Source organism: Lolium perenne, chromosome 4 (assembly GCF_019359855.2).
Source record: "Lolium perenne isolate Kyuss_39 chromosome 4, Kyuss_2.0, whole genome shotgun sequence".
Taxonomy (NCBI): domain Eukaryota; kingdom Viridiplantae; phylum Streptophyta; class Magnoliopsida; order Poales; family Poaceae; genus Lolium; species Lolium perenne.
The window spans coordinates 169,864,568-169,934,901 of NC_067247.2; the positions used below are offsets into that span (position 1 = coordinate 169,864,568).

General features: G+C 46.9%; 7 protein-coding genes across 7 annotated transcripts; 5 read left to right on the top strand and 2 right to left on the bottom strand.

The window, feature by feature from the left end:
- Window positions 1-6,589: 6,589 nt before the first annotated feature.
- LOC139839197 (uncharacterized) lies at window positions 6,590-7,285 on the bottom strand. The gene has a single exon (XM_071829246.1). It carries the CDS (start codon window positions 7,283-7,285, stop codon window positions 6,590-6,592), a length of 696 nt encoding a protein of 231 aa, XP_071685347.1.
- A 423-nt stretch (window positions 7,286-7,708) lies between these two features.
- On the top strand, window positions 7,709-8,842 carry LOC127347435 (F-box protein At3g07870-like). Its single transcript, XM_051373625.1, has one exon. It carries the CDS (start codon window positions 7,709-7,711, stop codon window positions 8,840-8,842), a length of 1,134 nt encoding a protein of 377 aa, XP_051229585.1.
- A 7,215-nt stretch (window positions 8,843-16,057) lies between these two features.
- Window positions 16,058-19,077, top strand: LOC127294735 (pre-mRNA-processing ATP-dependent RNA helicase prp5). The gene is made up of 6 exons (XM_051324615.2): window positions 16,058-16,840; window positions 16,969-17,057; window positions 17,166-17,265; window positions 17,485-17,736; window positions 18,118-18,284; window positions 18,505-19,077. Exons 1-6 carry the CDS (start codon window positions 16,184-16,186, stop codon window positions 18,767-18,769), a joined length of 1,530 nt encoding a protein of 509 aa, XP_051180575.1. The 5' UTR covers window positions 16,058-16,183; the 3' UTR covers window positions 18,770-19,077.
- Window positions 19,078-19,191: 114 nt separating this feature from the next.
- LOC127294736 (2-carboxy-D-arabinitol-1-phosphatase) lies at window positions 19,192-22,629 on the top strand. Its single transcript, XM_051324616.2, has 8 exons — window positions 19,192-19,686; window positions 19,791-20,007; window positions 20,098-20,216; window positions 20,981-21,079; window positions 21,351-21,404; window positions 21,487-21,585; window positions 21,650-21,757; window positions 22,100-22,629. The coding sequence occupies exons 1-8, from the start codon at window positions 19,270-19,272 to the stop codon at window positions 22,472-22,474; spliced, it is 1,488 nt and encodes a 495-aa protein (XP_051180576.1). The 5' UTR covers window positions 19,192-19,269; the 3' UTR covers window positions 22,475-22,629.
- Window positions 22,630-23,274: 645 nt separating this feature from the next.
- LOC127294737 (seipin-1) lies at window positions 23,275-25,020 on the top strand. Its single transcript, XM_051324617.2, has 2 exons — window positions 23,275-23,948; window positions 24,082-25,020. The coding sequence occupies exons 1-2, from the start codon at window positions 23,400-23,402 to the stop codon at window positions 24,793-24,795; spliced, it is 1,263 nt and encodes a 420-aa protein (XP_051180577.1). The 5' UTR covers window positions 23,275-23,399; the 3' UTR covers window positions 24,796-25,020.
- Window positions 25,021-33,307: 8,287 nt separating this feature from the next.
- On the top strand, window positions 33,308-34,709 carry LOC127294734 (uncharacterized). The gene has a single exon (XM_051324614.2). The coding sequence runs from the start codon at window positions 33,434-33,436 to the stop codon at window positions 34,406-34,408; it is 975 nt and encodes a 324-aa protein (XP_051180574.1). The 5' UTR covers window positions 33,308-33,433; the 3' UTR covers window positions 34,409-34,709.
- A 510-nt stretch (window positions 34,710-35,219) lies between these two features.
- On the bottom strand, window positions 35,220-37,539 carry LOC127347434 (uncharacterized). Its single transcript, XM_051373624.2, has 2 exons — window positions 37,132-37,539; window positions 35,220-35,870 (listed from the first exon to the last, which is right to left on the bottom strand). Exons 1-2 carry the CDS (start codon window positions 37,431-37,433, stop codon window positions 35,414-35,416), a joined length of 759 nt encoding a protein of 252 aa, XP_051229584.2. The 5' UTR covers window positions 37,434-37,539; the 3' UTR covers window positions 35,220-35,413.
- Window positions 37,540-70,334: the final 32,795 nt, after the last annotated feature.

The following is a 70,334-nucleotide window of genomic DNA, read 5'->3' on the forward strand; positions in this document are numbered from 1 at the left end:
ATGGAGAAGCCTTCCGGGGGCACTTCCCCGCTCCGGCAGGGTGCCGGAACAGAGACTCCTGTCCCCCAGATCTTGGCCTCGCGATGGCGGCGGCTCTGGAAGGTTTCTGTGGTTTTCGTCGAACGTCTCAGGGTTTTCGCGACGGAGGCTTTATATAGGCGAAGAGGCGGCGCAGGAGGGCTTCTGGGGGGCCCAGTGCCCCCCCTCTGGTCCTTCCCGGGTGTTCTGGATGCTTCCGGTGAAAATAGGAACTTGGGCGTTGATTTCATCCGATTCCGAGAATATTTCGTTACTAGGATTTCTGAAACCAAAAACAGCAGAAAACAGGAACTGGCACTTCGGCATCTTGTTAATAGGTTAGTTCCAGAAAATGCACGAATACGACATAAAGTGTGCATAAAACATGTAGATAACATCAATAATGTGGCATGGAACATAAGAAATTATCGATACGTCGGAGACGTATCAGCATCCCCAAGCTTAGTTCTGCTCGTCCCGAGCAGGTAAAACGATAACAAAGATAATTTCTGGAGTGACATGCCATCATAAACTTGATCATACTATTTGTAAAGCATATGTAGTGAATGCAGCGATCAAAACAATGGTAATGACATGAGTAAACAACTGAATCATAAAGCAAAGACTTTTCATGAATAGCACTTCAAGACAAGCATCAATAAGTCTTGCATAAGAGTTAACTCATAAAGCAATAATTCAAAGTAAAGGCATTGAAGCAACACAAAAGAAGATTAAGTTTCAGCGGTTGCTTTCAACTTGTAACATGTATATCTCATGGATATTGTCAACATAGAGTAACATAATAAGTGCAATAAGCAAATATGTAGGAATCAATGCACAGTTCACACAAGTGTTTGCTTCTTGAGGTGGAGAGAGATAGGTGAACTGACTCAACATTGAAAGTAAAAGAATAGTCCTCCATAGAGGAAAAGCATCGATTGCTATATTTGTGCTAGAGCTTTGATTTTGAAAACATGAAACAATTTTGTCAACGGTAGTAATAAAGCATATGCATCATGTAAATTATATCTTATAAGTTGCAAGCCTCATGCATAGCGTACTAATAGTGCCCGCACCTTGTCCTAATTAGCTTGGACTACCGGGTCATCACGATGCATTGTTTTTACCAAGTGTCACAAAGGGGTACCTCTATGCCGCCTGTACAAAGGTCTAAGGAGAAAGCTCGCATTGGATTTCTCGCTATTGATTATTCTTCAACTTAGACATCCATACCGGGACAACATAGACAACAGATAATGGACTCCTCTTTTATGCATAAGCATATAACAACAATTAATAATTTTCTCATTTGAGATTTTGAGGATTGTTGTCCAAAACTGAAACTTCCACCATGGATCATGGCTTTAGTTAGCGGCCCAATGTTCTTCTCTAACATATGCATGCTTAACCATATGGTGGTAGATCTCTCTTACTTCAGACAAGACGAACATGCATAGCAACTCACATGAAATTCAACAATGAATAGTTGATGGCGTCCCCAGTGAACATGGTTATCGCACAACAAGCAACTTAATAAGAGATAAAGTGCATAATTACATATTCAATACCACAATAGTTTTTAAGCTATTTGTCCCATGAGCTATATATTGCAAAGGTGAATGATGGAATTTTAAAGGTAGCACTCAAGCAATTTACTTTGGAATGGCGGAAAATACCATGTAGTATAGGTAGGTATGGTGGACACAAATGGCATAGTGGTTGGCTCAAGTATTTTGGATGCATGAGAAGTATTCCCTCTCGATACAAGGTTTAGGCTAGCAAGGCTTATTTGAAACAAACACAAGGATGAACCGGTGCAGCAAAACTCTCATAAAAGACATATCGAAAACATTATAAGACTCTACACCGTCTTCCTTGTTGTTCAAACTCAATACTAGAAATTATCTAGACCTTAGAGAAACCAAATATGCAAACCAAATTTTAGCATGCTCTATGTATTTCTTCATTAATGGGTGAAAAGCATATGATGCAAGAGCTTAAACATGAGCACAACAATTGCCAAGTATCACATTACCCAAGACATTTATAGCAATTACTACATGTATCATTTTCCAATTCCAACCATATAACAATTTAACGAAGGAGAAACTTCACCATGAATACTATGAGTAGAAACCAAGGACATACTTGTCCATATGCTACAGCGGAGCGTGTCTCTCTCCCATAAAGTGAATGCTAGTATCCATTTTATTCAAACAAAACAAAAACAAAAACAAACTGACGCTCCAAGAAAAAGCACATAAGATGTGATGGAATAAAAATATAGTTTCAGGGGAGGAACCTGATAATGTTGTCGATGAAGAAGGGGATGCCTTGGGCATCCCCAAGCTTAGACGCTTGAGTCTTCTTGATATATGCAGGGGTGAACCACCGGGGCATCCCCAAGCTTAGAGCTTTCACCCTCCTTGATCATGTTGCATCATACTCCTCTCTTGATCCTTGAAAACTTCCTCCACACCAAACTCGAAACAACTCATTAGAGGGTTAGTGCACAATAAAAATTAACATATTCAGAGGTGACACAATCATTCTTAACACTTCTGGACATTGCATAATGCTACTGGACATTAATGGATCAAAGAAATTCATCCAACATAGCAAAAGAGGCAATGCGAAATAAAAGGCAGAATCTGTCAAAACAGAATAGTTCGTATTGACGAATTTTAAAATGGCACCAGACTTGCTCAAATGAAAATGCTCAAATTGAATGAAAGTTGCGTACATATCTGAGGATCATGCACGTAAATTGGCTTAATTTTCTGAGCTACCTACAGGGAGGTGGACCCAGATTCGTGACAGCAAAGAAATCTGGAACTGCGCAGTAATCCAAATCTAGTACTTACTTTTCTATCAACGGCTTTACTTGGCACAACAAAACACAAAACTAAGATAAGGAGAGGTTGCTACAGTAGTAAACAACTTTCAAGACACAAATATAAAACAAAGTACTGTAGCAAAATAACACATGGGTTATCTCCCAAGAAGTTCTTTCTTTATAGCCATTAAGATGGGCTCAGCAGTTTTAATGATGCACTCGCAAGAAATTGTATTTGAAGCAAAAGAGAGCATCAAGAGGCAAATCCAAAACACATTTAAGTCTAACATGCTTCCTATGCATAGGAATCTTGTAAATAAACAAGTTCATGAAGAGCAAAGTAACAAGCATAGGAAGATAAAACAAGTGTAACTTCAAAAATTTCAGCACATAGAGAGGTGTTTTAGTAACATGAAAATTTCTACAACCATATTTTCCTCTCTCATAATAACTTTCAGTAGCATCATGAGCAAACTCAACAATATAACCATCACATAAAGCATTCTTATCATGAGTCTCATGCATAAAATTATTGCTACTCCCAACATAAGCATAGTCAATTTTATTAGTTGTTGTAGTGGGAGCAAATTCAACAAAGTAGCTATCATCAAATATAGGAGGCATATTGTAATCATAATCAAATTCACTCTCCATAGTAGGTGGAACCAAAAGACCACTATCATTATAATCATCATATATGGGAGGCAAAGTATCATCAAAGAAAATTTTCTCCTCAATGCTTGGGGGACTAAAAAGATCATGCTCGTCAAAACCAGCTTCCCCAAGCTTAGAATTTTCCATATCATTAGCAACAATGGTGTTCAATGTGTTCATGCTAATATGTTCCATGGGTTTTTTAATTTTCGGATTAAACCATTCATGTCTTGACTCAGGAAATAGAATAAAAAGCTCACATATGTTTTCCATTATGCCTTACTAGTGTAAACAAGAAACAAAAAGATGCAATTGCAGGATCTAAAGGAAATAGCTTTGAGTACTTACAACGCCGGAAAATAGCTTAGTAGCCGAGATACGGAGTGTGAGTACCTTTTACCTTTCCTCCCCGGCAACGGCGCCAGAAAAGTGCTTGATGCTGTCCAGGACTGGCGCGTGGTTGACGAGGGAGGAAATCCTTGTTGTGTAGCTTTCTGGTCCCCGGCAACGGCGCCAGAAAAGTGCTTGATGTCTACGTTCCCCCTCCTTTCCTGTAGACAGTGTTGGGCCTCCAAGAGCAGAGGTTTGTAGAACAGCAGCAAGTTTTCCCTTAAGTAGATCACCCAAGGTTTATCGAACTCAGGGAGGAAGAGGTCAAAGATATCCCTCTCATGCAACCCTGCAACCACAAAGCAAGAAGTCTCTTGTGTCCCCAACACACCTAATAGGTGCACTAGTTCGGCGAAGAGATAGTGAAATACAGGTGGTATGAATATATATGAGCAGTAGCAACGGTGCCAGAAAATAGCTTGCGGGCGTGTAGTTGATGGTGGTGGTATTGCAGCAGTAGTAACACAGTGAAACAGTAAACAAGCAGTAGTAACGCAGCAGTATTTAGGAACAAGGCCTAGGGATTACACTTTCACTAGTGGACACTCTCAACATTGATCACATAACAGAATAGATAAATGCATACTCTACACTTTTGTTGGATGATGAACGCATTGCGTAGGATTACACGAACCCTCAATGCCGGAGTTAACAAGCTCCACAATTTGTTCATATTTTAGTAACCTTATAGTGTAAGATAGATCAAAAGACTAAACCAAGTACTAACATAGCATGCACACTGTCACCTTCATGCATATGTAGGAGGAATAGATCACATCAATATTATCATAGCAATAGTTAACTTCGCAATCTACAAGAGATCATGATCATAGCATAAACCAAGTACTAACACGGTGCACACACTGTCACCTTTACACACGTGCAGGAGGAATAGAACTACTTTAATAACTTTGCTAGAGTAGCACATAGATAGTAGTGATACAAAACTCATATGAATCTCAATCATGTAAAGCAGCTCATGAGATTATTGTATTGAGGTACATGGGAGAGATGAACCACATAGCTACCGGTACAGCCCCGAGCCTCGATGGAGAACTACTCCCTCCTCATGGGAGCAGCAGCGGTGATGAAGATGGCGGTGGAGATGGCAGCGGTGTCGATGGAGAAGCCTTCCGGGGGCACTTCCCCGCTCCGGCAGGGTGCCGGAACAGAGACTCCTGTCCCCCAGATCTTGGCCTCGCGATGGCGGCGGCTCTGGAAGGTTTCTGTGGTTTTCGTCGAACGTCTCAGGGTTTTCGCGACGGAGGCTTTATATAGGCGAAGAGGCGGCGCAGGAGGGCTTCTGGGGGGCCCAGTGCCCCCCCTCTGGTCCTTCCCGGGTGTTCTGGATGCTTCCGGTGAAAATAGGAACTTGGGCGTTGATTTCATCCGATTCCGAGAATATTTCGTTACTAGGATTTCTGAAACCAAAAACAGCAGAAAACAGGAACTGGCACTTCGGCATCTTGTTAATAGGTTAGTTCCAGAAAATGCACGAATACGACATAAAGTGTGCATAAAACATGTAGATAACATCAATAATGTGGCATGGAACATAAGAAATTATCGATACGTCGGAGACGTATCACCGAGTTTTCCCAAATACCCCCTCAAAAAAAAATCTCACCAAGTTGAAGCCAATCCAAGAATGATAAGGGGTTGCCCGATCTTCTCAGTAAGCGAGGTGGATGGTGATGAACACGCGATGAACACAACGGAGATACATGATGATAAGTGGATGATAACTTGTATGACGCCGACGAGTCTCTCGATCGATCCCTGTCGCCAATGCAACAACTCTCAACCCTGCAAGATATTCGCAACTCCACACACTTGCGCACGTAGCCGACGACCACGAAGCGGTAAATTGCAATCTTCTAATCCCCAATGAAACAACATATCACACAAACTTTCAGTAGCATAAAACTCCAGATCAAAACGAATTGAAGAGTGTTGGTATCAATAGTTTTGTTTAGCAAACAACTATAAACTAGGATTTATCTTTAACATGGTCTAAACCTAATTTGGGGGCATCCTTGACACTTATATAGGGGTCCAGGACGACCAGAGGTCGAAAACTAGGGGTACAAACCGACCTAAAATATGAAGAGATATGGCCCAACACACGTGACACATGTCAGCAATTCAAAAGCAAAATATCCTCGGATTCCATACGTAAAAAATTTCCATAAGCTAAACGCTGGCAAATAGTTGGATTAGGGCTGCAAAGAGCGAACTAAGCGGGTCCGACTGGATTCCGAATATTACAAATTAGGTAGATGCGGATTAGTTTTCTGTAGTACAATTTATACTAATTACCTTGATTTGCGGAATTTGCTGGATGCAGTTTGGTCTCCATCTCCATAAATATTTGCAGTAGTTGGTTATAAATTTGTTTACTAATACTTGATGCTCTGAAATTCCACTAAGACTCGGCATCCAAGCAAGTTTCGGATGCAAAAGTACTTTACTAATTGGCAGAGTTCCAAATTTTGGAAAATTCTGCGTTGATGGGGTTTTTTCGCATTTTTGAGGTATAAAACCTTGTTGGGATGATCTTTACTTGTGAGGTCGTATGCATCTTTTCCATGTAGAGATCGGATCAATCCTCCATTTTGCAGAAAATAAAAAGCCGGCCACGCCGAGGAACTTCAGTTTCTTTTTTTTTTGAGATCAAATTGGCTGCATTTATTAATACTCGGCCTCAGCCGTCACCCTTGCCATTACATAGTCTGGAACCTGACCCAGCCAGGTCTTACAAAGCTTATTTCTGCAGCCATCCTGAGCTAAACTATGTGCAACCTCGTTACCTGAACGATGCACATGAGATACCGAAGCCATCGCGAAACCCTTCATCAGTTTCTTGATTTCTTCCACCAGAGGCCCGTGAGCCGATCTGTCTAGACCCTTGTCTCTTATCTTGGACACCGCGCCCATGCAATCCGTCTCCAACATCACCCGCTCGACTTGCATGTCCTTTGCCAGCATTAGCGCCCGCCGACACGCCAGCAGCTCGGAGGCTTCAGGGTCCTTGGCAGTAGGAAAAAAATAGCAAGCACATGCAAGTGCCGTGCCATTGTGATCACGCACGATCACTCCACCACCGCCAGCGTTCCCCTCCGCCGTCCATGCACCGTCGGCGTTCGCCTTGTGCCACGCCACCTCCGGAGCCCGCCATTGAGCTCTTTCCTTCACCCCAGGCGCCTTGACGGAGCCCGTGACCGCACGCCATTCCTCCAGTAGTGCCAGAATGCGCCTCGCCGTCCGCTGTGGGTCTTCGATGATCAGTTCATCCCGAGCATCATTGCGTGTGAGCCATAACTGGTAGAGGGCCATCAGCACAAGCTCCAGCTCGGCAGGCTTGAGCCGTGCTATCCATTCAAGCATCCACCGTCGAAACTCATCATGGGATCGGCAATCAATAGGGGGAGTGGCCAGAGCTAGACGAGACTGTTCTCGAAGCAGCTCCCACGTCCGCCTGGAGTGCGGACAGCTCCAGAAACGGTGATGCAAAGTCTCCTCCCTGTTGCACGCAATACACCTAACACCACCCTTTATATTCCTTCTTTGTAACTCTCCTCCCACCGCTAATCCGTTCTGCGCCAGTCTCCAGCAGTGAATCTTTGCTTTGCCGGGAACATCCGCAGCCCAGAGAGCTAACCAGCCCTTGTGTTCATCCACGGTAGAAGAGGTACCGGCCCTGCAGTAAACAACACATAACCTGGCAACGAACTAACCAAGTCAGACTCGGATCAGATCCTCTTAAAAGGGAGACGCGAAAGACGATCGTGGTGGTTCAAGGAAAAGAAGATGAAGAAGCTGCAGATCGGCGTGGTGGCTACGGAGCGGTACTTCTCCACGGACGTGCTGGTGGGCATCCTGCAGCGGCTGCCGCCGAGCAGCCGGCGCCGGGCACGCCTCGTCTGCCGGCACTGGCGCGAGCTCGTGGACGGTCGCACCACGGAGATGCGGAGCCGCGCCAAGCTCCTCATATGGGACACGCTCACAACCACCGCCTACGTCGTCGACGACATGTCGGCGAGCCCGAGGAGGAGGCCTCGCCGTCTCTACCGCTGCCATAAGAGCCTGGTCGGCACGTGCAACGGCCTCCTCTGCCTGTGCGGCGACGAGCGGGCGCCTGGCGGCGGCGCCGTCGTCACGGTCGTCAACCCGTCCACCTGCGAGACGCTAGCCGTACCTCCGCCGCCGCGCCGGTGCCATGACCGGAACCGGAAGAGATGGCACGAGCAATACAGCTTCGCCTACCACCCGATCACGGGACGGTACAAGGTGGTGCACCTGCCGTGCAGCCTGGACTCCGTATGCAGCTTCAACGCCGTTCACGTGTTCACGCTGGGGGAGACGGCGTGGCGGGAGGCGCCGGTCGGCCCGGGCGGTGCCAGGTGCAACCTAGCCGCCGGCGTCGTTAGCATCGACGGCACGACGCATTGGGTGAGGATCATGCCGAGCGGCCTCGCCGTGGAGGTCGTGTCTTTCGACCTCGGCGACGAGCGAGTTTCCGCCGCCGCCGCGCCGCTACCCACGCCGCTGGCTAGGGATGCGAGCTACCACCTGACGGAGGTGCACGGGAGGCTGGGGTTCGTGCAAGGCGGCCACCGGGCCGACGTGTGGGTTCTGGAGGAGGGGCGGCGGTGGAGCCTCCGGTACATTCTTGGGCAGCCTGTTCCGCGGCCCCAGTTCACATACCCTGGCCAGTGCGTCCTGACGGTGCGCGACGAGTCGGCGTTCTCCGCGCACTGGTGGAAAGGCTCACCCATGTCATCCGGCCGGAGGCTGCGGCACGACGACGTGATGCGGGTCGGCTATCGCGACGAGGGGACGCTGGTCGCCAACATGATGGCTCCTCACTGCTCCGATGAAGGTTACCAGACGTTCGCCTACGTTGAGACCAAAGAGCCGCTCCATTACTATGGTTCAAGTTAACTAATTTGGGATTTGGGATATGTGTCCTCCTCAAGGGCTTTTAGTTTTGGTTTCTAACTAGTTCAAATGCCCGTGCTTTGCCACAGGTACTCAAATTTTATTTCTCAATACATGTATATAATTCACAACTCACTATGAAAATTTAAAATAAATTAAGAATATCATAATTTACTACAACATGATAATACTGAACGCAATAAAAAGACAACATTTTATCGTTCTCATGTCAAAAAATCGTCTTCTTTTCGAGCTTGCTGAGCTCAAATTTGTGGCCTTAGGGCATGTACAATGGAGGCTCTTATCTTGAGGCGCTAGGAATTTCTTCCCGGCCGTTCTGCAGTTTTGTTGCCAATCCTGGCCGATGGGCGCTTAATTAGGAGAGTCGGCGCAAAACCGAGCGCCAAGCGCTTGCTGTAGTTTCGTTTTGCCGCATAAAAATAGGATCTTTTGTAATCAGAGTAATACCTACCACTATATAATACGGCTGTTTTTGAAATCAGATAAGCCATCGCCATGATGCACAAGCAATTATTGACGGTTAGATTTTCTCATATCAGTTCTCCAACACTTAATCCAACGGTTACAACATTGGATGGAGAGTCTAATTTGGCTCCATAATGAGTTGCCATGTTAGCCTCCTTCTTTACATGACATACATCAAAACAAGTGCATGTTCTACTTGACTCCTGAATTTGATACACCGCAAACTCTTCCACAAGAGAGCTAACTTCAGGCTGCCGGTCTCCATTATCACTTTCAGCATGTTCATGCTACATATCAGGTCAATAACATTTCAACAAGCATAAGCCTCACCAGATATGAGATTTAGGAGTACATCATACCATCTGCTCATTACATCAATCACATGACCTAATTCATCTCGTACAATTACTCCCATCACCCTGTTGTTTTTCTGGGTTAAAAGATGCATCAACATGGGGCAACGACTCCACTTGATGACTATAGGTAGTCATTCCTCCTTCGACCATGATCTAGCCGTCCACCAAACATGATGCCATGTTTCCCACCCATTTATAGGCATGTGTAATACTCATCATGCTTTTTTGTTTCTTGCCATCCAGACTGCCCACACTGCACAAAGTATATTGATGCCCACATTCCACAAAGTATATTGATGCCCCATTAACAATTCTTTCAATAAGCCCCAACTTTAACCCAGATACATCCTTGCTGCTTCACGGTAAAGACTCAAGTACGTGCAGCTACAATGGAGAGGTGAAGGCTGATAACAAGCATGAATTAGTCAAGACTAAATGTGTGTAGTATTGGAACTGCAGCTCAACATACAAGTTTCAGTATATTACAAGCATATAACTACTGAAACTTGTAGAAAGAAGCATGAAGTGTTGATCTTAGATCAAGAGCATTGATTCAGAAGCATACCAGAAGCATTGGTATAATGTACCCCATACCTCTTTCTAGTGTCATTGTTAAATTAAGCAAGGAATGTTGATCTTAGATCGAGAGCTTCTAGACCAGAAGTTGCGGAGATGGCACATAACACAGCTGCAAGCGTTGGCGCGTTGCATTGTGCATACCATATTTTTTGGTACAAAGAATAGTGGCTTGCTAGATTGGAACTATTAGTGCACAATAGTTCGGTTAGCTACTGTTTTACATCGCAAAAAGAAAGAAGAGGAACTATTTTATACGAAACGTGATGCTGCTTAGTTTTTCCTGTCAACCCTTCTCTCATCTTAGCTATGGGAACAATGCTTGAATTTCCAACAAATTGAGCACATATATTGACATGCATAGCTACAGGTTATGTGCAGCCTAAATTTGTTGCACTTCGCATAAAACTTGTGAAGTAGAGGCCTCATGGAGTCATGGAAGCAAAATTCATCAGTTCCAGTGACATGATCAGAACAACCAAACACTTGCATGAAGCTCTATACTGAAGAACCTGGGACAATCTCAAGTCTCAAAATAAATGAGTACGAGCACACAACTTAGTAACTAAGTTTGTGATGCTAACAATTTTGTCGAACACTACCCTAGCAACACTACACAACTTGCAAATCATGAAAGTCTTTCAATCAAACAGGTTGTGGAGAAATAGTGGGGTTGCCATTTACCAGCACGCAAGAGCACATGCGCCCTTTGTGCGCACAGCTGACAGAAGTTACAAGCTCTTTTGGTCAAACATCCAGGAGTTGATACCAGGATGCTATTGCATACAACTGAAAGCATTTGCTAGCGGGGCAGATGAACTGTACGGACGAACGAAACAAAGGGCCAGCAAACCAGGAACTATCAAGAACCAGTACGAACCAAAAAAATCAAAAAATCAATCACAATATGTAAGGGCTGGAGTTTGATCATCTTACCGGAGTCCAGCTAGGGGCAACGACCCACACACACATGGGCTAACTTTTTGGCTCCACAAAGTCATTTTCTCCGACTGAACACGAGGTTTCTCATTCTAGAATCTAACAGAGATGACAGTACAGAAATGTCAACAGAGAAAGAACTGACCATATCACTTTGCATGTTTGCTCTATCCCAGAATACATTATGTGGGTCATTCATAAAAACTGTATCCTGAATGGTGAAAAATCATTGTAATATGTTTACGATTCAATCCTGCTGCTACATCTTCAATGGCATGATATAGTGCATTATATTCATGTATGTCAAATAGGAAATATATAGTGGTACCGTGGACTACAGATTAAAGTTTAAGACAATATCCTGGACAGAAATATGAACTCACCATTTTGTTAAGAATAAAGGTAAAGTTGTCACTGAGAACAAACTATTTTGAATTAAGCCTTGGACTACATATTAAAGTTTACAACAATATGCTGGACGAAATATGAACGAATGAACAAACATCAACTGTCACAGAGAATAAACTGTTTTGATTTAAGCTGCCAAACAAATGTGTCCCAAGTCGAAAGTTCCAAACAAACTCACATGTACTGGACGTATGCTATTAATCAAAACACACACCTCGTAGCCCCCTCATACTCACGTATAGTATATACTCACCAATTTTGAACGTTAAGTAATAAATTGATATCCTTGTTTGCCCGAATGCTCTAAACTGGAGCCCCAAAGGAGAATTAAACCTGCAGTCTTGCATCAATAATGTTTGCTTGCTTAGAAAAGGAAAACAGAAAAAATTATAAGATATTAGAGTGATCCTGAGACAAATAAGTCGTTTCCACCTAATCTCCAGCTGGAACAAATAACATTCTAAGCTATAAAGGAGAACACACAGATCCAGTGATCAGTATGGTATCGACTGCAATGACCACTTTCTTTTGCTGTGTTGGTCAACACTAACATAATGCTCCTAACACTTCTTTTGTTATAATGAACACTTTACGAACCCAGCTTCAGTTCGTAGAGCATGGAATTTCCCAGCTTCCTATTACTAACTCGATCAATCAATTGTGTATTGCTACTTTTTTTTTCACAAAATCTATATATATCACGAAACGGAGCCCTAGCAAAAATCTATATATATCATGAAATAAATTTCCTACAAACTGAAGAATTTCAGTTTAAGTTTTTAGCGGGACGAAACAAATTTTTAATGTAGTAGATAACATAGGATCTAGAATCAGAAATTGGGGAAACTAATCATGCCATTCAGAAATATCATGCTACTGAACAAATATGATGACGCTGCAAAATTCTCATGAGCCTGTGGACATAGTAATCAGGTGCTATGAGCAATACAACAAACACGACATAATTTCATCCATACGGGAGAAGAAAACCGAGCTCACCTTGGTGATCCTTAGCTTGGTTACATGAATCCGTCCAAACGTACTCGAGAGCGCAAGCGATGCTCTTGAATTAACCTGTACAACCGAGGAAAGATCAGCCTCGAAAGGTAGAAGAGAGAACACATACTTAACTGCAGTTGAGACATGATAGATAATTTTAAAAAAAACCTAAAACAATCTCGTCATGCAGATAATTCCCCGGTGCTGACTGACACACACACACCACCCATCCGCCATCCCATCCTGACAAGCCTACTGGTATGCTCCTCCTGAGCAGGCGGTAATGGCCTTACCACAATCAGGGGAGGCAAGGGCGGAGAGCACCTTGGCATTGCTCTTGAGTCCAGCCTGCTGCAGGACGTGGCAGGGTCGTCATTGAGCATGCGGCCGCCGAAGATGAAGCCGATGCGTTTGGGATCTGTGTCCCCATCCCGCAGCATCGGCACCTCATTGCCCAGACGGGCAGCCTCCAAGAGGCGGAGCATGGTGGAGTTGTGGGCGGCGTGAAGGGCGTGTAGGCACGCAAGGGCCTCAGTGATGCACACAAGGGCGTTCTGGGCGGCAGAGTGGGCGGCGGAGGTGGAGATGGCGCTGGCGGCGCGAGAGGTTAGGCGAATGCAGAGGCGGAGGCGGGGTCAAAGTTTCGGGACAACCTAAGGATGGACGAAACGGAACCTTCTCCTCTGTTTTGGTAGTTGACATCTCAACCCTACAACCAATTCATTAGGTCTGCTGCTTGTGCAAACTGCAGTATGCACATGTTTCCGACCTTCGAATGCCTCTTGTGATGCGATTATTCTGGGAGCCCTGAGCACTGTACCACATAGCCCTGGTTTGAGACTTTTGTTGCAACCTCATTGTTATGTTGTAATCAATTCAACATACATGAAAATGCAATAACCCTACTCAAGGGGTGATTTCCTAATGATACCCCATTTGTAAAAGCAATTAGCTGAAACCATTATAACCTTAGGAAAATAATGCACCTGTTATACAAGAAAGAGATATAATAGTATGAATGCCATTGGTCCTAACACGAACAGCCACCTGAAGAGATATCTTCGAAAATAGAGCAATCACTCTGCTAATATTCAAGAATCACAAAACAACATGCAAGTTATGGCGTGTATTGTATTTCGAGATATAACATGGCCTGTGAGAACACCTTTCAAAAATAACAAATTCTTTTATCATATACGTTCTAGAATATGCAGAGGTTACTGATCAAGAACATAAAAAATTCAGTAAAAAGAGTCAACTACCAATGATTCAGTAAAAAGAGCAAGACCATGTGCATTCCTAGGAACAACTTAATAAAACATTTGTTCTTACCACGAGGTTGAGAAAAAAATGCAGCGTATATACGGATTTGGATCATGTAGAGTCTGAATAGTCTGACAAAACTTGCACTAACCATGTACGGAAAGAGGACGCGCGCAGATCATAGATTCAAGGAAAACAATTAGGAGACTGGAGAGAGGCTCTAACAGAAGATCGGGATCCACCTCCCCTAAGCCAGGTACGCAACGGGGATCTGGGGAGGGGCGCTGGTGGGCAGCTAATCCTCATATCCGGAGAAGGTCGCAGGTGGTGTTGCTCCCCTGATCCACGCAGGCACCTCTACCGCTGCCAGATCTGTGGCCAGCGTCGCCGCTTGACGATGGGGACGTGTGAGGCCCCTGCGTGGTGCATGCGGGAGATTTTGTTGCTGGCCACGGGGAAGAGAAGGATATGGGCGGAGGTCGCCGGTGCTGCTGGGCGAGATGTGGGGTTGAGATGACCATAAATCTTGGACGCAGACGCGGCGAGGATGCATCGCCGGTGCTGCACGGACAAATCTTGGACGCAAACGTGGCGAGGATGCGCGGTATGAGGCTGGCTACGACGGCGTGATGGTGTGATGCGGCGGCGACGGCGGGGAGGCGGTGGCGTTGGCGCGTGCGCGGCGAGGTTGCCCGGTAAGAGGGGACGTCCAATGGGGGGCGGCGGCGGAACCCTATCGGCTCATAGCCTCATGCTCGCTCGGCTCATAGCCTCTTGCTCGCTCCGCTCGCGATGGGCTGCGGTCGGCCCATGTTAACGCCTGGCCCAGGCGGGTGGGCAACGAAGTACGACGACGACCAAGAACGACCAAACGTATTGGCAGAATAAGGAACCAATTGAGTCTTTTTAAGTACACGAAGTGTCTCAACTAAGTTGAATGTGACGCGAATTTCCGGATGCATCGACGTCTTGCTATATTTTCCCGGGACAACACATACTATCCCAAATTGTTTTCATTAATAACATTTTTTGAGAATTTTTGTCTATTAACATTAATGAGCAGTTCCACCTAAAGCCAACATATTAGACGGCAGTGGTACCCTACCTTACCAAGGATTAAAATCTAGGTTTGACAATTTGATGTCTCGTAAAGACATAATATTCTTTCAGTAGAATATGACCTTCCCATCAATAGCGAGTCGCCTATCGTGATTTCATCAATCTCAAGATCCGCCGGATGAGTTTTTGAATACAGTCTCTCGGGGGTGTTCATATGGGTAGAATGTGTGTGCGATCATACACGTGGGTGTACGTACATGTTTGTGAACATCTGCGTCTGTATTGGTCGCAAAAAAAAAAAGAGCAGCTAGATCTTCGGTGCCCTCCTATCTAAGTTTGGACCACTGAGTCAAAACTCATAACCATCATATAGTGCATACCATTGCTAACCGAATGACATGAAATACCTTTTTTTTAAACCAAGAATGTTAGTTGATTCCTAACTTTGAGATGATATCTCTATGTATGCCTCAATGTAGGGTTAGAGGCACACCCAACACTAGAGCATGCACATTTATCCAAATGAATAAATAAATAAATAAATAAATAAATGATATGGTATGTAGAACACGTTTTCTCGCCATCTTAGCTCTTCCTCCTCAGTTCAACCATCTTGATTGGATACCTATGGAGGAGTTTCCATTATCAGTCACGTTGAGCTCTTCCTTCTAAACATCAGCAGAATTGGGTTTGGGACATTTCTTTCGTGTCACTCTTCATGCCCGTCAAAGTTTGAGATGCATTCCCCCACCCCCTCCCCACCCACCCACACCATTGCATCATCACCCTCGTCCATGACCTCGAAGAACCTTTGAACCACTAACGCCTTGCCGTCCACCTTGGAGCAACTGACCCGCCTCCTTTTTACGGCACACTCATTGACACCTTCCTTGTTGAGCATTCCTGCCCCGTTTGTCAGTTTCGGTAAAGGAAAAAAAAAAGAATTCTAGCTTCTTTTCAGGAAAAAAAAGAGTTCTACCTTTTTTTAGGGGAAAAAAAGAGTTCTAGCTGTGCTAGGCCTTCTAACTTGTTGGGCCGAAACCTCACATAATGGGCCTCAAGGCGACGTAGATGCAGCCCACGTCCAGTGTGCGGGCTTCTTGCTACATCATCTCCCGTTCTTGTTGGCCAATCTCATTCTCGCCGGCCCTGAATCGTCTGCGAGAGGAGAGGGGGGCTCTTGCTAGGTTTTAGCAGCGCAGGTGCGGCGGCGGGGTCCTGCCGTTGAGTGTTAGGTTGGCCGGAGCGAGCAGCCGGGATGGCCAAGGGCGACGACGCGCTCGCGCGTAAGCGCGGCAAGGTGCGCCGGAAGCGGATGCGCAGCAGCGAGAACGCCGTCTCCACGCGCGTCGCCGCCATCATCGCCTCCAAGCGCCGCCGCAAGACCGGCAAGCGGCGCGGCTGCGAGGGCATGTGCTTCTCCCTCCCTTGCCCCGAGGACCCCTTCAACGAGCGCCACGGCAAGAAGCGCAGGACCGACGACGACGCCGCCGCCGCCGACGCCGACGGCGACCATAAGAAGAAGGGCAAGGATTCCAAGAAGCGGGCCATGTCCGGGTCCAATGCCATACCCGTGCGGAAGACGAAGACGGAGGAGGACCGCGTCGAGCATGACCGGCCGTCCAAGTTCCTGGTGGTCTGCCTCAACGCGATCCGGGACGCGGCGGGGGCGTCCGACGGCGACAGCGGCAGCATCCACGACACCTCCTCCTGGGGCATGGAGCTCTGGAAGTCCTGCGCGGCGTCACCGCCGGTGGACGTGCTCGACACCAGCTCCGCATACGCCACACGGGAGCAGACGTCCTGGCTCGTCTCCACAGCCTGCGACATCGTCGCTAGGAAGGAGAAGCTCGGGGTGGTCGTCTCTTGCCCCTTCCTGCTCTACCTCGTCCCCTCCCAGGAAAAGGCCGTGCAAGTGAGTACCAACAACTTCTCTCCACCTAGTTGTTCTTGATGCTGTAATTTCTAGAAAGTAAAGTATGAACAAAAAAAAGGTCATATTCATCAATTAATTCATGTGGTATTGCTTCATTGCTTGGACAGGTGCGTTCGATATGCAAACCTCTAAAGTCTCTTGGGATCCATTCAGTGAGCTTGCATCCTGGCGCTTCCATAGAACATCAGATTTCTGGGTATGCTGTCTTCAATCACTAGTATCATCTCCCCAGCAAAAGTAGAATAAAATCATCAGTGCCATCTACCATGTAATGATAAGAATATCGTCTTGTCTTCTCTATCAGACTAAAGAGTTGTGAGCCGGAGTTTCTTATATCTACCCCTGAGAGGCTTCTTGAATTGGTTTCGCTAAAGGCAATTGACATATCGAATGTATCAATGCTGGTGAGTAAATGTTCTTTGGTGTCATCTTGATGATGGATTATATTAGTTCGCTTTTCTTTTTAATCCTAGTGTAATGTCAGTATTTCACTTTGAAAGTTATGTGCTTCGCAGTAGTAGTTTTAGCCAGCCCTATAGCCTTATGTGCTTTGCAGTACTGCGCAATTACAGTATGGCCAGTAATTTATGCATGCTAACATCAAGAGTAACTTCATTTAACAGGTCATTGATGGGCTAAGGGAGTTTGAGGCCCTTAATTTGAGCCCCATAATTAATTCTGTTCGACGTACCATATCATGTGATGCTCAGGTTACTATCTTCGGTGGTCAATGTGACCAGAGTTCGGCAACAGTGGCAAGAAATCTTCTGCATGGAAGAATTACAAAGCTTACTACGAATGATTCAGTTACTTCTCGAAGTGAATTTATAGCACAACATGTACAATGTTGTACTCCAGAGGAGAAGACATCAAAGGTAACTGGAGTGTGCTGAGAGAGATGCCTCATTCTTTCTTACTTCAGTGAAGAGTAATTTGTTATCTTTCTTTCTTTGGTTGCACTGCAAGTATGCTAGTTTTTAGGTTGGTCAAGCAGTAGATGTACTCTACACCCTCTGTGCCACAATATAGACGTTTTGGTAAAGCTGTTTTTAACTTGCCAAAACCGTCTTATATTATGGGATGGAGGGAGTAGAAATTTGACCTGAATAGGCTTTTTGATCCTGCGCCCTGGTAGTTTACTACTTACATGCATGCCGGGAATTCATTGTTCATATTTTTTTCAGCTGCAGTTGTTTAAAGTCCAAAATGTTTGCCTGATTATTCAGGACACTGATAAAGTTCTGTCTTTTTTCCAGGTTAAGGAAATTCTTGAGCATGTTTTAGTAGAGCATGCTAGTAAGACAGCAAAGGTTTTGCTAGTAGCTGCAAATGATCATGAAGCGCAGAAGCTCACTTCATCCCTCAAACTGGAAATTTGCACAGTGCCTGGTGACTCCAGCAGCACCTTTACCATTTGCAGCAGGTGCAGTGAATTCCAACACATCTTTTTATGACATTTCCTATCTCAGAAGACAAACTGAACATGTGAAACATAGCCAGTACTTTTCCCCAAACTTTTCACTTTGAAGCCACAATACCAGTTTGTTGGGTTTTCTCTTTTCAGATAGTTTTACCGGCACTATTTTTTTGATTGAGATAGATTGTGCTGTAGGTGACAACTTATCTTTTTTCTCTACTTGCAGCATGGGGCTTGTCAATGTCCTTGTGAAGGACTGGAAGAGCTTGGCAACAACAGGTGTTGAGGAATTTGAGATTGTGCTGGTTGCGGACTTGCCTCCTTCATTTGATGATTATGCTGAGATCCTCAGCAGGACAGCTCGTCATGTAGTTGCAGGGGAGGTGCATGTTATCTTCTCTAACTCGGATGCTGCTCTTGCGAAGCCCCTGTCTGATGTTCTTGCAAGCTGCGGACAGAATGTTCCTGAGTCGCTAACAAAATTGACCTGAATTACTCCTGGTAGCGACATTCGTGTCCGCGGTTAATCATGTTCGCTCGGACAGGTCGTCGAAGCATCTGCCATCCACAACTCTTCCTATCACAAAGCAATTTTGTCAGTCTCCAATGTTTTCCGTTCCTTTTTTCGTGTAATTCTCATGTGTTAGCATAGCAATCATGTCTTGCCTTGATGTAATGCATTTTACTTCCTATTGCGAATGCGGCAAATGCGCTTTCTGTAAGAACCGATGTGCATTCTGTAATAGAAAGGAACAGCTGTAATGAGTTTTCAAGACGATATATAAGTTTTGGCTGGAAACATTCTGGAGTAGAAGTTTTTGCCATTTCTGATGTACGCCTTATAAAATGTAAGGCGAAGTTTATTAAATCCGCATCCTACGGATTGTTTTTTCTTCAGAAACATCTTCGCGGGAAACTCAACCCAAACCACTCATCCTTCCGGCTGACGTCCAAAACTGAGGGACGGGAAAAATCCTGCCTTTCTGCACCTATGCTCCTCCTCGCTCCCGCCCCGCCGCCGTCGGCGACCAACACTCGCCGGACGCCCGGCGGCAGCGCTGCCTCACGCGTCCGCTGCTCGAGCGTGCGCGTGCTTGATGCGTCACCGAGCCGCGGGGCACTGCCCCCGCTGCTGGAGGCGAAGCGGGTGGTGCTGGTGAGGCACGGGCAGAGCACCTGGAACGCGGAGGGGCGCATCCAGGGGAGCTCCGACTTGTCGGTGCTCACGCCCAAGGGGGAGTCCCAGGCCGAGACCTCCCGCCTCATGCTCCTCTCCGACACCTTCGACGCCTGCTTCATCAGTCCGCTCGCCCGGTCCCGCCGCACCGCGGAGATCATCTGGGACAGCCGCGACAAGGACCTCATCCCGGATTACAACCTCCGCGAGATTGACCTCTACTCCTTCCAGGTAGGCTACTGCTTGCTCGGTGTTTGTGCAAATGCTTGGCAACCGGCAGCTGCTTGTGGAAATGCCGTACCTACGAGCTGATGAATGATGATTCTGGTTCACAGGGACTCTTGAAGCATGAAGGGAAGGAGAAGTACGGAGCTCTTTTCCAGCAGTGGCAGACCAATGCGCCAAACTGCAGCATCGACGGGCACTACCCAGTGCGGGAGCTGTGGGACCGTGCACAGAGCTGCTGGGAGAGGATCCTGGCACACGAGGGGAAGTCTGTGCTTGTGGTTGCACACAATGCAGTTAACCAAGCTCTCATCGCCACCTCATTGGGTAGGTGCTACGAGAATTTTATGTGGATTTTGTAATGCCAAGGGCGTGCTCACAAATGATGATGACTGCATCCTGGTGTTCGTGTTTTAGGACTCGGCATAGAGTACTTTCGGACTCTGCTCCAAAGCAACTGTGGTGCTAGTGTGCTGGATTTCACCCCACAGCCCAGTGGACGCCCTCCAAGTGTATGCCTTAACCGCTTAAATCAGGTGAGGGTACCTTTGTTTGGATCACCGATTTTTTTTTTCTGTAAGAGGATTTTTTTTTCTGACACACTGTGCGCTAAAGCCTCATTTTCGTGCCTAGTGAAGTCAGATGTGCACTATTAAAATGGACCTTTCTACTCCTTGCCTGTTTGCATTTGCGCGAGATACTGTTACTTTATGTCAACTTTGAGCTTAAAAAAGTAAGCTGGATAATCTGCTTGATTTGCTACAATCCTTTCCACCGATGCTTTAAGTGCTTTAGAGTTGATGTGCAGGGTATTTAGGCATTTTCAATAAAACACACGAAATGGTGTGGGATTTTGAACTTTGAACAACAATACACCGTCGTTATTATTTTTTATTGCTTATACTACTTCCTCAGCTGCTAGAGAATGCGAGTAATAGTTAATGAAATTAGTTCATTCAATGAACTTCATTGAACTGTGCTTATCAGTATTTAATGACATATTTAACCCCCCTGCAAAAAAGACATATTTCAACCACTGAGCATTACTTTGCAGTCATCCATGATCTGCTTTGTTTCACAACATTGGCTTGTTGTGAGGTTTCTTCCTTTTGGTTTTGAGGATTCTTGCTAGTTTTTATTTAACGTGGCAATTTCTAGCCCTTGAGAGCAACTGTGGTGGCTTAATTCAACATTGCTATAATAAGGGAACACATATGCATCTAGGAAAGGAAAAAATGAAGTAATCAAAAAATGAAACCATGTAAATTAATCCTTTTTCCCATGTTTGTATGTCATACAGACGCCGAACTCTCCTGTTTCCGCTGAAAGTTCTGCAGGTAGAAAATCAAGCAAGAAGATCATTCTGGTCTGTCAAGGGGCTACTCAGAACAGTTCTGAGGTACGGGTTTTCCTTGTGTGCACACTGCATGTGTGCATTAACAAAGTTGGACGTGTTCTTGGATAAAGTCATGAAGCCTAAACTACACTGCATGTGTGCATCCTTTATTATTTTATGAACTTGTTTTCCATTTTCTGGAATAAAGGATCTAGAGCCCGATGGCAATGAAAACTATGTGACTTGAGTTTCTTTATAGATTCAGAATAAATAGAACCGCACAATTCATCGTTTTAGTCTTTTGAGCTAAATATATTTACTTTCTGAATTCCAGGGTAGTTTAGGCGGAGTGGGTTATGCACCTCTGAACATGCTTGGGGTTATACAGGTAATTCACGTTTTGTTTGTCTGACGTAGCCAATTTATTTCCAAAACAATAGCTGAGCTTATTTTCTGACCAATACATTCAGGCTCAGAAGACTGCGGAACTGCTTTTAGATCTGAAAGTGAACAGTATTATCTGTAGCCCACAAGTTGCAGCTGTTGATACCGCAACTGCCATATGCGAGGTGAACAGTATCTTATTCTACCAATTTTCACCTGCGGGATTTGATCTCATGGAGTCATTTGCAGGTCCAAGAGTCTGCCGATTGCTTAGGTGCTGACTGTGTTCCTCGTGACATTGAGATGAAGAATTTGCTTGGACTTGAAATTGATGATGCCTTTCAGACAAAGCAAAAGGTTAGAAGTTAGATCATCTCCAGTTTCTTTGGTTTATCAAAGGCATTGGCATCATGCTATCTCTACTTTGAGGGGTCTTTTATATGTCCTTAGAAACCGCTTTTGTATCACGGTCTCATGGAGATGATCTCGCCGCGAAGGCACCAGATACCTCAACATCTAGAGTTCAGCTTTACAATTAGCAACCACTTTCCTATTCTTGTTAAAACTATCTCATCTGCACATTGTCAGGTTACCTTTCCTTAGGGAAATCAGACGGTTACCTGGAAGCTTTGTAAAAAAATGTACAAATTTCGCATTTTCAGGGCTAAAAAGTAACAATTTCTATCTCCCTCTATGCAGAGCCTTGGACAGATGGTTCAGTCAGGTTGGCTGGGCGGCATGGAACACCAAAAACTGAAGACATTATGGGCTCAATCAGAGGAAGCATGGCAAGCCTTGGTAAAAGAATTGCCAGCCGATGATGCTGCCGAGTCAGACAGAGTCGTCGTCGCGGTCGGTCATCCCGCCATTCACTTGGCACTCCTCTGCAGGTGCCTGAATCTAACAAGGGAATACATGCCGTCTTTCCATCTAGACGATGGCAGCATCAGCGTGATCGATTTCCCGGATGGGCCGAAAGGAGGAGCTGTCGTCAGATGCACGAATTACACGGCCCATTTGGGAAGATGGTCCATACCCGTCACAAGAACAACAGAAAACAGTGATGAATTATGATTTTTTTTTGTCTACAATGTATATATTGTTAACATTTTCAGTTTTTCTGTCAAAAAAATCTTCAGTTTGTTGGGGTGAGTATCTCCTCCTTCAGGAAAGTGAACCGAGTCTGTAGATATCATACACTGATTAATAGACACATTGGCATTAATGTATTATTATGCCCAGCAGTATGTAGTTTAAAAAAAAAGTTATACCCAGCATTTATGCTGGAGTGCCATGTTGTTCCAATATACTTCCTCCGTCCTAGTTTAATAGGCCCGCATGTTGTTCAAAAAATTAGTTTAATCTTTTTTTGGTCAATTAAATTTGAAATATATGTTAAAAAAGTTATATATTATTGAAAATATTTTTAGAATACAAATCTAATGGTATAGATTTTGTAGACATAAATTATATTTGTTGATTGAATTAATGGTTCAACTTTATCTACGCGTCTGTTAAATCGAGAACGGTAATCCTAGACGTACGGAAGAATTGTGTTACGGAAACATTACGGACTAACGTGGCCTGCCTTGATTGGTTTAAATTTAATCCTCTGCTGAAAACCCGGGCCAGACTCAGGATTCCCACCACTCCTTTATGAGTCCGTAAGACTTTTCCGTAATAGATTTTTGTACGTGTAGCATTACTCAATCGAGAAGTAGGAAATACCGTTTGTGCATGGATGAGTTTCCAGTTGTGATGTGTGCCCCCAACCCCAAGGCTCCAACGCCCAAGCTGGAGAAAAGAGGCATGGATGGTGACCAAAGCGGTTGCGATGATCGATCTGCATGCGCGACGTGTCTCCTTCCCTCCTGCCACGCGTACCTCGTCATCCTCGGCCAGCTGCGCATGGCTCCTGCTGCAAACCTTCGCCGCCTAGTTTGCTCCATTCCCCTTCGTGCGGTGCTGGTGACCTGGTGTACACAGCATCTCATCCCCAATGGATACAGGGCGCCACCACCCGTCCACGTACGACTACCACGACGACTACCGCTTCTTGCCGGCAGCCGGAGAGCTCACCGGCGGCACCGACATCCTTCTCCTCCTCGCCGTCCCGGCAGGCTGGCTCATCCGGCTGGTCGCCTTCCTCGGCGAGCGCGTCATCTCCGCGGTCCTCACCCTCGTGGGCATCCCCGTCGCGGCGGTCGTCGGCGAGCTGCGCGCCGTCCCAGCGACCGCGTCCTCCCTCGCTCGGCGCGCCGCCGTCGGCTTGCTCGCCGCCGCGTTCACCTTCGCGGCCCTTGCCTCCGTGTTCGTCCTGTCCCTGCTGCTCGGCTTCGCTCTTGTCCGGCACTGCGTCGACGACCCGGTCACCGTGCGCCAGCCGCTCTACTTCGACTACACAGAGCCACAGCCGAGCGCCGCCGTAGCACTCGGCGGCGGGTGGGGCGCCGCGGCGCCACTGCTTCCCGGGGGGCACTTCGTCACGGTGTCCCTGACATTGATCCTTCCTGACTCCGACCACAACCGTCAGATCGGCGTCTTCCAGGTATGTACATCACATCATCAGTCCACTCCGATTTTCTCTGAAATTTGCATGTTCATTTGCAGTTCCCGTGAAATTTTGTGAGCTTGATCATCTGAATTTTACTGAATCTTCCGTCTCACAAACTCACATTCAGATCAAAGCAGAGGCGATCGCTCCAAGTGGAACCACCATAGTGTCCACCACCCAGCCGTACATGCTGAGGTACAAGAGCACTCCGGTGCGGCTAGCGCAGTCGGCGCTAACCATCGTGCCGCTCGTCATGGGCGTGCGCAGCGAGAGCCAGTCCGCGACACTTAAGATGCTGCAGTACAGGGAAGGCCATGGCCGCCACAAGAAAACAGGTCGCATCAGAGTTTTTCTGCAGCCAAGAGCCTTGACAGTGCATCTGCCCCAGGTGTACAGAGCAGAGATCACCGTGCAGACCTCGCTTCCATGGTTGAAGGCCATGGCACGCAGCTTAAAATGGACAATGTGTGTATGGATATCTTTCTGCATCTATGTCATCCTCTCCGTTTTCGCCGTTTATTGGGTCCGGACACTCGTGCTATCTGCGTGGCAGTGGGACATGAGATTATCTGATCATCAAGTCAAGGGGAAGACAACTGCTAATCTGGGTAGAAGAGATAAAGGTCAGAGCTCACATGAGGAACCATCAAGAGGTGTTGTGAAGTGGAGGGATAGGAGAGGGAAGAGGAAAGCACAAGAAGCGTTGCATGACCCAATGGTTGAGCTCAAGCTCGATGAAGGCTCAGCCTCTACTGCTGCAGCGGTCGAGACTGATGAAGTCATTGACGGCGATCATGGGGAGTCTCATACTGCTCGATCGGCCGTGTTCATGTCCAGTTAGTTCAGTCAAAGTAGTTTGCTCTAAGGTTTATGTTGACTGTTTATCACGTTCCTCGCACGTAATGTAATGCAAATAACGCCAACTGATAGGCTGCCGGGAGTCACGCAATTTGTGTTCCTTATTCATGTTTCTTCCATGCTTCTAGTATTTCGTTAACTTATGTTTGCAGGAACGTTGTATTGTCTCCTTCATGGTTACAGATGTTGGACAGATGAGCATGTAGCAGCATGCTCATATTTCAGGTCAGTCTCTCAGCAATAATGTACTTGCACACTTCCTAGTCACGGAGCTTAAGGCACCAAAATGGGGAATATAATGGTGTAACTCAGGTAATGAAGATGCTTGAAAATTTAATTCTGCTGTCATTAAATTTACGGATTCATTCAGGTTGCTAGGGCATGTAATTTTGTGTGAGATTGAAAAATGGCCATCTTGTAAACAGGCTGTATGTCAGTAGGAATCATGTAGTTCCTTAGAGCAAACTTCCTGTAGAGATAAGTTGTATAATGATGACAAGGACAATTTGAAAACAGGGAGCTGCTTCCTTTTTGGGGCATATAGATAAACATCTTATACCTTTTAGATTTGTTAGTTTAGAGTTAAGAAACTTGAAATAAAATTGATGTACAGAACTTCTTATCCTCATCATTTATAGCGCTGGACCATGTAGCACATGCTGTCCTAAAACTCATTAACATATACCTACTGTGCCCTTTTCGTTAGGCTAGCTAATGTCCAAAGATCCAAATCTCATCCTTTATCCGCCAAGAGCACTCTATGTCCATCAGAGGAAATATTGAATAGGGAATACTTATGTGCACCGCATATGCTAGTTTCCTTTAGGTTATATGTGATTAAGTATCATGGCTTACCAGTGATAGCTTAAGTGTTGATTTTTCATGACAGGGAAACTGTGTGTTATTGATATGGAAAGAACCGGGTTGAAGTTACCTGTTCCTATGTATCGATAATGTCTTACTATGCCCAGTGCTCATGCATGCGACGATCTTGGCACCATGATTTCTTAGTGATCGGGGTTACTCACTGCACAAATATATTTGTTCTGTGGCATTGTGCATTTGAGGTCCAATTGTTTCCGAGAAAATGCAAACAATTCTACTTCTGGATGCATTGATAAAAAGAATTGTTGAATATTGGGCTCTCTTACCATTAGGCAACTGAATTGAGTTCCTTATAAATCTGTGAATTTCATAGGAGGATATGCACTGATCAAACCTAGCATGAGCAGCTCAACTTGTCTGTCGGCAAGTGTTGAGCTCCGGACAGTGACATGCCTGTACTCTAGCAGTGAGATCGATTGAGTCACTTAGAAAGATTCTTCAAAGTCTAGGTGTTCAATGCTAAACAAGAACCAAGTAGGATGATGGTGGAACAGAAGTTCTGATATTGATAGAAATCATATTGTTTTGAGCAGTACCTTCTGGGCCTTGTTCCAACATCCAACCACATCATGGAAGGAAGAAGCCAAGTTCAGTTCCAACTGGGCAACCTGCTCTCCTCCTTCCTGATGCATGTATGTATTACCTTCTTCAACTGCCTTGCTTCTGTTGGTTAGTGTAATATATCCTCTCCCCAATTGCATAATATTGTATTATCAGTAAGTTTTATATTGAGTTGAGACAGAAAGGCCTCTTTTGTCAACTTGTGTTTGCTGCATTTAGAATTTAGAAAACCTTCTTCGCAAGCTTGCTCTTGCTGAACGTTCCACTAAGAAAAATTGTACTTGGGCCGTACAATTATCTTCGTTCCAATTAGATTTAAATATGGTGATTTCTGTTGTGAAGACCCACAAAATCTGATATACCACAAGAAATAATTAGCTGATCTGCAGTACTAATATTTGACAGTGTTTCTAGGATCAAGTGCTACCAGTGAATTGCATTCTCACCTCATATAGTAGATTGCCTCAGGAGCAGAGGATGCGTAATTGATGGACCATGGTCCATGGGCTAGTCCAGAGTTCGTTCTCGTTGCATTTCAGTGCGACTAATCTTATGTCATGTGTTTATTGGAGACACACTGGTCAAGTACAAGGTAGAAAAAGTCTTCTGCTACACACTTGTATTGGTTCATCTTACCCTCTTTGATATTATATTTTCATTAGCTAATGCACAATCATTAAGGGGTTGAAACTTTCTTTTCTGCTATAAAAGAATGCAACTAACAAGAGGACACTTTAGTATTTTGGTATGGGATCACATATTCAAATATGCATGTTGTCATGGGACCATGGACAGTGATGCGTGCATGATCCATTGGCCCCTCACTCCCTCTCCCTCTCAAAATTTTGTTGTCTTAGACATGGACCTGATCGTCCTAGCATAACATTTGTTTCTCCCTGCATTCAGTTAGTTTTATCTGACCAATGTTTGTAACTCAAACTATGGTCACATGGTCGAACATGTAAAACTAACTGAATGCAAGAGAGCTGCACGTACATATGTGATCTTGAAATGACTGGTTAATTTCTATCAAACCATTTCGCATCTTGGGATTTAAGGATTCTTTTATTACTATTTGTCGAAGAAAAGTTCTTAGGAAATAATGAGATGCTTGGGTTTTGGTACTTATACATGTATATTTTTTTACAGAAAATATCACAATGTGCATCATGTGATAAGATGTAGAACTGCAAAACTAGCATGCAACTTCATTTTGATCAAATATACCTAATAAACAGTGCAACTACAACTATGTCTTTTTTTTTGTACATGACACATTTAATCATATGTTTGCATGATTTTTTTTCCCGCAGGTTCACATTATATAGCATGAAGCATATTTCAGGATTTGTGAGGATCTTCGGATTTGTGACATGACTGCGATCCTCTCTGTTTTTTCAATGATCTTTTGAAGGGGACATTGCTGACAGGGTTGCCAACAAATGTAGAGCATTTTGTTGCAAACCTTTATGGATTCCTCCGGAGGATTAACCCAAAAACTCACAAGAAACAAACAACCTACAAAGAGGGCAAAAATCTTGATCTGAAAAGTTCCTCCCTGCTCTAGAATTGGCTTCAAGAAGTAACGCTAGATGATTGGATGAGAATAACACTCAACGCCGTTGGTAGCATCATGGCCGTAAGATTGCCAGCTGCCTTGCCGATATTGCGATTTCATTAGAGTATCTGCAGTGTCCGACGCCCCGAGCTCGTCCTCACTACACAGGAGTTGTTGCAGGGCTCCGGACGGAAGACACGCCCCTCGATACGTCGGTGAAAGCAACGCGAGTACTACCTGCCAGCGACCAACGCCGGTGCAATTTCCTGCCACCTTGTTAGAGATATATTTGGTATATGTGTATTTGGTAGTATATGATTTGTAATCATCTCCTGCCTTATCTCTAGAATAGCCTTCTTGGCTCCCAAGACTTGTACCCCTATATATACTCGCCCGAGAGGCTCAATACAACATCCATCATATTCCGCAAACCTCTCTCTATCCTTCTACATGGTATCAGAGCGGCACACTCCTTGACCTAGCCGCCGCAAAGTTTCCGCGCCGCGCCGCCCCCGGGGAGGTCGATCTCCATGATCTATTCCGGGGGCCGCGCAATCCGTATGAGGGTTCGTTCGCCGATCCGTTGATCCGCTGCCCTCGAGTCCTTTTTTCCAATCTGTAGATTGGTTTTCTTTTTGCTCCGCCGGTCGCTCGACCGGCATTTTCTTTTTTGGTTTACCGATCATAAATCGGCTTGAGTCGCCCATCGCCGTCGTCCACTTGCGCCTCTACTCCGACAACGGCATCGACCTGCACCGGCCATCAACCGCACGGCACAGCCGGACGTGCCGCACACGGGGCGCCCCTACGTGCGACGCAACAGGCTGTTTCGCCTGCACGGTCTCCATCGCCGGTTCGTCTTCGCCGTCATCACCCAGGACATCACCGACAATGTCACCAACGACTCCGATCTGCGGCGCGTCGTCCACGCCATGGCACGTGTAGCGCCACCGTCGGTCTAATCAACCGACCCTGCACACGTCTACGCCAAGCACGTCCCCGAGCACGTGCCTACCACCGATCGAGCATCGGGTTGCCGCTGCGTCGCCCCTTCGGGCCGCATCGCCGCCGCCTTTGGTCCACACTACCGGCCTCTGACGCGCCTTCCGAGGCGTGTACGTCGCTGGTGGTCTCTCCCCGCTGCACCGACTCGCGCCTTGCAGCTACGCCAGCCCCTCGGGCCGTGGCGTCGCTGCACGCGGTCACCTTCGCCGTCCCCCGCGCATCGACGTCTGAGGCCACCACAGCGCCGCCCCTTCGGCGCGGGTCGCCTCCGTCTGCGCATGGTCTTCGTCACGCCGCCGGGTCTTCCTCGCCAACCTCGTGTACCGCCGCCGCGCCTCCACCCCAGGTCGCCGCTGGGCTCGCCAACCACTCCAGGTCGTGCTGGGCTCGCCGACCACCGCAACGCCTGTCTTCTACGTCTTCGTCCACTACATCTCCGCCGCCAGCGTCCTCGCATCTTCCCCGACTACGACACCTGCTACTCTACTCCGACAACCGTCGTTGAGTCTTCCTCTGCTAAGTCTACTCCGACATGGCGCGCCATTTGTACTGGTCCCGTCCTACGCATGCACGGTGATGGCAACACCGCCGCGTGCCTTCGTCCCCGATGCGTCCCCGGGCCTGGCAACCTCGGATCGGCGCATCGCCTTCCTCAAATTCCTCTTGCGTACTCGGTTCTGGGAAAACCGGAGTATGCCTTCGTCCCCGATGTGCGCCTAGTTCTGGCAAAACTAGGGCTGCACCTCGTCCTCGACGGCTCAGACTGCATCGACTTCGGCATCGACCATCTCCACGACTGCCTCGGCGCGTCTCCGTCACCCTCCTCGCACACCACCTCGCCTGCGGCTACATCGACACCGGCACCCGACCACGACATCAACCACGTCAATTCCTCGCGCGGCTCCCTCGACTAAGGTTGTAGCACCCACGCTCTCGGCTACCTCGACATCGGCACAAGGGCTACCACCTCGCACGAGCACCTCGGCTTCCTCTACAGTCCAAGCATCCGCGATGTGACATCGTCCACGATGCTCCCGCTACGACTGCGGGGGAGTGTCAGCCCATTGGTTCATACCTTCGGTTTCTCTCCAGTCTGACCGCTACGCTTCCATTGTTCACGTCACTACCGCTACGACTGCGGGGGAGTGTTAGAGATATATTTGGTATATGTGTATTTGGTAGTATATGATTTGTAATCATCTCCTGCCTTATCTCTAGGATAGCCTTCTTGGCTCCCAAGACTTGTACCCCTATATATACTCGCCCGAGAGGCTCAATACAACATCCATCATATTCCGCAAACCTCTCTCTATCCTTCTACACACCTCTATTTCGCGACGTGCCTCCTCTTCGGTCGCCTCTATGCCTCTATTTCGCGACACGACTCACCTTCCATCGCCGTCTATTTTGCTAGACATTTTTATTGAATAGTTCGGCTACGCCTGATTCCACAACGCCTCCTCTTGCCCGGCTACCCATTTCACCACCGGTTGGATCGCGGCCGCCATTCCAAACTTTACCGTGCTCGCAAGGTGTTCGATCTTTTGTTTGGTAGGTGTCGCCGCTGTTAATTTCTTGCCCGTCTCCTAGAGATGGCAACGGGTCTGCTCCCCACCGGGGAGTGCCATCTCATCCCCATCCCCATTTAATAATCGGTGAGAAAAAATTTCCATCCCCATCCTCACCGGGTTCGACGAGGGGATCGGTTTTCCCATTAAAAAGCTAAATTCAAATTATATTTTCAAAATTTTATGATCTTACATGTTTTACACATATACAAATAAGAAACTTTATAATACATACGTGGTAAAATACAAAAATCAGTATCATATATGCTAAAGTGTATTGATATACTACACTATACACAATATTACAACATATTTCATATAAAAATATGCCAATTTATATATCTATATAAAGGTATAACGGGGGATAGCGGGGAACAGGTATGGGGAGACATTTTAATCCCCATCCCCATTTTAGATAGCGGGGATCAAAATTCTCCAATACCCGTCCCAAATAGATGAATTCTTCACGGGTTTACGGGGAACGGGGTCCATTGCCATCCCTACTCCTTGCTGGCTCCTGCCACCTGACCATTTAGTTAACTTGGGCGCGTTTGGTAGCCTGCAGAGGCCTTTTTGCATGAGCTGAGAAGGGAAACGGGTTGTTTGGTTGCCTGCAGACCACGGCGTTGTTGCACAAAACGGTTTTAAAACGGTTTTATGTGGAGTCAGACCCGTTGTCGCGAGAAGATTGCACGCGTGGGGAAGGGAGACGAAAACGCCGTGTCCCTTCGGAAACACGCGCCATAACTAGCATCACCGCCCCTCTCCTTCGTCTCACTCGTGACCTCACTCTCACCCCCCCCCCCCCCCCCCCAAACTGTCACATCACCAAGGCGGTTTCCCTACCGCCGACCAATTCGCCGCACCGCCGCAAGGAAGAGCACCGGGACCAGAGGAGGAGACGACGGCGAGAAGCACCAGGACATCGGCCGACATCGGCCGCAACCTGTTCGCTCGCCTCGTCCTCGACCAGAACAATGGCGGTAACGTCATCTTCCTCTTACCTTCGTACTCGTTGTGCCAGAAGAGGCCATGCTTGAGCATTTGTGACGACATGCAAATTATATCCGCTAGGGTTTCCATTAGGATTGGGTTCGGATAGACGTTTGCTAGGTGTTCGTCGCGATTGCTTGCTGTTCTTGTCGAGTTCTTGGTGTTCACGGCCGCGATTTGCTTAGATCTATTAGTGTAATCTCTAGTCGCGGTAAATCCTTTGTAGATCGGACTGAGGATTGGTCAAACTGTCAGATTTTACTATGCATGCAAAGAGGGGGAGGGTTTTTTGCGCTGGGGTTTAGCATGATGTGATTGTTGTGCGAAAGATTAAGCTGAGCCGCGCTAGTTTATTCAGACGCAAGAGGAGATACATGACTTGAAGAACGAAGTTGCTCTGCACAAGAATCTGCAGAGAACACAAGCACAAGTGATGAGGGCTAAGAAACAGGAATGCGAAGCAGAAAGAAAGGCTTTAGAGGCTGAAAAGAGAAAGCTAAAGTATAACATATATGATCTGCTCTAAGTGAACTTTGCATGACTATGCCTGCCTTCTGATCCAATGTATGAGACCTTGCGTGCTTCTTCACTTCTGCATTGGTCTGTGATTCAACAACGGCACAATGGAAGACAAGGTGTTGCCCTCAAACTTAGTCGTGTGTGTCACATTACTTGCACACTAGACTTAGTTTGTGGGCAGTCCCTTGAGCTACCGTGTGAGCCAATGTATGAGGCCTCACTAATGTTTTCAATGTCCGTTTTCATCTATACTTGTGAGCAAGCACATCTCTAATGGCACTCGTTCTTGTGGCAGACTGAGAAGATCATGTTTCCGACGAGGGACCGTCGAAGATGCGTCGTGGAAGGCCGGCTAACGTCGGCCACTTCCAGGACGAAGTAGGGCCGGACCAGTTCCCGCGCATTGTCTTCAAGCCTACCTTCGGCCGGCTCCTGATCCCTCAAGATTTCGTCAAGTGGTTCGGAGAAATCCCTTCCAACATCATCATCCGCAGCAACACTGGCTGCAACTAGAGGATGAATACGATGAGAGAAGGCGATGACGCATTCATGTTCGCCATCGCCATCAGTTCAAGGTAGGTCAGTTCCTCACCTTCAAGAAGGTGTCCTCCTTCGAGTACAGTGTGGTCATCTTCGACCACACCTGCACTGAGGTGATGAGCAACCGTATTATGGCGATGCCACTAGGTGTGTTGTCTTTGAAGATCATGTCTGAAGTTTACCTGGCACTGTGTCGCTGCTACCATGTCGTGTCTAGTGTCTATTGGCGTCTGCTTGCTTTCCGTGTCATGTCCTGAACTTTGATCGTGTCTGAACAATGATTTGTCCTGAACTAGTATCGTCTATAATCACTACTAAGTTTGCTTGTGTTTGTATTGTGTTCTTGCTTGTGTGGTTGACGTAACCTCACCACTGAAGGGAAGAGGTAACCACAAGTGAATTTTGGGTTGCAACCAAGGCGCCGTTCTGCGCTGCTACTAGCCATGAAAACTGACCTACCAAACGTGCACCCAAACCTCTATGGTGCCGAAAAACTCTGCGCACAACGTGACTTTTCTGAACCATGGTCCGTCTCAAACGCGCAGATGGTGTATGGTGTCTCACGAAACAGTGGTGAAGAAATCCACCCAGGTTTCAAAACTCTAAAACTTCTTCTTTATCAATGAAAATGGCAAGTCTTTTGCCTTGTTTCAAAAAAAAAAAAAAAATCAACCCAGGTAACCAAACCGTGCCCTCACTCGGCAGATGGCAATATGGCATCTTCGCGGCTTCACCCCCCGTGATGACTGATGAGCCAGCATCGCTAGGCAACGACGTCGCCGCCTGATCGGACGGTCCACGTCTCCCCATTCGTGATCCGACGGCGCAGCGCTCTTCGCCAACACACTTAAATTAAGTAGGATCGAACGCGCCTCTCTCTCACCACCGCTGCGGCAGTTGGCTGCTCAGAGTTGACCCTCGCCGACGGGTCGCCATTATGAGCTGAGAGAATCACAGGCCACCATTGGCACCGCGCGCGGATCTCGTCACCAATGGTGAGCGCGTCCAGCCTGCTGCTGCTGCCGTCGTCCGTGCGGGACCTCGCCTCCTGCGTCGTCGCCGACGTCGCCGCCTGCACCACCCCGGCCTCCACCCTCACCTCATCCTCCGCCGGCTCCACATCCTCGCTCTCCGTCACAGTATCCTACCGCGCAACCGCCATCCTTCCCGGACGGCATCTGCGCCTCACCTGGACCCGCTCGCCGCTCGGCCCCACCCTCTCCTTCTACCCCTCCGCCTCCGCCCCCGCCGTACACCTCCGCCGGCGCAAAGGCACACGCTCCGTCTCCCTTGAAGACTTCGAGTCTGGCGTCGGCAACGGCGCTGGCGGGCCGGGTTCTTGTTCGCAGGTCGTCGTGTTCTGGGACCTCACCGCCGCGCGCTACGACGCCTCCTCCCCGGAGCCGCACTCCGGGTACTACTTCGTCGCCGTCGCGGGCGACGAGGTCGTGCTGGCCGTGGGCGACCTGGCCGCGGAGTTCGTCGAGGATAAATTCCCCGAGGCGGCGGCGGCCTTGTCGCTCCCGGTCGCGCGCAGGGAGCGCGTCGTGGCGCCGGACCAGGCGGCGATGCACACCGCGCGGCGCGTCCGGTTCGCCGAGGGCGGGCCGGAGCACGAGGTCAGCGTGGGGTGCTCCGGCGGCGGCGGCGACGGGGCGGAGGAGGAGCTGTGGGTCAGCGTCGACGGGAAGCGCGCCGTGCAGGCGCGCCAGCCGCGGCTCAACTTCAGGGGGAACCAGACCGTGTTCGTCGACGGCGACCCCGTCGACGTCATGTGGGACCTGCACGGCTGGTGGTTCCGGAAGCCGCCGGTCGGATGCGCCGTCGTCATGCTCCGGGCACGGAGCGCGCTCGAGAGCAGGCTGTGGCTGGAGGAGGAGGAGGCCGCCGCCGCGCCGGGGTTCTCGCTCGTTGTCCAGGCCTTCAAGTCCCGCTTTGATGACCTATCATCATCTGCCCACCGATGATGCAGCGAGCCACTACTCAACCACTCAAAAGAGAAGGTTTGTGGAATTTAGCAAACTAAGATCGATGAGATTCTTTTCGTTTCTTTCAAGGGATCAGTAAAGTTTACGAGCAACATCATGAACATAACAGGTGATATGCATTGCTGTGTGTGTGTGTGTTGGATCCTTCTCCTAAATTTCATCTCCCATTTGTAGTGATGTATGCAAATGCAAGTACATTTAACAAAGAAACAGCAAAATAGTTTACTGTGTAAATGTGTACAAGATCCTTCTGTCTTGAATGGCAATCTTTCTTTAGATCCTTCTTTGTTGAGTAGTGAGGTTGCGAAGATGTGGGGCAATAGTTTCTGCTTGTTGCACAGCTTCAGTTACCTGCATCACTCCTGACTGTTATCATGCAATGCAGCAGTATCATCGATACACTTACAAGTTACAAGTATCATGTCCTTCTCATGGGCATGTTATCATCGTGAGAACAGTCATGGTATTTGACACACATTAAATTTGTCTCGCCCTATCTATAGTTGCTATAATTCAGCTCATAGAAACTATCCCTGTCCTATAATTTCTGCAGTTCAACAGATGCAAGATCCATATGTATCCATGCTGTAAACTGTCTATGAATTGAATGAAATTTGGTGCCTCTCTAAATATTTTTAGAAAAGGACACTGAGGCCAAATGATGCTTCACCAGAAATACACTCTGATGTCAGCCCAGTTCCAAGCAGATGTGAACAGTTGTTATTCAGGAACAGACTCTGCTATGCCTGCTTCAGTATTTGAGTGTGATACATAATGAGATGTTCGAGTGTGATCAACAAATTTTGTGGTACTTTTAAGAAGAAACCTGAATGAACGAATTCTCATATTTACATCAGCTCCCTGAAAACTAACATATAACAGCCATCCTTGCACACCTCAAAGTGTTTACAGGTCTGCTCTGACGCGCAGAAAGGAACTCCAAGCGGATACCTTGCGCCCTGTAGAGTACTAGCCAGGGTTACATCAAGGAATGCCAACAACACGAGGACTCTCTATGTTCAGTTTCACCGTTTGATTGTTATTCTCACCAGGAAACCTAACCTCAGATGGTGTCAGACTGTTTCCCCGATCCTCGGATGGAGGATGGCACACTACCTGAATCTGATTCGCCTGGTCTGGTTCATTTGTAAGAACCTCTGACGATGTCCTTGGTGAATGCCCTCTGCCGCCAAAGAGGCAGCGGCAAGGATCGGATCCTGACACTTCAGGAGAGCATGAGGTAATTACTATCAACTCACTTGGTCGATGCGGCACGGCGTGCTTGATTCCAGGGTTGCCGCGAAGTGAAACTCTACAGACAGGACATGTCGAGTGCTGCTTTAGCCAGATGTCGACGCAGGCCACATGGAAATCGTGGCCACAGTAAGGAAGGACACGGAGAAAGTCGGCATCCTCATATTCTGCGAGACAGACAACACACCTGAAAAAGAGGATGCAAATGGTTCAGGATATAGGTTTTGCGTAATCAGGGGAGAATTGCTAAACAACAACATAAAACAGAAAGTGGGAATCCAGAATCAACCAGCTATTACTACCCTCTTCCCTCTCCAACGAGCATAGGCGATGATCTAACCTACTTGATGACAGTGTCCTCATTTTCCTCATCTTTTTCAGGAACAGTTAAATATTTACATGGTATCCCTTTACAAAGGGATAGTGAGACACCCCTCGCTCCATTGCATAGCACGAAGCAGCACATTCAGTACAGTTGGTTATTCAGATGAAAGGTGAGACCTCCTCAAGATCAAGCAACAGTATAATACGGTATTCACCTAAATGACATAGTTTAGAAGGTTTTGCTGTTCTTTCTTGCCCTTTTAATTTTTTTTTGGCATTTGGCCTCAGTATACTCTCGTGCCTTCTTGAAGGGGCGACGGGTCTTGGAAAATGAAAAACACCAACTGCAGGTTAAATAGCATGTGTATTCATCACTAATTGCTCCAGTTTGTTTCATCTGGCCCAGCCGCTCAGGCTACTGAAGCTTCGATGGACTGCAGCGCTGTTTGGCCCATGCTTTGTTTGCAGTCACGCTCCGCCACTGCCTTCTTGGCACTTCCTTCTTAGTACACAATGACTGGCACTTTGATGCTTGTTTGAGAAACTTTTTGCCAGAATGGAGTTGCGATGTACCTGCCCAACTCCCAGCTAAACCGGAACAACTGGTAGTACTAAGGCAAAGACCTGCACATCAAATTAGTGCGACACCCCAGTGTGATGCAATCGATCATGTGGTGTTAGCTGTTGCTGTCCAGTGAGACGGTAACAGTGCAAGATCAGTGACCTCATGGCGCAGTAGTCAAGAACTCAAGATCTAGTAAAACACAGACGTACATATTCTGGTACTAAAAAGGCACCGACATCCATAACGTGACGTTGCTTGTTCAAAGATTTGTTAGTAACACTCATCTACAGCGCGCTGTTTCTTGGATGGGTAGAATGGTAGATTATCTCGGGAGGACGCAAGAGAAAACATCACTAGTATTGGCACTAGAGGTTGCAACATTAACTGGATCCCCCGATCACCGATCTGAACCTACCAAACAATGCGCGCGATGGATCGAGCCCTGCTACAGTTCCCTCCAAACTGCGAGATTGGTTGTAGCGATGGCGATGCAATGTAACTGCGGAACAACGCCAAGCAAATCGAGATCGGTAGAAAAGAATGGGAGATCATCACTTACATAGCGGAGGCGTCCGCCGCCTCGCCAGCGGAGGAGAAGGCGCGGGTGGGGAAGGCGGCGACCGCAGCGGAGTCGAGCCCTCCCGATCCAGCGGCGTGGCCCTGGCGGCCGGGCAGGATGTGGGAGGAATAGCCGGCCCTGGCCGCGAGGGGAGGGAAGCGGGGGAGCGGCGGCGAGGGGCGGCGGGGGCGGCGGCGCACGCGGCGGATGAGGGTGCAGACGAGCCGGGAGCACACGTAGACGATGAAGAGGACGCTGGCGCAGAAGCCCAGCAGCGTGAGCACCGTGCTCGCCGACACCATTGAGGCGGCGCCCCCGCCGGCGCGGCTGGCTCTCTATCCCCTCCTCGGCCCTTCTCCCCTGTGCAGTCAGTTATACGGTTGCAGAATCCGGCCGGACTATTCGCTATAACCGTTAGTTGGGCTTCTCTTCCGTTTATACGTTTTCTTCGGAGATACAAGGCAAAAATAAAAACACACAGGCGTATGCATCAGTTTTTTAGTCCCATACTGCTTTGGTATGGTTGGATGAAGCGGTTGAAATAGACGCCAATCCGTGAGTTGATCGCCGGCGGGCGCATTGTAGGGGCTGAGTTCCATAACGTGTAGAATGTGCAGTGGACGAGCCCTTCGTCGGTGCTAACGCATCGACTCGGTATTCCCTGGACGCACTCCTGAACCCGGCGGGAGTCACGCGCTGCTGGCGTGCCAGGCAGCAACGGCACCCGTTGTCTAAGGGTGGAACTGGCTCGGTCCGTGCGTTCCATCCCCGGCCACCACAATAATCTTTTTTTTTTTCTCTCCTCCGATGCCCCCTTTCTATAATTATTATTACTGAATCTCTCTGATGTGGCACTCGACATTTATATCCTGCACAAGCTCAAGGCCCCTGGCATAAACAATTGGACTTTGGACAGGTATCTGTCGTTCAACACAACCATTTTGTCTCTATCATCAGAGATAATGGTAGCTAGTCGAGAAGCTCATTTCACTTGCATCCACAGGCTCTCCAGTCGCGTCCCCCAAACCGCGCCGGATCGAGCGTTTGGGGGACGTGTTTTGTTCGTGCCGCGTTTGGGGGACGTCGCTCCCCAGCCGCGTCCCCCAAACGCCGCCCCCAATCAGAAATTCAAATAGATGCATTCAAAAGAGATCGTTCCCGCCGATTCGTCGCGATCAGAGTAGCGGCGATCGATCAAAGAAATCCGGACGCGCGATCATATTACGGCATCGGTGGTGCATGCAAATTAGAAGAAGGGCGGGGTTGGTCGACGGCGTCGTGTCCTGAGTCGACGCAGGCCGTCGAGCACGACGACCTCGTCGCGATCCGCTGTTCTGTGCATGGTGCGTCGCTCCGTCGCCGACGCGGAGGCCGACGCATGTGTAGCAAGAGAAGACGCGTCGCTGCTCTTGCTGCGCTGCCGCTGCCGCCGATGCCGATGCCGCTGCCAGGGCCGCCGCGTCCGCCGCCGCCATTTTGGCTTCGATGGCGTCGAGGATCTGGCCTTTGAAGAAGTTGTGCGCCGCTCGCGTCCGGGGAGACATTCCCTCTGTCGACGTTCTCAGCAGGGACATGTCGTCCCTGCGTTTCTTGAGCTCCAGCTTCTCCTCTTGCCTCTTGAGCAGCTCGGCCCACCTTTGGTCGGCCTTCTTGTCGTGGGAGATAAAGGTCGAGGAGACGTCGGCGAGGCATTTCGTGATCGACGCCTGCGTCTTCTCAGACGACGCAGCGCCGGCCAAGGCGGCCTTGGCAGCCTTGTTGCCAGTAGGACGCCCTGTCGAAGTTGCCAGCGGCGCGTCCAGATCAATGGCGTCCTTCCCCTTGGACAGCGACAAGCGCGTCAGCCGCCATTTCTCATTCATTTTGAGCTTGCCATAGCAATGCATGAGCACGAAAGACTTGTGACCTTCCGAGTTCTTGGCGTACAAATCCATGGCCCGATCAAACTAACCAAAGGAAGCAGAGTCATTTCATCGAACACAATGTGGGCGCTACGGATTATGGAAGAAACAGTCGTACCAGTTGGGCGACGTCGGCGCCGCTGTCGCCTCTGGTCTCTAAGTCGTGATGGTACCCATGGAAGGAGTTCACCGACGCCTGGATGATGGCCCATCGCGTCGACATTGCCTTTTGGCTCCTCTTCATTGTCACTTTCTGGTAGTCGCTGTTGATGAGCTTGCGCTCATCGAACTCGGCCTTGATCCTCGCCCAATACTTCCCGCCTTTTTGGTTGGCGCCGATGATGGAGTCATGGCTCACCGTCGCCCACGACTCGCACAGACAAAGATCTTCCAGAGGCGTCCACTTCGGGCCTCATGTGCCCGACGCCTTCTTCTTCTTCTTCTTCTTCTTCTTCTTCGTCCTCACGCCGTCCGCGTCTACCTCCACGAGATCATCGTCACCGGCACCCTCGTCGTCCTCTTCGTTGCCGCCCTCTTCGTCCTCATCGTCGTCCTCCTCGTCGTCCTCCACCGCCTCCTCTTCCTCGTCGTCCTCCTCCTCAACCCCGTCGTCCTCCTCAGCACCGGCGCCGTCGTATTCGAGCGGACCCCTGCGGCCGGTGAAAGGGTCGCCGTCCGGACCGGGTCCTGGCTCGCGCTGCTCGTACGCCGGGGAGTAGAGGTTGTTGGGGTTGAAGCCGCCGTGCGGCAGCGCATCCTGGTAGTGCGGCGACAAGTTAGGCGTCACGCACCCGGGAGTGGCGGAGGGGCCGTCGTTGTAGAAGGCGGCTTGCGACGGAGAGATCACTCCGGGAACGTACACCGGCATGGACGTACTCCATGGGCTCGCGTTGGTGGCGGCGATACACCCGGCCATTACGTGCTGGTGGCGGCGCGCCTGAGCCTTCTTCTCCAGCTCCACCGCCCTCCGTCCTTTCCGCTCCGCCGTCGATAGCTTCCGGCGCAGGCAATCTTGCTGCCATTGATCTTCGGTCATTCCTTCAGGCTTCTTCTTCGCAGCCGGCGCCTTCCGCGGCTTCGCGAACGGCGCTTTCGCCCCTATCGTCGCATTGCCCGGCGGCTTCTTGGCCGCTTTCTTCGCCATCTTTTTGGGGGCTGTCGGCGGCGCCATGGAATGGGGAGAGGGTAGCGGCGGCGGGTGGACGGCGGGAGGGAGAAAGAAATCGGCGGGATAGGAGAAATGAATCGGCGGCGGGGTATGTTTTGGGAGGCCTGTGCGCGGCGGTATAGGCGCGATTTGGCGGGAGCGGCTGGATTTGGCGGGAGTGTGAGACGAATTTTCCCTGTGCCGCTGACGGGTCAGCCCCGCGTCGGTTGGCCTCGCTTTTCGTTGTGTCCGGCGTCCCCGGAGCGTCCCCTGTGGGACGGGGACGGGCTCGGGGCGCCGGACACCGTATAGGGGCGCGCCGGACAAAAAAGGGCTTTGGGGGACGCGGCTGGAACGCATTTTCTGTCCGGCGCGCCCCAAATCCCTTTGGGGGACGGTTTGGGGGACGCGACTGGAGATGCTCTTATGAGTCTATTTAGGGGTAGGTGTTCTTTATCAAAGTCAATGTGATCACAATATTGCAAGGAATTTTGTGTGGGCGGGGGACGAGGGGGAGCATGCCCCTAGGGAAAGGCGCCGGTGAACTGGTATGCAGGCCCAAAAATCTTGGAGGGCTCAGAATGCTGGATATTGAGCGATCCGGACACGCGCTACGTCTTAGATGGCCTTGGCTCCAATAGAAGTACCCCAAACGCGCTTTGGCTGGATCCAAACTTCCTTGTGATGATGTAGACATGGCTCTTTTTAGAGCCTCGACCAAGATCATCATTGGCAACGGGAGATTGCCTCCTTCTGGCACGACAACTGGTGTGACCGTGGTCCGCTATCTCAATTGGCGCCAAATCTCTTCAAAATTTTCACCAGAAAAAACCGCATAGTTGCAAAAGAGTTGCGACATAATAATTGGATCCGCTCGGTTATCAGGATTACCTCTCCCATCCAGTTGGTGCAATACATTGAGGTTTGGGATACCTTGCAGACAACCGCCCTTTTTCCTGACTAGGAAAATTGCCCGTGCGTTGCTACGGGTTGATCGTGCTCCGATCATCGTTTGTCTCCTTATACATGAGCAGGTTCTTCCTCTTGTCTTCTCTGGCGTGATTTTCGCTTTGAGGGCATAAGCTGGTTCGTCCATCTCGATGTCGGTATAGATGTCTACATGCACCCTTGACTTTAGGAAGTCGGCTTCTTTGTCTAAGATTAGCCCATAGTCTTATCGATCGGCCGCTATCACCAAACTTTACTCGAGATTTCTGTTGCTCTAATCATGTCTCTTACTTTGAGAAAGTGCTCACGGTCTCTTACTCGAGATTTCCCCAGTAATGCACTGGTGGGTCAGAAAACCCATCACCAAGGAGGAGAGATGGGACCTTTGGACGGCGAGTACTCTGCTCTTTCGATGCATTTTGCAGCACCAGAACAATGTTGTCTTCAACACGGAGAGACCAGATGGGCGTAAAATCAATCAGATGATTCGGTTGGAATTTGAAGCTTGGAAGACGGCAGGTCTCTTTCGCCGAGAGGTGTTCGGCTTCCCGCCACATATGCGGACGCAGCTATGGTTGATAGTAGGAGAGTAGGTTTAGGTCGGTGAGTTGTCACCTCATGGTTGCAGCATTCTAGCCGCTTGACGGTGTTGTAACTTGATAAGTGATATACTTTGTATGGTGTATTCTAAAAAAAAATCCGTAGCACTTTCCTCGTGGCCGGTGAACCTTTCGCAATGAAGGAACCATTTTACCTGATCAGGACGCATTTTTATGCCTCATGCGTCATCCTTGCCGACACAATTGGAGCATGTGCAAACGGATATTCAAGAAAAGAACGATTTGTCCCTCGGCTCTTTTAAACGTGCTCAAGTAAATTCAATCATGAACAAATTAATCTTGCCTTCATGTGCAAGAAAATATTGTCTAAAATAGTCACATCAGCATAGAATTTCTAAAAATCGCATAAAATGAGCCGAAAAAATGAATAATAGATTATTATTAGACTAATAATAAATTGTATTGGACAAATCTTATCTTCCTTTTCTAAATAAAAAAGTGATGTTCGTGTTTTGTTTATTAGGTTATCGTTAACTTAACTGCATCAAATGAACACGGCAAATGCCTTATCATTGGGCGGCGAATGCGCTCGCACGAATCCTATAATTTCTATCATAGTACGGATTTTCTAAAGTGTTTTTTACTCTTGAACACCGGTACTCCTATTATTTAAAGAAAATAGAAAATCATATATATTTGTTTTAAAAATTCTAAAAATAAATCTGGACATAGTAAATGACGTAACTCACAAGCTTGTAAAATTTTAATATGAAATTATTTGTATTTTAGGCTACAAAAAAAACAATCTGTTGAAATTTGAAGATTTAAAATATGCATATCCAGATCCACATGTTTGTCATTTTTGTGTAGCCCAGAATATTTTGTATTTAAAATTAAAATTTTGCACATTTATGGAATAATTCAATTGCTACATCATGATTTGTTTTCTAATTTTTTTAAATCACAGAAGTGTGATTTTTTATTTTTTAAAAAACAGCAGGAGCTGCCTAGGAGCCAAAAATCTCTGTCCGGATTTTTTCTCTCTTATAGTACAATCACGTCCATTGTTTTTTTTTTTTTTGAAAGGAATCACGTCCATTGTTGCAAGCACATGTCTCTCTTAAACAAGCTGCCCCGGCAATGCTTCCACTTTAGTCGTCTCTCCTCCTAGGCGCCGCCAGGAGCGCCCCTCCCTCTCCTTTTCTTGCTTCCTCCCCCGCTTCCTGTCGAATTCCTGGGCGAGCCGCCCACCAGGCTCTCTCCGTCCCACACCGCTGGCTGTGCCAATCCAACGCCGCCGTCCAATTAATTTCTCCATATCCATATCCATCATGTTAGTTTTCTTGCATCCCCTTGCCGTCCAGTTAGTTAATTTCTCCATGTCCATCCGTACTTGCACCAACTCGTGTCATGATTCGTGTTGCTTTTATTTTAGAGACACTTTGCTGATAATCCAGCCAATTTGTGTGTATTTAAACTGGTGGAATTCCTTATAATGTCCCGAGGTGGGACTAATAGCAAGAAGACGCTAGACGGAAAGGAATTGATTGGTTCTGCATCTCGTGGTAGTAAATTGGGCCGATTGAGATAAGGTGGGATTGGGACTGGGAATTGGGCCGTTCGTCCTCTCCTGGCAGCTTTGCGCGAGTCTTCCCGACCAGTGCGATGGAAGAGGACAGGACAGAATAACCGAACCGGTATCTAGGGTGGCAATTGTGCAGTATTATGCGATTTGGTGGGAGGGCAAAACGGTCCAAAAAAAAGTTGGACGAAAATTTTGGCAGAAACCTTAGCCCCTTTATTATTATATATAGATAGACCGTACTCCATCTCTTGGCTGATGTCCACAGATGGGACATATAGTGCTAAATCTACTTACAATGCTCAGTTCTTCGGCTGCCACAATAGGTTCGACGCCAAGAAGCATCAATTTCATCTCAATTTCATCTGGAGCAAAGCGGAGCGGCAAGAGCAATCACGGCCGTCTCTGGCCGTGTCCGGCCGAGCCGGCCGGATCTAAGCCTCATCGAGCAGTACGCGACTGTCCTCGTTCTGATCCCAAACTCGTGGCTGTAGCCGGGAGCGTGGTCGCCAGCCTGCGCGGAGAGATCTAGGCAACGGCCGGACAGTTCTCATGAAGAAGATGATGATTTTTCAATATTCCGTTTTTCGGTTTTAGTTTACGGGGTCTGTTCTGCGCCAGCCGTTTTGCGACCCGTAAAAACGTTTTCGGAAGGCTGAACTCGAGTTTTTCAGTTTGCACTTTTACAGGCTCTGTTAGAGATGCTCTAAGTCAGGCTTCCGTTCCGTTTATACGTTTTTTTTTATGTGAAATACAAGCCAAAAATAAACACACAGACCACACAATGTATAAATTCGCACGGCGTCCGGATATTTTCGGAAAATAAAAACGGATTTGATTTTAAACTTACTATAATGCCTGGACCTTGTAGGCGTTTCGTATCAGATTTTTCCAAGAATGTACACCTTGGGAGATGTACAACGGCAATAAGGCTACGCTGAGCGGCTCCCGGGTGGTTCTGGGCCGACCTGAAGCCTCTCTTGCCAGCGTTGCCGACGAGGGTAGACGGAGGGTTGTAGATACGAGGGTAGGTGGAGGGAAGGCGCCCGGTTGTAGATATTTGCTTTCTTCTTGTAGTTGTCGTCCCTTTGTGGCGTTTTGGAGCTGCACCTCGGATCTAGGCAACAAGATCTGGGGGTTAGGGTTCTTTTTCTTGCTGCTATGGCTCCTGTGGTTGAAGCATGGCGTCGAGGAGGGAGCCACTGTCTCCGCAAATAAAGTAGGGGCCGCGGATCTTCTACTGCTGCTGCTGCTGGCGTGCCAGGCAGCAACGGCACCCGTTGTCTAAGGGTGGAACTGGCTCGGTCCGTGCGTTCCATCCCCGGCCACCACAACAAATTTTTTCTTTTGCTTCTCCTCCGATGCCCCCTTTCTATAATTATTATTACTGAATCTCTCTGATGTGGCACTCGACATTTATATCCTGCACAAGCTCGAGGCCCCTGGCATAAACAATTGGACTTTGGACAGGTATCTGTCGATCAGCACAACCATTTTGTCACTATCATCAGAGATAATGGTAGCTAGTCGAGAAGCTCATTTCACTTGCATCCACAGGCTGGAAAATCTCTATCATTGCTTAACTTATGAGTCTATTTAGGGGTAGGTGTTCTTTGTCAAAGTCAATGTGATCACAATATTGCGAGGAATTTTGTGTGGGCGGGGGACGAGGGGGAGCATGCCCCCTAGGGAAAGGCGCCGGTGAACTGGTATGCATGCCCAAAAATCTTGGAGGGCTCAGAATGCTGGATATTGAGCGATCCGGACACGCGCTATGTCTTAGATGGCCTTGGCTCCAATGGAAGTACCCCAAACGCGCTTTGGCTGAATCCAAGCTTCCCTGTGATGATGTAGACATGGCTCTTTTTAGAGCCTCGACCAATATCGTCATTGGCAACGGGAGATTGCCTCCTTCTGGCACGACAACTGGTGTGACTGTGGTCCTCTATCTCAATGGGCGCCTGATCTATTCAAAATTTTCACCAGGAAAAACCGCATAGTTGCAAAAGAGTTGCGACATAATAATTGGATCCGCTCGGTTATCAGGATTACCTCTCCCATCTAGTTGGCGCAATACATTGAGGTTTGGGATACCTTGCAGACAACCGCCCTTGTCCTTGATAGAACGTACTCCATCTCTTGGCTGATGTCCACAGATGGGACATATAGTGCTAAATCTACTTACAATGCTCAGTTCTTCGGCTGCCACAACAGGTTCGACGCCAAGAAGCTCTGAGCTGCTCATGCGACTTGTTATCCTTTTCGGCTGCTAGTGCTTTGCATTTTTTATTTCTCTGCTGTCTTGAACTCGACATTTGATGTAGGGGCGAGGGGCTTCGTACAGAGCCCCACCCATTCGATGAAGACACGGGTCTAGATGGCTTCGTTCTTCCCAAGATCACTGACCCACTGGCAGCCACTACGGAGTCAACAAAGCCTGGTGACGTCAAAGAGAGCCCCCGAGCTCTGGCCAAGAAGAGGGCCAAAACGTCGGGTGCCCTTAAGGGCATCCAAATATCTTCTGCTCCATCTTCCCCTCCTAAGGACCAAATAAGTTTCTTGATTGCTCGCTGAACCTATATGGGCAACAAACATTTTTTTAACATCCAACGGATTGGGTCAGCCCTATTGACCCGGTGGGTTACTCGGTGCCGGCCTCGTTGGCCCGTTTTCTGTATAAGGCCGACCCAACTATGCATGTTTTCTTTTGGGTCGGGCCAAGGATCCAATGGGTCGACCCGACCAATTACCATCCCGAAGCACAACTTATATCAAAAATGTTTTCCAAGACTATTTCATTATGTGCTTGATCAAAATCTTACTGCCGTAGAGGTTTATGAGCAACAAGATATTATTAGTATGGGGAATTTCAACTCTTGCAAGGATTAATGAGAACAAATCTTTTGTGTGTAACAATGATTCTTGGGGTGGCACTTGCACATCTGCAAAATATTATTAGCAACTTCATTCCAAAAAATTTGTTATAGGACTTTACAAGTGGATTTAGAAATCTTGCTATGTTATGAAAATCAAATTTGTTGCTTAGTTACTGTTAATCTATAGGAGGAACACTAGAGAATTGTTACAAAGGAAGCATTGTCATGTTTCATATGAAACTCATCGTGTTCTCTGCTGCACCGGATCTTATGAGTACATAATGCACTTATTTTTTTAGTGCCACTTGGAGGGTCTGCTGCAAGAGCAGAATTTACCAAGCCTTTTTTTCATGGAGGTAGTGATCATGACCTTCTTATGAAATTAGATGAATGGCAAGATCGTCCAGCATGAGAGACCATCCTTTGCAGGATGGAAGAAGATGCTCATTCATGATATGTTCTTACTTGGGTATATGATAGAGAAATAGAATTTGCCTCAATTGTTAGCCTGTAGTAGATTTTAGTTTTGTTTGTTTAGGTAGTGTCCTTCCCCCCATTTGTACATAAGTTAAATATTGAGTCTTTTTTGAACATTGTTATGTGGTTTTTGCCTCACGGTTTCATGGTAGAAAAACGAGATATGATAATTACTATGATTTCCACTAGAGCACATTTCTAACATCGACACAATCTAATACTAGCACACTATGATGATCGGTTGAAAAAAGAAGCACCGAGATTATATGTTACTATAGCCCATTAATTCTTTGAAGTCAGCTCCACCTGCTTAGCCAACTCTTTTTTTTGTTTGCGATAAAGGATGATATATTAATTCTCCGCTCTTACAGAGAGAACCAGAAAGAAAGGAAAATTACATTGAACACCTCTGGATCCCGGCGTTGGAGACGAACCGATGATGTCGATGGCGCGCCGCTGCAAAAGCTCCCCAACCTTGGATCGCCGGAGCCCACCACTCGCAGATGGGAAGTCGTCGAACACCGGCTCCGAGAAGCCTACATCAGAGCTCGCCGCCGCTGCCGCGAAGAACCAACACCTCATCCTCTAGAACAACTTCACCCAGATCCGCCGCTGACCTGGATCTGGCCGTGGTGAGACGACTGATACGTCTCAAACGTATCTATAATTTCTTATGTTCCATGCTACTTTTATGATGATACTCACATGTTTTATACACATTATATGTCATATTTATGCATTTTCCGGCACTAACCTATTAACGAGATGCCGAAGAGCCAGTTGCTGTTTTCTGCTGTTTTTGGTTTCAGAAATCCTAGTAAGGAAATATTCTCGGAATTGGACGAAATCAACGCCCAGGGGCCTATTTTCACACGAAGCTTCCAGAAGACCTAGGGGGAGACGAAGTGGAGCCACGGGGCGCCGCCACACTAGGGCGGCGCGGCCTACAGGGGGCCCGCGCGGCCCTGGCGTGTGGGGCCCCCGTGACTCCTCCGACTCTGCCCTTCCGCCTACTTAAAGTCTTCGTCGCGAAACCCCCAGTACCGAGAGCCACGATACGGAAAACCTTCCAGAGACGCTGCCGCCGCCAATCCCATCTCGGGGGATTCAGGAGATCGCCTCCGGCACCCTGCTGGAGAGGGGAATCATCTCCCGGAGGACTCTACACCGCCATGGTCGCCTCCGGATTGATGTGTGAGTAGTTCACCCCTGGACTATGGGTCCATAGCAGTAGCTAGATGGTCGTCTTCTCCTCATGTGCTTCATTGTCGGATCTTGTGAGCTGCCTAACATGATCAAGATCATCTATCTGTAATGCTATATGTTGTGTTTGTTGGGATCCGATGGATAGAGAATACTATGTTATGTTGATTATCAATCTATTACCTATGTGTTGTTTATGATCTTGCATGCTCTCCGTTATTAGTAGAGGCTCTGGCCAAGTTTTTACTCTTAACTCCAAGAGGGAGTATTTATGCTCGATAGTGGGTTCATGCCTCCATTAAATCCGGGACAGTGACAGAAAGTTCTAAGGTTGTGGATGTGCTGTTGCCACTAGGGATAAAACATTGATGCTATGTCCGAGGATGTAGTTATTGATTACATTACTGTTGGCGTCCGAAACCCACCGGCGAGCAACGGCTGGCAACACGAAGAGCCGGGAACAACTCAGAGCTGCGGCTGGCCCTGGTCCCTCACGCGACGGCCCGCAAAGACTCTGCACACACGTCCGATGCTGGTGCAAGGGCGTGCCACCTGACCTATACCTGGTCAGGAAGGTGATGGATTTGCTTCGCTTAGGTTTCCTGCATGGCATACATGTAAACATTAAATACGAGCCTCGATCGGCTCTCAGGTTTTCCCGTGAATCGGCTCAAGGAGCCGATCCACCCATGATTCGTAAAGGGTTTACGATAGCATGGTGGTCCTGCTTGATCAACATAAAGCTAAAACGATCTACAACGATTTAGGGTTTTCACCGCATAATCGGAACATCCTACTCGTGATTGAGCCTAGCAGCCACGCACGGTGTCAATAAACCAACCCTATATAAGGCCTAAAAACCAACATGAAGTTGATCCCCAGAACATCTTATCTAGGGTTAGCAAACTGCACCCTACGTGCCACCGGATCCTTCAACCCGTTTGCAAGCCCTAACTATGCAGATATTAAACTAATCCTTGAAGAACAAGGAACAATCATAACGGATCGGATCTACTAAATAATGATCAAGCAAGGTGCCGCCCTTACACCTAAGAAAGGTGTAAGGATGGCTAGACGTCTAAGGGTTGCATGAACGAAAGCATGTAGCAAGGTAAAACGATGCTAACCCTAACACATCTATGATAACTACGTTGCTCGCCATCAAAAAGGCTTCAGCACGAGCAACGCATGAACAACGAATAAACATATACTGCCTAGATCGCAAGATGCGATCTAGGCAGCATGATGCTTACCCGGAAGAAACCCTCAAAACAAGGGGTCGGCGATGCGCCAAGATTGGTTTGTGATGAACGTGATTGTTGTTTCTCTTGATAACCCTAGATACATATTTATAGTCCGTAGACTTTCTAACGTGGGAATAATCCCAACCGTGCACGAGTCAAGTTTTATCTAAACGACACGTATCCTACTATATTTACAGATACACGGGCAAATTAGCCCAAACTCGTTATTCAAGGCCGATTCACGTATATTCTTCGATGTATATTCTTCAAGCCCATCTTGATCGCGGCCCACCTCTGACTCGGTCAAATTCTGGTGATAACACATGCCCCCTGGTTTTGGAATTGATAATTCCAAAATCACTCTGTCTTTTCTTCGTCGGGTCATGTCGTAGCAGAGCAGAACCATCGCAGTATCCTTCATCATGATGCCTTGCCTTCTCAACTTCTCCGCGTGACTTGGCAGTTTTTTTTTCTTTGGGTACCACCTCCTCGGAAACTGCTGTGGCATTGAATCTCCACCATATCCCCTTTATTTAACCGCTCTGAACAGTTCGCCACTTCATCCCCTTGCTCTGTTCTGGCCATCGGCACCCGGAAAACCCCCAATCTCAGAGCAATGTCTTCCTCCTCTTCCTCCTCCGCCTCATCGGACCTCTCCTCCCAGTCCTACTCCTCTTCATCCTCCTCCTCCCGCGAGCCCACACCAGAGTGGGATCCGGCGGCGGCTCAGATGGCGACGTACAACAAGTGCGCCCCGGAGGAGTGGGACCAGGAGGACCACGCCTCCTCCGTCTGGTCCGAGGACGACAAGTCCTTGACCAGCGGAGATGAAGACCTCCAGTTCCTCGCTGATGGGAAACTGGAGCCAGGGAGCGAGGATGACTCGTTCTCCTGGGACAATTATACCTCCTCCGAGGAAGGGGAGGAGGAAGACGACGACAACGACTCCCTCGAGGATTACCCGCCGGCGAAGCGGTTCCGCGCTGGGTCAGACGACAACGGCGACGACGACGACGACGATGATGAAGATGAGGAGGCCCCCAATGGGGGCCGTTGGAGCAGCGACGAGGAGCCCGCCGGCAGCAGCACCGACGAGAGCTTCGACGACGACGAGGGCAACAACAGCCCGTAGATTAGGACCTAGTAGCATAGGCCTAGCAGTAGTAGCAGATTGGCCAAGAGGCCTTCTTTTGTTCTTCTCCCCTCTTGAGCAATCGGCTCTTTCCTTGTAAGAAATCCTTTTATTAATGAAGAAATATTCCCCAATTAATTTCGCTCCTTATTCAATTTTGCCGATTGTCAAACGAAGTCGATGCACAAAGAGCCGATGGCAGGGCATCAGCTTATGCCATAAACATGCTTTAAGGCCATAAAAGTTGCCTATTCACACGGTCAACAGATCCTCCATTGAGCTTGTTCCTTTAGAGTCGATGGCTACGCATCGGCTTTTTCATTATTCTACAATCGATGGCCGTGCATCGGCTGTTTCGGTATCCACGTTTCTCAAGTCGATGTCTGAGCATCGGCTGTGATTTGTATATAAAAAGTTTTTTTTTACTGGCCGATTTCCTGAATCGGCCCTCCTCATACTTCATTTACTGGTCATCCCACATGCTTGGGAAATACTTCTTGAGGTGTTGACCATTGACGGCTACTGGGAACTTAACACCGTCCAGCTGCTCCAGCATGTATGCATTACCCTTCAAGGCCTGGACGACTTTGTATGGACCGTGCCAATTAGGAGACCATTTGCCATATGCTTTATCCTTGGTTCCTAATGGCAACACTGCTTCCCATACTAGATCACCAACTTGAAACTCCTTTGGTCTCACCTTCTTATTATATGCACGCGCTACCCTGGCTTTGTTCTCTTTAATCTTCTCCAACGACCAAAGTCTAAGTTCCGTTGCATCCTCAATAGTGTCACTCATCAAAGCTGCATATTCTTCAGCTGTTAGATCATTCTGAAACGTGACACGTCTTGATCCAGCCGTAATTTCCCAAGGTAATACGGCTTCCTGTCCATAGACGAGCTGGTATGGCGAAGTTTTTATAGCCCCATGGCATGACATGCGATAGGCCCACAAAGCTTCTGATAACGTTTCATGCCAACCCCTAGGGTTCTCGTCGATTTTCCTTTTGATCAGCTTGATCAGGCTCTGATTGGACGCTTCAGCTTGTCCGTTGGCTTGAGCATAGTATGGAGATGATCGGATCAGCTTAATCCCCATGTCATCACAAAACTTTCTGAATTCTTTAGAAATAAAGACCGAACCTCCATCGGTCGTGATGGTTTGGGGAATCCCGAACCTATGAATGACGTGTTCTTTCACAAACTTGATCACATCTTCTGATTTCACCTGCTTCATAGGGACGGCCTCCACCCACTTAGTGAAGTAATCTGTAATGACCAGAATCCACTCATGTTTTTTACTCGACGCAGGATGGATTTTGCCGATCATATCCATACCCCAACCTCGAAATGGCCAAGGTTTGATGATAGGGTTCATTGCTGACGCGGGAACCATCTGAATCTTCCCGAACATCTGACACGCTTGGCACCCCTTGTAGTACTTGAAGCAATCCTCAAGCATGGTGGGCCAATAAAACCCTGATCGCCTAATCAGCCACTTCATCTTATGAGCCGATTGGTGAGTTCCACAGGCGCCTTCATGCACCTCATGTAAGAGCCGATTAGACTCCGTTGGTCCCAGGCACTTGAGTAGTAACCCTTCCAACGTCCTGTAGAACATGTCATCTCCTATAAGGACATATTTCATGGCCTTGTATCTTATCCGTTTAGGTGCCCCCCGAGCCGAATCCTTCAAGTAATTGAAGATATCGGCTCTCCAGTCATCCTGTTCCAGGAACTGCACCTGAACTTCTGACCCATCTGGTATGTCCTTGTATCCTGACGCCATCTGCGCGAGATCATTGGCGTCGGTATTCTGAGATCTTGGGATCCAATTGAAATTGATGTACCGAAAATGTGTCATCAGCTCCCGACATTCCATCCAATATGGGAAGAGTGATTCACTCTCACACTTATATTCGTCCGTAAGTTGGTTGATCACCAACTTCGAGTCTCCAAAAAGCTCTACCGCTTCTGCCCCGGCTTCCAGCAGCAGCTCCATTCCCTTGCGTACTGCCTCGTACTCAGCGACATTGTTGGTGCAAGGGGTAGATAATCTGATGGAGAAGGAGTATGTTGCCCCTCGAGGCGACACGAGCAGAATGCCGATGCCACAACCATCGTCACAAGCCGATCCATCGAAGAACATAGCCCATGCACGTATAGATAGTGCTGCTATATTGGTATTGATCCGTTCAGCTATGAGATCGGCCAACGCTTGTCCCTTGATTGCTTTTGCAGGCTGATACCGGAGATCGAACTCCGATAACGCAAACATCCACTTACCAAGTCGGCCCTTCAAAACAGGAGCCGACAGCATGTGCTTGACAACGTCTGATTTGCATATGACAATGATCTCTGCCGTCAAGAGGATGTGATGAAGCTTGGTGCAGGTGAAGAACAGGCAGAGGCATAACTTCTCGACCTCGGGATACCTTGTCTCTGCATCCAACATCCTTCTGCTGAGGTAGAACACGACCTTTTCGACACCCTCGTAGAGTTGCACCACTACCGAGGCGATGGATGTGTCAGCTACTGATAGGTAGATGTAGAACGGCCTGTCTTGCTGAGGCAGAACTAGCACAGGCGTCGTTGTTAGATACCGCTTAATCTCATCAAACGCCTGCTGCTGTTCTGCCCCCCAGTGAAATTCGTCATCAAATTTAATCTTCACCAACGCCATGAACGGCTCAATTCGTCCTGAGAGATTAGAGATGAATCGCCGGACGAAATTGATCTTGCCGATAAGGCGTTGGAGCTCCTTCTTCGTGGTAGGTGGCTGCATGGTACGTACTGCCTCCTGACTTTTCAGGCCGATCTCAATTCCTCGTTCATGGACAAGAAAACCCAGGAACTGACCGGCCGTCACACCAAAGGCACACTTCTTTGGATTCATTCTGAGTCCGAACTTCCGAGTTCGGTCTAAGATGCGCCTCAAATCATCCAAGTGTCCCTCCATGGAGACAGACTTGACCACCACGTCGTCGATGTAGATTTCCACCAACTTGCCGATCAGATCATGAAAAATATAGTTCATGGCCCGTTGGTACGTTGCACCAGAATTCTTCAAACCAAAAGTTATGACCACGTATTCAAACAAGCCGACTGATCCTGGTACTCGGAACGCAGTCTTGTGTATATCTTCCGGGGCCATGAAAATCAGGTTGTAGCCGGCGTTGCCATCCATGAAACTCAACACCTTGTGGCCAGCAGCTGCGTTGATCAATGTCTCCGCCACAGGCATTGGGTATTCATCCTTTGGAGTGGCTCTGTTGAGATCTCGAAAATCTATAGCCACACGCCATCGGCCGTCCTTCTTCTCCACAGGTACGATGCTTGAGATCCATTCAGCATATCTGCAGGGCCTGATGAACCCAGCGGCCAACATCTTTTCGATCTCTTTCTTGACTTCTTCGAGAATTTCGGCCTTCATCTAACGTGCTCGTTGTTGGAATGGCCGAAATCCTTTCTTGAGAGGGAGCCGATGCTCAATGATGCTCCTGTCTAACCCAGGCATCTCTGTGTAGTCCCATGCAAAGCAATTTGGGTACTCTTTTAATAGAGCTATCATCTGGCTCCTGAGATGTGGATCTAACTTCTTGCTAATGAACGTTGGTCGTGGCTTATTGATACGTCCCCGACGTATCCATAATTTCTGTCGTTCCATGCTTGTTTTATGACAATACTTACATGTTTTGCTTGCACTTTATGATGATTTCATGCATTTTCCGGAACTAACCTATTAACAAGATGCCACAGTGCCAGTTCCTGTTTTCTGCTGTTTTTTGTTCCAGAAAGGCTGTTCGGGCAATATTCTCGGAATTGGACGAAATCAACGCCAAACCTCCTATTTTTCCCGGAAGGCTCCAGAACACCGAAGAAGAGTCGGAGAGGGGCCGAGGGGCCACCACACCACAAGGCGGCGCGGGCCAGACCCTGGCCGCGCCGGCCTAGGGTGAGGCGCCCCCAGGTGCCCCCCTGCGCCGCCTCTTCGCCTATAAAATCCCTTTCGACCTAAAAACACTGTACCAATTGATGAAACTCCAGAAAGACTCCAGGGGCGCCGCCACCGTCGCGAAACTCCAATTCGGGGGACAGAACTCTGTTCCGGCACCCTGCCGGAACGGGGAAGTGCCCCCGGAAGCCATCTCCATCAACACCACCGCCTCCGCCATGCTCCGTGAGTAGTTCCCCCATGGACTACGGGTTCTAGCAGTAGCTATGTCGGTATACTCTCCCCCATGTACTTCAATACAATGGTCTCATGAGCTGCCTTACATGATTGAGATTCATCTGATGTAATCGGTGTTGTGTTTGTTGGGATCCGATGGATGATACATTATGATTAGTCTATCTATAAAGTTTGTGAAGTTATTGTTGCTGCAATCTTGTTATTCTTAATGCTTGTCACTAGGGCCCGAGTGGCATGATCTTAGATTTGAGCTCTATATGTATTGCTTAGATTGAATCTACAAGTTGTATGCACATGTCACTGTCCGGAACCAAAGGCCCCGAAGTGACAAGAATCGGGACAACCGGAGGGGGTGGCGGTGATGTGAGGGACACATGTTTTCACGGAGTGTTAATGCTTTGCTTCGGTACTCTATTAAAAGGAGTACCTTAATATCCAGTAGTTTCCCTTGAGGCCCGGCTGCCACCGGCTGGTAGGACAAAAGATGTTGTGCAAGTTTCTCATCGCGAGCACGTACGACTATATTGGAAAACATGCCTACATAATTAATAATCTTGATGTTCTAGCTTAATGCTTTGATTCCTATCAATTGCCCAACTGTAATTTGTTCACCCAACACTTGTCACTTATTGGAGAGTTACCACTAGTGTAGATCGCTGGGAACCCCGGTCCATCTCTCATCATTATATACTCGTTCTATATGTCATTGGAAGTAGTATCAACTATCTTCTGGTGCCATTGCTCTCATATTGCTATTACTGCTGCTGTGTTACTGTTACTACTGCTCTCATATTACTGCTACTTTCACATCACCCCTGTTGCTAGTGCTTTTCTAGGTGCAGCTGAATTGACAACTCAGTTGTTAAGGCTTATAAGTATTCTTTACCTCCCCTTGTGTCGAATCAATAAATTTGGGTTATACTACCCTCGAAGACTATCGTGATCCCCTATACTTGTGGGTCATCAAGACTGTTTTCTGGCGCCGTTGCCGGGGAGGCATAGCTCTACTCATAAGTTCACCTGGGGAGTACACTCTACCTCTCTCTCTGTTTTTTATTTTTTTTTATTTTGTTTTGCTTAGTTTACTTTTGTCTAGTTTATTTGTGCCTAGTTTATTTCTGTCTAGTATTACTTTGCTTAGTTTCTTTTTGTCTTGTTTTATTTTCCTCATATACCCAAAAATCCATAAAAATTTGAAAAATCGAAAAATTAAAAACTGCTGTTATGGGAGAACCTACAACCTACTTGGAGCTCATAGAATGTTATAATAATTATAGGAACTCAAGAGCGGGTGAAGTAATGAGTGCTATGATAGAAAAAGTGAATACAATTGCTAAAATCTTGCTTAAACGCCATGATATAAACTGTTGCTCTCAACAGGATACTAAACATCTTAAATTTCAATGTGGCTTTAGTGAGGAATTTTTAATTAAGAACTATAATCGGAATTGCTATATTCATTATGGGTTCGAAGAGGTAGAACAATTTGTCGTATTTATGGGAGCTTCTGAGATCGAATCCTTCATGGTTGAGAATTATGAAACTTGTGTTGTTTGTAAGGACCTTAAAGATTATGTCTCTTCTATCCTTAATTGTTGCATAGAATGCTTCAGTGATAATCCTTATATCATTGACTATAAAGAGAGACTCATTAATGCACAAGAATGCACTCACAATTTGCAGGAACCTGTGGAAGAAGAAATTGATGAACCTGAAAGCTCATTGGATGAAAAAGAGGAGGAAATTGATGAACCTGAAAGCTCATTGGATGAAAAAGAAGAGGAGAGCGACGAACAAAAGGGGGAAGAATGGATTAGCTACCCATGCCAACCTTCTAATGAGAGTAACTCTTTATCTCTTACACTATTTGATTGTCCTCCATGCTTACCGGAAGAGGTTGAATGTTATGTTCCTGTGGATTCTCTTGAAATATTACCTATGAGTAAAACTTGTGAGAATAATTATGCTACTATTATATATGATAATCCATGCTACTTTGATAAATCTTATGATAATGCTTTGTTTTTGCCTGATGTCGAAATGCATGGTACTAAAGAATTTTGCTTAGCAAATGTTTATGATAAAGCTCTAGATGATGGTCATATGTTACTTGATACTATTAATTGTACTACTAATGAAAATGGGACTGGAGAGTCCTTGACTTATTCTATCAGTCCCATATCTCTTGAGATTGATCAACTACCTTGTTATATTATTAATAAAAGTAAGTTTGAAAGTTTTAATTCCACTATTCTTGAACTTGATAAAAATTATATGTTTGAGGATCATGAAAAGTATGCTGCATGTGATAGCTATATTGTTGAGTTTGTTCATGAAGCTACTGAAAATTATTATGAGAGAGGAAAATATGGTTGTAGAAATTTGCATGGTACTAATACACCTCTCTATATGCTTAAAATTTTGAAGCTACTCTTGTTTTATCTTCTTATGCTTGTCACTTTGTTCTTCATGAATTTATTTGTGTACAAGATTCCTATGCATAGGAAGCATGTTAGACTTAAATGTGTTTTGAATTTGCTTCTTGATGCTCTCTTTTGCTTCCAATACTATTTCTTGCGAGTGCATCATTAAAACTGCTGAGCCCATCTTAATGGCTATAAAGAAAGCAACTTCTTGGGAGATAACCCATGTGTTATTTTGCTACAGTACTTTATTTTATATTTGTGTCTTGGAAGTTGTTTACTACTGTAGCAACCTCTCCTTATCTTAGTTTTGTATTTTGTTGTGCCAAGTGAAGCCTCTAATCGAAGGTTGATACTAGATTTGGATTTCTGCGCAGAAACAGATTTCTATCTGTCACGAATCTGGGCTGTTTTCTCTGTAGAGAAATCACAAAAATATGCCAATTTACGTGCGTGTTCCTCAGATATGTACGCAACTTTCATTAGTTTTGAGTTTTCTGATTTGAGCAACGGAAGTATTTATTTAAAATTCGTCTTTACTGGCTGTTCTGTTTTGGCAGATTCTGTCTCTGTTTTTTTGCATTGTCTCTTGTGGACTTTAAGCGAGCTTTTCTAGACATAGAGAGCTGTAGCTAATGTTTTATTGAGTTCTTGCAATGTGCCACTATAGGACCAAGGTGGATTCAAATTTTTTGAGTACTAACCCCTCTAATGAAGTTTATGAGAAGTTTGTTGTGAAGGAAGTTTTCAAGGGTCAAGAGAGGAGGATGATATATGATCAAGAAGAGTGAAAAGTCTAAGCTTGGGGATGCCCCCGTGGTTCATCCCTGCATATTTTAAGAAGATTCAAGCGTCTAAGCTTGGGGATGCCCAAGGCATCCCCTTCTTCATCAACTTATCAGGTTCCTCCCCTGAAACTATATTTTTATTCGGTCACATCATATGTGCTTTACTTGGAGCGTCTGTGTGTTTATTTTCGTTTTGTTTGTGTTTGAATAAATTCGGATCCTAGCAATCCTTGTTTGGGAGAGACACACGCTCCGCTTTTTCATATGAGCACTTGTTCTTCGTTTTACTTTTAATGTTCAATGATAAAAGTTGGAAGCTACAATACTTATCTTTATTTGGATGGAAAAAGAAAATGCCTCATATGTCTTGGATAATTTTACACTTGGCAATTGTTTTGAGCTCTCAAGTAGATCATAAGTTTTTGCATGTAGTTTAAACCTATTAGTGGAGAACTACCGTAAAGCTTGTTAAAATTGGTTTGCATAATTGATCTCTCTTAAGGTCTAGATATTTTCTGGTAAAAGTGTTTGAGCAACAAGGAAGACAGTGTAGAGTATTATAATGCTTGCAATATGTTCTTATGTAAGTTTTGCTGTACCGGTTCATACTTGTGTTTGCTTCAAACAACCTTGCTAGCCTAAGCCTTGTATCGAGAGGGATTACTTCTCATACATCCAAAATACTTGAGCCAACCACTATGCCATTTGTGTCCACCATACCTACCTACTATGTGGTATTTCCTGCCATTCCAAAGTAAATTGCTTGAGTGCTACCTTTAAACAATTCAAAATGCTTCTCAATTTGTGTTAATGTTTTATAGCTCATGAGGAAGTATGTGGTGTTTATCTTTCATTCTTGTTGAGCAACTTTCACCAATGGACTAGTGGCTTCATCCGCTTATCCAATAATTTTGCAAAAAGAGCTGGCAATGGGGTTCCCAGTCCCAAATTAATTAAACTAAATAGACACTCCTCCATGGTATGTGATTGTTGGACGGCACCCGAAGGATTTGGTTAGCCATGGCTTGTGTAAGCAAAGGTTGGGAGGAGTGTCATCATAATAAAACTAAAATAAAAAGGCACTCCTTCATGGTATGAGATTGTTGGCAGGCACCCGAGGATTCGGTTAGCCATGGTTTGTGAAAGAAAGGTTGGAAGGAGTGCCACCCAAAAATAAAATAAAATGGGAGCCGCTCTTTGAAGGTTTGTCTGGCAAGGGGGTTAGAGTGCCCACTACCATTCGTTGACAACAACAAACACCTCTCAAAACTTTACTTTTATGCTCTCTATATGTTTTCAAAACCAAAGCTCTAGCACAAATATAGCAATCGATGCTTCCCTCCGCGAAGGGCCATTCTTTTACTTTATGTTGAGTCAGTTTACCTACTTCCTTCCATCTTAGAAGCAAACACTTGTGTTAACTGTGCATTGATTCTTACATACTTGCATATTTGCATTCATCATATTACTTTATGTTGACAATATCCATGAGATATGCATGTTGAAAGTTGAAAGCAACCACTGAAACTTATATCTTCCTTTGTGTTGGTTCGATGCCTTTACTTTGAATTTATTGCTTTATGAGTTAACTCTTGTGCAAGACTTTTGATGCTTGTCTTGAAAGTACCCTTCATGAAAAGTTTTGCTATATGTTATCCATTTGTTAGCAACTATAGATTATTTCCTTGAGTCACTTCATTCATTTCATATGCTTTGTAATAGTATGATCAAGGTTATGTAAGTAGCATGTCACTACAGAAATTATTCTTTTTATCGTTTACCTGCTCGGGACGAGCAGGAACTAAGCTTGGGGATGCTGATACGTCCCCGACGTATCCATAATTTACTCGTTCCATGCTTGTTTTATGACAATACTTACATGTTTTGCTTGCACTTTATGATGATTTCATGCATTTTCCGGAACTAACCTATTAACAAGATGCCACGGTGCAGTTCTGTTTCTGTTTGTTTTTGGTTCCAGAAAGGCTGTTCGGGCAATATTCTCGGAATTGGACGAAATCAACGCCAAACCTCCTATTTTTCCCGGAAGGCTCCAGAACACCGAAGAAGAGTCGGAGAGGGGCCGAGGGGCCACCACACCACAAGGCGGCGCGGGCCAGACCCTGGCCGCGCCGGCCTAGGGTTAGGCGCCCCCAGGTGCCCCCCTGCGCCGCCTCTTCGCCTATAAAATCCCTTTCGACCTAAAAACACCGTACCAATTGACGAAACTCCAGAAAGACTCCAGGGGCGCCGCTACCGTCGCGAAACTCCAATTCGGGGGACAGAACTCTGTTCCGGCACCCTGCCGGAACGGGGAAGTGCCCCCGGAAGCCATCTCCATCAACGCCACCGCCGCCGCCATGCTCCGTGAGTAGTTCCCCCATGGACTACGGGTTCTAGCAGTAGCTATGTCGGTATACTCTCCCCCATGTACTTCAATACAATGGTCTCATGAGCTGCCTTACATGATTGAGATTCATCTGATGTAATCGGTGTTGTGTTTGTTGGGATCCGATGGATGATACATTATGATTAGTCTATCTATAAAGTTTGTGAAGTTATTGTTGCTGCAATCTTGTTATTCTTAATGCTTGTCACTAGGGCCCGAGTGGCATGATCTTAGATTTGAGCTCTATATGTATTGCTTAGATTGTATCTACAAGTTGTATGCACATGTCACTGTCCGGAACCAAAGGCCCCGAAGTGACAAGAATCGGGACAACCGGAGGGGATGGCGGTGATGTGAGGGACACATGTTTTCACGGAGTGTTAATGCTTTGCTCCGGTACTCTATTAAAAGGAGTACCTTAATATCCAGTAGTTTCCCTTGAGGCCCGGCTGCCACCGGCTGGTAGGACAAAAGATGTTGTGCAAGTTTCTCATCGCGAGCACGTACGACTATATTGGAAAACATGCCTACATAATTAATAATCTTGATGTTCTAGCTTAATGCTTTGATTCCTATCAATTGCCCAACTGTAATTTGTTCACCCAACACTTGTCACTTATTGGAGAGTTACCACTAGTGTAGATCGCTGGGAACCCCGGTCCATCTCTCATCATTATATACTCGTTCTATATGTCATTGGAAGTAGTATCAACTATCTTCTGGTGCCATTGCTCTCACATTGCTATTACTGCTGCTGTATTCTTGTTACCTACTGCTCTCATATTACTGCTACTTTCACATCACCCCTGTTGCTAGTGCTTTTCCAGGTGCAGCTGAATTGACAACTCAGTTGTTAAGGCTTATAAGTATTCTTTACCTCCCCTTGTGTCGAATCAATAAATTTGGGTTATACTACCCTCGAAGACTATCGCGATCCCCTATACTTGTGGGTCATCACTTATCCCCAGGACCAATGTCGACTTCTTCCAGCTCATCAGCCGATGTAAACCCATACCCTAGCTTTCCGTCACCTGTTAGATCGACACTGGACACAGGCAAGACGCATGGCGAGGATAATATGGTTCGATTGCTGGAATCAGCCTCCATCATCACAAACAAGTCAAGTTGTGCCACAGGTGCTTCGTCTGATCCTGGAGCACAAAACTCCGCTGGAAGGATGAACACCATGTTTGTACTAGCCGATGTCTCATCATCGGCTTTCCTTTGCTTGGGGCGCCACTCCATCTTTTGTGGTCGACCCTCTTCGTCTAGGGTTCATTGAATTTTCGCAGCCAGATCGGGCCGCGCCTTCCTTAGCGTGTGCAGGTATAACCTTTCGGCTTCCTCCAAACCACGCAGTCGCTGAACCCTACGCTTTTGGGAACGGCTGAGTCCATCAGGGCGGTACTTGTCCTCTTCTTCTTCATAGTCATCTTCCAACTCCTCGAGGTCTTCTTCCCGAGAGGACTCAGTTGGCTTGTTCCTAGATGGGAGAGGCCCAAGACGTTTGAACACTGACACGTCTGTTGCACCCTTCTTCTTCTGTCTACATTCTGGGCAGTTGCCGATTGTAGGCAATCGGCTCATTCCTCAATCCCAGCAGTGTTTGAAGAAAGGGCAGTCCCAGTGCTTGTCCACGTCGTCCTGTTCTCTCGACTTCTCCTTGGCGTGGCGCTCATATCCCTCCTCGTCGCGATCATGCCGATGATGTCTCCTGGCGATCCTGCTAGCTAGACGATCCCTTTCATCGTCGCTATTGTACCGCCGGCGCTGGTCATACTGACTCACGTATTTATTGAGGAGATGATCAGAGAGAGGTCGTTGATATCGTACATTCTTCACTTCTCCCTCTGTGATGTAGCGCTTGCCATCGTGTCGGAGCCGATCGCGTGGAGCGGCTTCCTCTTTGTCCTTGCTACGAGAGCGACTGCCCTCGCCTTTGTCCTTTCCAGAGTGGTGCCCAGGCTCGACCATGTTGATGCTTAACGAAAAACCTGGCTGGCACCCCTCGGGGTAAGCGTACTCCACCGTGTTAACGGCGGGGAAGGGGTGTGTGTCGACTTTCATGGCGTACTGGTTGAAGATTAGACGCCCTTGCTCTATCGCCATTTGGATCTACTGACGCCACACCCTGCAGTCGTTAGTGTTATGGCTGAACGTGTTATGCCATTTGCAATATGGCTTTCCATTCAGCTCCTGTGCTGTGGGGAGTTTGAGACCGTAGGGTAACTTCAGCTGCTTTTCCTTGAGTAAGAGATCAAAAATTTGCTCGGCTTTGGTCACGTCGAAGTCAAACCCTCTAGGAGTGTGGCTTCACCCATTTGCAGGACACGGGGGTTGCCCCCCGAGTCCATTCAGCTTCTGCTACCTCTTGATCTCCCGCGGACCCTTCATCTTCATCTGCTTCAACCAAGACTACCGCACGCTTGAATTTGTCCTGGTACAAGTCTGGGTGGCGCTGTTCATATAACGACAGCTTCTGAACCATGTGCGCCAGTGAAGGGTAGTCTGCTTGGGAGGCCATATCCTTGATTGGTGATGCAAGGCCCACCACTGCCAACTCGACTGCTTCTTTTTCAGTCACACGAGCCGAATAACATCGGTTCCTAACAGTTCTGAAGCGCTGGATGTATTCTGCCACAGTTTCTCCACGCTTCTGACGTACTTGTGCTAGATCGGCAATGCCAGACTCGGAAGCCTCTGAGTGATACTGCATGTGGAACTGTTCTTCCAACTGCTTCCAAGTCCGGATCGAGTCTGGTGGCAACGAGGTGTACCACCCGAAAGCCGATCCTGTGAGGGACTGTGCGAAGAACCTCACGCGTAGTGGATCTGCAGCTGAGATCGTGCCCAGCTGCGCCAAATATCGGCTTACATGCTCGATTGAGCTGGAGCCATCTGCCCCACTAAACTTGGAGAATTCAGGGAGCCGATATTTGGGTGGTAGTGGGATCAAATCGTAGTCGTTGGGATACGGCTTGGAATAGCCGATTGCCCTCCTTTTCGGCACCATGCCGAACTGGTCTCTTAAGATCGTGCTGATCTGATCCGCCGTGCTAGCTGCAGGAGTTGAACTCTGAAGATTTGCTGGGGTGGCGTACTTAGCTAGCCACGTGTAATGTCCCAGGTTTAGAGACGATCGAGGGGTAGATTTTAGAAAGGGATGTGCATTGCATAGTAAATTCTGGGGAAATTTCGCGCTTTTAAACAAAAACTGCATCGAAGGGGGACAAGTTTCTCTCTCGACACCTTACAGGGTTAGGGTTTCGAGAGTGCGACAAACTTGCATCTCACTTCACTAGTTTAGGGTTTTGAGAAGAGAGGGGAGAGTTTGCATGATTGAATTCTAAATAGAGTGATATGGTTGAATTCAAACCAATGATGAATTTGAATTTCAAATTCAAGCATTAAATAATTACCCTAAATAATTCAATTGTGAGGAAATTCATTAAGTATATAATCAATAATAAACAATATGAATAATTATAATAAAGTAAAGCTCATTAGGGGAAACTTTGAGCTTTATTGATTAACACACAAGATACATTGTCATTACAATATTCATAATGGAAATAAATGAATATTACAACACATTACAAGAATTGGTGAAATTGAAAAATAAAAGAAAATAAAAAGAAAAGTACAAGGATGTATCCTAGTCTAAATATTACAAGATCATCTTCACTTGATCTTGGATTTGATGAACTCCATGTCCATTGTGATCAATTGTTGATCCCTGCACAAAATCACAACAAAAAGAAGTTATGCCAAGTGGCATAGCCACTTGGCAGGTTAGAAATCAAATGAAAATAGAAAATGAGCAGATAGGACCAAAGTGGCCGAGCTGATCCATGCCATAGTCATGTTCCAGGTCCAGGTGCACAGCACATGTCTACACACACACACAGCCTGCTCACAGGGCTGTGTGCATGCAGCACACACACACAGTGAGTCACCAAAGTGACAAGCAAGAGCTGTCGACCAGGGGGAGCAAGGGAGCATCACATATAAGCTTTTCATAAGCAAACCCTAAGCCATATCCATCGACAGGCTTCACTGGTAAGAACACAAGAACACAAGAACACAAGAACAGCCACTGCTGTTCAATCGGCTCACTCACCACAGGACCGAACCCAGCCCCACAAGATCACCAGGAGGAGCAGGGCAAGTACATCAACCACAAGAACAACACAGATGCAATCCTCTACTCCAACCCTCCTTTTCTAGGAGCTGGAGTGAGGTATACACAAAAGAACCTGAGCAAACACATGCTTTGCTCATCAATAAGCATACACATGCATCACAGAATCAAATAAGGGTAGGAAACCCTGGATGTATCATCACTTGGTTGCAAAACCATTTGGTGCCAGTAAATAAAGCAAAGGCTAGAAGGAAAATAACCAAGGGAACATTGGTTGTGTCAACACAGTGACACAACCAGAGAAATCCATCATGGATTTGATCCTAATTAGCCATTCCAACTCACCTAGCACTACATGGTTTGCTAACCATCAGACAGATAGGCACTTGTGCCTATTCTAGTTTGTCAACAGCAAAGAGCACTGGAAATCCAACAGGGATTGCCAGAGTTGTATCCACCAAGTCACAACAAGCCACAGAGAGGGGGAGCTACCCATGACAGCATCAAAGAGCTGCCAGGGCCACCTCAACCCATAACCAAAACCTTAAGCCACCACATCATCACCCAGTAGGGTTCAGTAGAGGGCTAGGGTACCAACCAGAGGTTGTCATCCAACTAGCCCTAGCTAATTTAATTAACATGATCATCACTGCAAGGCAGTTCACATTATTTATCCATTTAATAAAGCAAGCTAATACAGATAAATGAACTACACAAGTAATCAAAGCACCGAGCCTTGAGGATGATCTAAAGGATCATTGCAAGCATCAACTGATGCTTGAGCTAGCACCATCACACATCAGGCCAAGCTTGTGTGATGCACACACATCACACAGAGGGCAACAGTAAGGCACAGGCAACAAGCATGTGATGATCATTTGATCATCATGGCCTGCTAAAGCATGCCAAGACAAGCTAGAATCAATCACTGGTATCCCACATTAATTCTATACATTAAACAGCCACAGATAAGCAACAATTGAATCACAGACTAAATCATAAACCATTTTATGATTGTATCCAGAAGCATTCCATCAAGGGATGGAGCTGCCAAGTCAGTAACAATGCTCAATTGAGCATAATCATGTAATTATAGCACACAGAAGAGCACACTGGGGTACTGGCACTTGTAAATTTACAAGAATTCCACACAGCAACAAGCCAGAACACCATAAATGTATACACTTGAGTAATTGGTGAAGATAGCATCAAGAACAGAGACACTGGTACTTGCATACTACAAGGATCATGCATAATGGTCAAGCCAGGGACAAGATTATGCACACACAGGATATCCTAGTAGCAATAATGATCACAGGAGCCAGCCAGCAGGCCATGAGCATCACTGGATGTTCATGAACAATCACAGAAAGGCCCAAGTAGGAATATAGCAGGCAACAGTAGTGCATAGAGCAAAGTAGAAGAGCAGCAGCAAACAGAATCCATGGCAAATGCACAGAAGCAGCATGCGCATAGCAGCAGCTAGCACAAGCACGGGCACAGATTTAGAAACAATGGCCATGGCCAGGAGAACATAGCATCAGCACACACAACAGCAGCCGAGCAAGAACAGCAGCTAGCCAGAAGGGTAGCTATAGCACGCACACTTGCACAGCAAGCAGTAGAGCACGGCACAGCATCTCCATGGGGAGAGGCAGGCCAGCCACTTGAGCAGAGCACAAAGAAGGAAGAAGAAGAAGGAGAAATGGAGGCGTGTACCTGGGCGGAGCACCACAGCGTGCCATGGCGGCACGGCGGCACGGGTCACCACGGCAGCGCCAAGCCGCGGCCTGGCCTAGCGTCGCTGAGCACAAGCGCCCCAGCACCGCCACGGCAACAACACGGCGGCGTCACGGCACTTGATGCGCCGGTGAGCAACCCATCACCGTGCGGGCGAACGCGACGGGGGCGAACGAAGAAGAAGACGAGGTCCAGATCGAGCCGGTGGACCTGATGCGCCGTCGTGTGGCGGTCCAGATCCGCCGCATCTCATCGCCGGAGATGGCCGGAGGCGGCCGGAGAATCTCGGCGAAGGCAGCGGCGACCACGGCATCGCGAGAGCGAGGAGAGAAGTTAGGGTTTCTGCGCGAGGAGAGAGGAGAGGAAGAATGGGCCAACCGAGCCCAAAGGGTGGCTCGGGTTCGACCTAACCCGTTGGGCCACCTGACAGGTGGGGCCCAAGGGTATTTCAGTCTTTTCACAAATCAACAAATACATGAAACTTTGAAATTCAATAGAAAATTGATAAAAGCTCTTAAAAATAAATTAAAAATATGAAAACGGATCAGCATAAAATTCTCTATTTAAATAAAATATCTAAGAGAATTTTTGAAGACAATTAAGAGTAAGTCCTATTTTGATGATTTAAATAATCATTTAAATCACACACCTAATTTTCTATAAATGAAATTAAGTCCATTAATGTATTTGGACTTTAAAAACACCTTGACAACATTTCAAGGTTGTATTTTACTTTAAATCAAGTATCCTCAAATTATTCTTAGTATTAACCTCTTACATGAAATAATAACAACATCGGAAGGGGGGAACAAACCCTAAAACTGGAATCATGCATAACTGCTTCTTTAACCATTGCCCTTATCGGACAATGATGCTATTTTTCAGAGACAGAGGACAAGGGTCAGTCCACACCTTCCAACTGCAAAACTTTGCAGTGTTCAGGCAAGTTCATCACTTGCTCATGTCATTTGAGTATTTTTATCAAATTACTTGCAAAAGTATTATGGTTATCACTATTGCACAAAAATCAAAACCACTACTTTCATAACTATGAATATGACTATGTGGTGGGCAATGGAACCATGGATTGTGTTGATATGGTGGAGGTTCCATTGCACGGGTTTATATCCATCTAGGATTAAACAACAAATGTCATGCCATGATTCTTGTGCCGTAATACCCGTGTTAACCATAAGATCCGGAGTGGGACGGAGTAGTCAAAAGTGTTTCCACCTCTCGTTCATCAACGGATGCGCTTACCGTAGCGATTGTGTACGGCGGAACAACCGGAGGGTGGGGATCCCATTCTAATTCCCCACGGTAAAGCATTGCTTGCCGTAGCAGTTGTGTCTTGCGGAACAACCGGAGGGTGGGGATCCCATTCTAATTCCCCACGGTAATGCGGTCTATGATGGGTTGCAGCTACCGGCGTAGGAGTGTATGGTAGAGCCCAGCACTGTCGTCGTGGTCGGGGTCCACCCTGAAATTACGGGAATAATGGGACCGGCGTGGACCCAGGGTCGGGGCATGCAACAAAGGGTGGGTGTTCGAGGTAGCGGAGGAACATGATTGGCTAGACCTTATACCGAGCCTCACACCAAAGGAAGTGTGGACGGGAAAGCTGCCGGTTGGCACCAAGGTTAAGATCTCTTATGGGTAAAGCAACACACCTCTGCAGTGTAAAGAAGCGTGACCTGTCACTCCTGTTCGGGATTGAGGAGCTATGAACGGCCGGAAAGGAGCTCCATGAAGTTCTAGTAAACCGATGAAGGCTGACGGACATAACTCTTTGAAATAAAAGCAATCTCTTGAAGAAATGTTTATCAAAACTTGCATTGGTATTAGACTTTCTGGTCTAATATCGTAGCTAGTGCATTAAACACCTCTTATCTATAATGAACTTGTTGAGTACGCTCGTACTCATACCACTCTTAAATCCCATGCTTAGATTGTCCGAATCGTGCGGAGGAGGACTACGACGGCAATGAAGGAGCCGAGATCATCGGCTACGAGGAACCAGAACCTCTCGGGAGGAGTTGAAGGCGTAGACTATCTCATTGTCTACGGATCCGGGGAGGCTTCCGGAGGAGAACAAGCCTAGAGATATCTGATGAGTAGTAGTAACCGAGCAGCCCGAACTCTTAGTATTTAGCTGCTCGATGGAATAAATGTTTAGTTTAATGAGACTCTTGTATTGTAAGTTAAGTTGGGTTCGCCTCGAACCCAGGAGTGATCCTCTTAGGACCCAAGAGGAGCTCCGAGATGATATGTGTATGTTACTTGTAATAATATGTGAATGAGTTATGGACCTGCTATGTTCTGTTGTACTACTCTGAGGGATGTAACATTTGCGGAATGGTACTTCGTGAATGTTATATCAACGACTGGCATACTACAACATGCAGTGGTATGCAGGGTCACCACAGTTGGTATCAGAGCAAAAGCTTTGACCTTAGGTTGGAACCTAGTAAATGGGACCAAACGTTAGGAGTCAAATAGGACTAGTAAAGAATTCTCTAAAAATATGGTGTATATTCAATTGAGAATACAACAATCATATCTTTTAGTGCGATAATTCTTTATTATCTCTATTATGATGCATTATTACTAATCTTATAATCTTTCTATTTCTACAGCCAACATGGCAAGTTCACGACCGGGAAGAAACGTGAAAGTTATGGATTCCACACTGAACGAATACCAAGGAGGACTTGCTGATATCTTACGAGCCATGTTACTGGAATTTGGGTGCGATCCCCAGATTCCAGTAAAGAAGTACATGTTCTATGATGGTCCTGTATTGGCTAAGTGCAGGGTAGGACTGCGACTTCCCGAATCTTTGGGAATGAGCGTAGTCATGCCAGCTGGGGAAGCTAGGACAACCAATACAGCTTACCATATAGCTGTTATGAGAGCCATAACTGACATACGGGAACATAAGACAAAAGAGCTTATGGATTCCGAGTTCTCCCATATTCCTCATAATCAGGAGGAAGAAGATCCCATGCTCAACCACTACAAATATGCTAAACGCAAACCCATAGCAGCGGCAAAATATATGGATAATAGCCGCAACTTCATATCATTACTCTTTCAGTTGAACCATCATCTGATAGGAGCAATTGATACGATGCTTGAGGAATTTACTGAACCCAAGGAGGAGAGTAGGGGGAAAGAACCTATGGAGAATGTGGTGCATACACCAGTTTATTCAGCTGGTGACTACATCAGTATTGATCCACTTGCACGTGAACCCACACCTGCTACACAGGGAACTACCCGGGTAGTTCCTATGGGGGATACGAAGGCGGAGAGGAATCCGGAAACAACCAGCGTTCCGAGACTCCTATCGAGAATTCCAGGGGTTGGCGTTGGGGATCGGATCACGGAACTCATAGTACTTGTGTATTATGATGGAGAGATGAATGATGACGCAACAACCCAGAACCAGAGCTATCCTAGTAATGAAGGAGTGGATGGAGGATATCCGACACAAGTTGAGTCGGGTATGAGTTTTGGTAACCCTTATGGTGGGGCTACAGGGGAGTACACCCGATGGGTGGACTATGATGCACTCAACGATCAGTTTGTGAATACTGATTTCTCCCTAGGATCATCATCGGATTCAGATTACCAGCCAACGGGGAGACCTTATGTTCCAGGGTCTATCAGGAAGACGACACGTTCGACCGGATGGAAGCCTGGGATGTACCGGGAGTGAAGATCGACTAGAGTCCACCAAGGGAGGCGAGGCTATAATACACAAGTACCACGTGTATTATAGTTTGTAATATTTGTATAAAATTGTACATATACTTTAATAAGTGAGTTTGCATACTCACATCGACTTGAGTATTGTAATAAGACCACTTAAGTATGTATATACAGGGTATATATTTTGTATGATTTGGATTTGCTTCTTGATTTTCATTGCGTGACTAGTTCTGTGCACAAAGTTGAGCTCAGAAAACTTGCGCATGGAGTAATTATGAGTATCATCTTGTGTTGCAGAACTAGGGGGTTATGTCGGGAACGCTAGGAGAGGAGACCGAAGCGCAGCGCATGGAGCGCGAAGCAAAACAAAAGGAAGAGGCTGAGGGTGCAGCCAGAGATCAGTTTCCACCACCACCACCCATGACGCAGCAAAACTTTATCCAGTACATGCAGCTGGTAGAGGAGCGACAGCGTGTAACACTGGAGCAGCAGAACAAATTCTTTCAGGATTTGTTGCAGCAAAACAGGGTGGAGAGACCTGAGAACCCGGGAGTCACATTAGCGGACTTCCAAAACACCAAGCCTATATCTTTCGCATACACGCCCGAGCCAATGGACGCGGAAGATTGGCTGATGGATACTGAGCGAAAGCTCAATACCGTTGGATGTAACGACCAAGAGAAGGTTCGTTATGCTACCCATCTGCTATGTGGACCTGCCGCATCATGGTGGGACAATATTGTAGC

What these genes read in the sequence shown, in the direction of transcription:
- LOC139839197 (XM_071829246.1), bottom strand. Translation starts at nt 7,285, where the DNA reads ATGCTTGAATGGATAGCACGGCTCAAGCCTGCCGAGCTGGAGCTTGTG.
- LOC127347435 (XM_051373625.1), top strand. Translation starts at nt 7,709, where the DNA reads ATGAAGAAGCTGCAGATCGGCGTGGTGGCTACGGAGCGGTACTTCTCC.
- LOC127294735 (XM_051324615.2), top strand. Translation starts at nt 16,184, where the DNA reads ATGGCCAAGGGCGACGACGCGCTCGCGCGTAAGCGCGGCAAGGTGCGC. An exon ending in ATAGAACATCAGATTTCTGG is followed by an intron (nt 17,058 to 17,165) that starts GTATGCTGTCTT and finishes CTTCTCTATCAG; the next exon opens with ACTAAAGAGTTGTGAGCCGG. An exon ending in CAGAGGAGAAGACATCAAAG is followed by an intron (nt 17,737 to 18,117) that starts GTAACTGGAGTG and finishes TCTTTTTTCCAG; the next exon opens with GTTAAGGAAATTCTTGAGCA.
- LOC127294736 (XM_051324616.2), top strand. Translation starts at nt 19,270, where the DNA reads ATGCTCCTCCTCGCTCCCGCCCCGCCGCCGTCGGCGACCAACACTCGC. An exon ending in TTGACCTCTACTCCTTCCAG is followed by an intron (nt 19,687 to 19,790) that starts GTAGGCTACTGC and finishes TCTGGTTCACAG; the next exon opens with GGACTCTTGAAGCATGAAGG. An exon ending in CCTTTCAGACAAAGCAAAAG is followed by an intron (nt 21,758 to 22,099) that starts GTTAGAAGTTAG and finishes CCCTCTATGCAG; the next exon opens with AGCCTTGGACAGATGGTTCA.
- LOC127294737 (XM_051324617.2), top strand. Translation starts at nt 23,400, where the DNA reads ATGGATACAGGGCGCCACCACCCGTCCACGTACGACTACCACGACGAC. An exon ending in GTCAGATCGGCGTCTTCCAG is followed by an intron (nt 23,949 to 24,081) that starts GTATGTACATCA and finishes ACTCACATTCAG; the next exon opens with ATCAAAGCAGAGGCGATCGC.
- LOC127294734 (XM_051324614.2), top strand. Translation starts at nt 33,434, where the DNA reads ATGGTGAGCGCGTCCAGCCTGCTGCTGCTGCCGTCGTCCGTGCGGGAC.
- LOC127347434 (XM_051373624.2), bottom strand. Translation starts at nt 37,433, where the DNA reads ATGGTGTCGGCGAGCACGGTGCTCACGCTGCTGGGCTTCTGCGCCAGC. An exon ending in GCGGCGGACGCCTCCGCTAT is followed by an intron (nt 35,871 to 37,131) that starts GTAAGTGATGAT and finishes CCTCTTTTTCAG; the next exon opens with GTGTGTTGTCTGTCTCGCAG.